Below are 72,089 nucleotides of genomic sequence, written 5' to 3'. Positions count from 1 at the left end.
TGGTGCAGATTTACAAGCAATGATAGACAATGCTGTCACTCGAGCCATGGACAGACAGTTCAAAGAATCATGTGGTACTCATAGCAGGACCCAATTTGTACCTCATACAAAACCACTTTCCAAGACACATGTATCTCATAAGGACGATTCTTGTCATTCGTCGAATCAGATAAGTGTTCCATCCAATCGAATTGTGCTCAATCAGGAGCCACGTGTTAAGACCTACTCTTACAAATACTTCATCTCTTGCAAGCCAAGGGACTTTAGAGGAGAAAAAGGAGCCATTGATTGTATGACTTGGCTCGATGAGATGGATACTGTGGTTGATATCGGTGGTTGTGCAGAACAGGACATTGTGAAGTTTGTTTCACAATCATTTAAAGGTGAAGCTTTAGCTTGGTGGAGGTCGTTAATCCAAGCTACAGGGAAGATTCCGTTGTATAACTTGTCTTGGGATCAGTTTGTTGCATTGATCAAGGAGAACTTCTATCCTCAGCATGAGGTAGAGAAAATTGAGACCGACTTCTTAACTCTGGTCGTGAAGAATTTAGACTGTCAGTCATATGTTACAAGCTTCAATACCATGTCCCGTTTGGTTCCCTATTTGGTCACACCAGAACCAAAGCGCATAGCTCGTTTTATTGGAGGTCTAGCTCCAGAAATTAAGGGAAATGTGAAAGCATCCAGACCTACCACATACAGGTCAGTGGTAGATCTGTCTCTATCTCTCACACTAGATGCTGTCAGGAGCAAATCTGTCAAAGCTTCAGATGCAGGAAAGCGAAAGCGGGAGGATGAGAGTTCTCATCGCTCTGACAAGAAAAGAAAAGGGAACTCAGATCACAGGAAGAGTTATGGGTTTAAGAAGGACACCCAACAGACAGGTGAGAAGCCCAAGTGTAAAATCTGCAAGAAGAATCATTTTGGAAAATGCAGACTCGAATCGAAATCGCAACAACAATTGCAGCCTAGAGTTTGTGGGATCTGCAAATCAAAAGAGCATAAAACGTTGGATTGCAAGAAAATGAAAGATGCAACTTGTTACAATTGTAACGAGAAAGGGCATATCAAGACCAACTGCCCAAAATTTGCAAAGAAGCCTGAGGAGGCTAAAAAGACCAACGCTCGTGTCTTCCAGATGAATGCTCAAGAGGCAGTTCAGAATGACAATGTTATAACAGGTACATTACTTATCAATGATGTATATGCTAGAGTTTTGTTTGATTCAGGTGCAGATAAGTCGTTTGTAGACAATAAATTTTGTAAATTGTTAAATCTACTTGTTAAAACTCTAAGCATAAAATATGAGGTAGAATTGGCCGATGGTACTATAGAGACTACTTCAACAATCTTAGATGGATGTTTCATATCCATTAGGAATCATTCTTTTCCGCTACCAGTAGCAAACTTCACGCAGCTTGCAGTGGGACATTCGCATACAGCAAACACAGATTCGACCTTCTCAATCCAGTGCAGAAGGCCTATGGCACCTTCAGTGCCATTGGAAGGGAGAGGTTTGCAATCCATGAAGACTTAAAAGTACAGACACGTGGTTGCACAGGTTTAGGTTGACCTGTCGCGGAAAACAAAGCGAAAAGATTTAGGAACGATAAGACGATGCGGGAGTAGGATCTAAACATCCTAGAACGACGATTTTACCTCCAGGGTGGGCTGCAAAAGCCGCAGTCACGGTGTTGATCAGGTTAGTGAACTGATCCTGAGTCATGTTAACGTTTCCCCTTCGGCGTCCGCTCATTGTCTTCATATCCAGAAAACACAGTATGAGTATAACATCGTAGTGTAGTGAGAATGAGGAGAAGGAGGAATGTGTATATATTTAACTAGGCACACTAGTACGTATGATATCACATAAGCACCAATCAAGTAATCAAGTAAACACAAGCCCGAGCCATGATGTCTAATACGTTGAGTCTTGCGCTTGGAGTGTAGTGTCGTTGCGAGTCACGGGTTATAGTCTGGTTTTCTCAAAAAGACTTTTCCTTTTATAAAACCGAGTTCACTATAACCAATGGCTCTGATACCAATCTGTCATACCCTCAAAATCCACATGCGGAGTACTACCGCAAGGCGTGTGACTGACCAGGATCCAGCCACCAATCATACTTGAAGAATTAAAATAATAAAATAGTTCACCAACCAAAGGCCGGTGTATACCATAGTTAAGTTCAAAAGTTTTTAAGTCCAAAACAACAGTTTAAGTAAGTAGCGGAAGCATAAGCAAAATAGTTCAAACATTAGTTCATAGTTCACGTTTATTAAAGAACCCATCACACGGGTTAAGACGACCACTACACATCCCCAAGCTGCTAGCTCCAAGTTCACCGAGTACCTGCAAAGCATGCAGTTGGATGTCAATATATAGTTGGCGAGTTCACGAGTTTGTCCAGTTTTAATTTCCAAAACTTGTTTAAGTAGTTAAATTACTCATTTATACCATGCCATGGGGATCTACCCCATATGTAAGCTACTAAACTCCATAAGCATACCGAAACTATCGCACTTAAGTTGTTGTTGCCCCGTTTGTCAATGTCTATCATCATTGACGGTTTTCGAGGACTATTAGTTAACGCCTGTCCACTCAAGGCATGGTGTGAGGTTAGTGAGACCTAAATAGTGCTATTTAACTGATATCCCGTTTGCCTGGCCCCGGCGACTAATCGGTATAGTAAAGTAGGGACTTGTGATAGAGTGTCATTTAGTACGCTTGTTGCATCTAATATAAACAATAATTAACTGAGTGTCCCAAACAAGGGGAGAAAAGTATGTTTGTACCCCACACAAGGAGGTAGTGTTGTTTGTATCCCACACAAGGAGATAGCGTTATTCGTTCTGTTTCCCAACCACCGTGAATGCATGCCTTTAGAAAAGTTGTGAAGTCACCTCGGTTTGCTCGGCAGACAGTTTACTTGGTCAAGTTTGCTTGTCAACCACGTCCGATTATGGTTACTAGTATAGGTCAGGTTTGGGTACAATTAATTCACAAACATCCTACACGCATCTAACACATATCATGCATGACATACTAGCATCCTACACGTTTTTTGGCCTATCCTAATCATACGAACAGTTACACAGTAGCAGAAACACAGAGTCCAAAACATGTCATCACGTAGTGCGGCCCAATAACGAAGTTAAGTAGTCCAGTCGAAACTGGGTGGTCTTGAGTCACAACCCAGCGGTTTCGAGTCACAAACAGAAGGTCTCAAGTAGTGCATACTTGAGTCGAAGCCCTGAGGTCTCGAGTCTCCTGATGTGCATGTTCTGGTTTCGAGTTGTAGTCACCTAGTGGTCTCGAGTCGCAACCTTGTGATTTCGACTCGCAACCACTGATGAAAGCACTGCTGGAATCCTTCTAGAACCTTCACCAACTTTTATACTATCCAATCAGATTTCATGATCATGTATTGTCCAATCAAATTTCACTAACATGTTTCCAATTCTCTACACTAATCAAAATGGATCAACACAATAAATTTCAAATATTCATAACTCATTCAAACAGTTCATCATTTAGGGTTTTCATCACAATTAAACATATTCATTCAAAACACATTCATACTAGCATACCATACCTATTCAGTGCAAAATTTTTGAATCATCATCAGCCCCTAACAACTAGAATACATTCCTCGGAACTGAGCATATATACACATACTTATATATCATAACAACCTTGCATATTATTACCAAAACAACATTTGTTCTTAACTATCAAACCACAAATCAGCTTTGTTAATCAGTCCTAATGCACCCAAGGTTAACATATCATCATGAAAGAAAGGTTTTACTAACAATCAACCAAGTAAACACCTTATCACACATAGACACCTAGTAACTATTTAAAACACTAACCGGTTCAAAGTCACAAGTGTGAGGGTATGGAGGATTGATGAAGAAAGCTTCCGAGTGATGATAATGAGCTGATCCGAGAGTCCTTGTTGCTGCCGGTTTGGTCCGAGAGGATGAGAGGAGATGATGTTGTTAGGGTTTTGTCTAGAGAGAGAAAGGATGAGATGAGAGAGTATGAATAGGGGAATGTTTGGGGATTTGGAATGATGATTGTCTTGTCAAAAAGGGAAATGGTAGCTAGGTTAGGGGTTTTATACCCTTCCAAAGGCGGTGCACCCTAAAGAGTTTTCGAGTGGGCCGATGAGAGGTGTGGTCCAACTATTTCGGGTCAGCAGATACCGAGTCGAGACCGGGTGGTCTCGAGTCGGACTTTTGTGGTTTCGGTCCTCTAATATACACCTACATCGTATATATTTAATGATATAATACACATAACACATTGAAAAATCACATAATGCATGTAACACAAGATCACAGATTTTCATTTAATAACTTTTATATAACGGTATTGTACAATAAGGTTGCTCGGGAAAACCCGAAGTGTCACAACTTCTATGACACAAAAGAGGTTCCTAAATGGAGGATTCATCCTCCTACCTCAAGCTTAAACTATTGGACATATTAATACATTACATAACCTATATATTGCCTAAATAATCAAGCCTTGATGATGAACTAGTGGTCACCTGTCAAAGTGTTTGGTTACATCATCTAAAACATTATGTCTTAAAGATGATTACTCTCATATATTTATGTTCATACGTTTTTAAAACTCAGAATCCTTACTCTACTGTTATACTCCAATACTCATACGCCTTGTTTCTTCGTGTAGAAGGACTTGGTGTTCCAACCTCCCATAACAACAACTCTCTCGCGGATTCACAAGTGGAAAGCTTGCAAAACCATGAGTATACTCGAACCCCCTTTTTCGTTTACCACTTTTGGGGTGTAACATGTTAAACTATAAATTACACATAAACTTTAATCTTTATGAATGCACAAAACAATCCAAATACATGAATGCTATGTTGTTATACTTGATACATATACTTGGGTGATTCTTATGTGATACAATAGTCATTAGCTTTATACGAGCCTCCATTTAACATGTATAGCGCTATAGGAGTAACGCACCACCCGTGAACGAGAGGTCATGTTGGATTATATTCCTTATTGCGTAAACAGAGGGTTGACTAGAAATATTGCATGCCATGTATGTTGATCTTGAATAACCTAACTTTCCATGTGGATTCGTTTTTAAACTTTGATACTTATACTTATACTTAAACTTGTATACTCGCCTTTGCTTTTGCATTGAACTTTATTTTAAACATGTTACTGGTTGAGGATCACGATGCTATGAAATGAAGTAGCAATGATGCCTAGATACACATTTAGACATCTTAGGTTTAATATGTTTTATCAAATTTTGTTCATGTTGTTTTGTATTTTCATTGAACTTGTTGTTGTTTGAATTTCCTTGTAATGTTGACAAATTGATTTATGAAATGAAAACGGTTGATTTAAATATTGTCACAAATAGTGTTATGAAGTCTCTTGCAATCTTGTACTCGTCCCACTCCGATGATTCCTCCACTGGTTGGGGTCTGACACCAACATCCCGGGAAGGTGATGTTTCTCCTCATGAGCTGGGTAAAAAAGCACAACATCGTGGCTTGTTGGTCTACGTAAGAACTCAGGAGCGTATAAACTACTTACTGTTTCGAAGAACCATTCTAGACATTCACAGGAAGTCCTTTTGGCCATATTTAAATACTCGTCATTCTCATCTGGAGGGTTACCAGTTGCAAGTTGTTTAATCGCCAATGTAACTTTTTGCAACGGTGTAACACTCTTCTTCATTCTCCCATCCAAACACTCTTGAAACAACGGATTATTCGCTTCCACGTCGCTCACAATTTTTAAAAACAATTTTTGACATACGAAACCTGTGTCGAAAAAAATCATCACTGTATTTTGGATCCTCGACAAAATAATCTGCCGTAAGGGTTTCGATGCCTACCGATCACGATGGACATATCTCTTTTTACTAGACGTGCCCGTGTCTTCTAGTTTGGCTTGCTCGATGAGAGTTTTGAAAAAAATTAAGCTGATACCGCTTGATGATAAATCATAGTCACTAATGTCGGGTGGAATAAACAATGGTGTTTCATCTGCCATTTAAAAAAAATAGGGGCATGAGAAGAGAAATAGTTGGGTTTGTATTATTTGGTTGAGAATAGTTTTGGATTATGAGAAATGGTTTATGAATGATTTGGTTTAAATATTAACATTAATGGAATTAATATTTTAATATAATGCCTCCAACGGTCGACAAAAACAACAGCTTGCTTCGATGACTACTCCCCGCCCACGACACTTTACCGCACACATTTACACTATGTTCCCGATTCTCATTTAACAAGAGGAGGGGAAGGAAAATTTTCTCTCCTAATCTCTCCATTTTGGGAGGATGAATATATGGTCATATTTTCTTCCCTTTTTCCTCCTTTTCCCTCCCCTCCTATCCTTAAAAAAAACTCGGGAACATGGTTTTTTTTTTTATATTTTCATCTCTTTTCCCTCCCCTCCCCCTGTTAAATGAGACTCGGGAACATAGTGTTAGGGGATGGCCCCGAGCACCCTTAGTTTGCTATAAATTCATAATGATTGAAGTTATCATAAATGATTTTCTATTGCTACATTAAAATATGTTGGATCAGAATATCCTTCAATATGCGCAATCCTAGAAATTAAAAAAGTGAAATGCTCCTCACAAAACGTTTAAGACTGGAAGGTATGGTGTGGGGAGGATGGGCCGCCACATCACCCGCCACGTATATTTGGTTGAGAGTTTTTCTAAAAGCTGTTGCTTCTCAACCAAAAGTTGTTGTCACTGACCAAGATCCAGCAATGAAGAAGGCTATTTCTGCTGTATTTGTTGACACGAGGCATCGGTTATGCATGTGGCATGTGATGCATAAACTTTCTTTGAAGGTTGATTTCCATTTTTTTTATGTTTGGTGTTTTAAGATGTATGGCGTTCTTTAACCTTTGTTACTGTTTTTCATGTAAGTTTGTCTGTGTGTAATATATATGTTTTTTCCCATGGCGTTTTCGTGTTATACATAGGTTGGTGTTAGGCTATGCAATTCCCCCAATTTCAAAGAACGTATTTGTGGTGTTGTGTGGACGGATACTCTTACAACCAAAGGGTTTGAATTAGAATGGGAAGTGGTTATCAAAGAGTTCAATTTAGCAGATAAGGACTGGCTATCTGATATTTTTGCACTCAGGGAATCTTAGATCCCTGCATACTATAGAATGGAAGAGCTGTCGAGACTTATGCGAACGACATCGAGGTCGGAGAGTGAGAATCATTTTTATTGGAATGTCTGAGATGTTGTTTATATAGGATGTTTTTGGTGCGTATTTTAGGCAGGATTTTATTATAATAAATGCTAGTAATTAAGTTCTGGCGTTTCAGTTACTGTTTGTTCAGCTTTATCGTTTAAAAACAAAGTTTGGCGTTTTATATATAATGGCGTTTAGATTAGGATGATGGTGTGCTTTGTATTTTAAGGTGGGAATTTAATGGCGTTTTATTCATGAGTTTGGCGTTTTGTGTAGAGAAGTCAAAAGACTTTTTACCCTTAATGAAGCGCGTCCACGTAATAAAATTGATGTTATTTACGAAAACACCACCGCGCCATCTAGTCCATAGATTGTTTTGATCTGACGATCTGTAACCGTTCTCACTGTTCTCACACTTTTCACCATTTTCCCTAAATCCTGACCCTATATATATATATATATAGGATAAGGATCCGTTAGGAACCACCCTTTATTGCGAGAACCGCGAGAACCAGTGTGAACACATGACATTTTTGTAATTAAAGTGAAATTCCATCTAACAGGGTTTACATCTTCCATCTTCTTTCTGTTCAAATAGTTAGGCTTTACATCCTCATTCAAATCATCGTTCACTCCTGACAACTGCCGCCGCCGTCGACACATCACCTCTGCCACCACCGCGACACCACCAACACCACCCCACCACCACCGTGATAAGTCCTTCGCTGACGACTCCTCCGACGACAACTCATCCAGTGACATTCATACAGCTGCTCATAAGTCATAACTGTAATAACTAATTCGGCTTGTCCTTCTACGATTACTCGGTTGAATACATCATTTATCCGGTAATCACAACAAATTACATACTTTTTTATTACATCCATTCTGTTAACAATTTCTATGTTGTTACCAATTCCCACTGTAAGTGCCCTTATACGATTACTCAGTCCGATTATATTGCTATTTGTCATCTACTTACAAATAAACATGATTTCACTTGTAACGCATTTGTGATACATATGGCATCTTCTGATTCATCACATATATACCCTCCTCGTCAATATGATGGGTTCACAGTTCAAGCGGCTAGAAAAGTGCTGGAAGAATCTTGCTTTGGGTCTGATTTTAAGGTGTTCGAGTGGCTTAATTGGGTCCCTATTAAAGTTAATGGTTTCATATAGAGGTTGCTGCAGAATCGGGTTCCGGTTGGGGAAAATCTGTGACAACCCTCACAAATCCAGGTATCCGTACAAATTAATTAATATTTAATTAGTGCTTAATTACTGTGCTTGATTACAATTATGATTAAACTGCTTTCTGTCTTCCGATACATACATACTCATGCATCACATTTTATACTGTCACTCTATTTATTACACACAAACAATAGTGAAAAACTTGATGCACAAAGCACAGTTAGCACAATGAGCGGATAACCCAGTAAGCATGCTGACAATGCCAGCACTAGACAGACAATGTCATTGAGGCCAGTATGAACCGGGAATAGAATACTACACTAGTAGGGAGTGTAGGAAGGCGAGGACCATAAATCTGCATCACTAGGTGATAGTTATAGTGCCGGGAAGTGCCAAAAACATAGTTTAACTGCAAAATTCTGCACTAAATACAAAAATTCAGCTTTTAACAAAGCTAGTAAAGTGCAAAAACTTGGCAAAATAGTCCTAGATATTCTCCAAAGTGTTGGAAATTTAATGTGTCACTAAAAACAATATAAAAGACACTTTAAAGTTTTATTTAGCACTTTAACGGATCAATATCCAACCGAACAACCGGACTTTACCCGGAACATAAAAATATTACCAAATACATTGTTTTTATTTTTCTAAGCTAGTTAGGGTCCCCGAACACCCTAACACCCTTTATATTAGATAACACACTAATATCCTAACTAAAATCCTAACAAAAACTAACTAGATAGTTACCATTACATTACAACCCAACCCACTACCCCCCCCCCCACTTCGACGGTTACAACGGGTGGGACACCCCCTTGCATTCTTTTGATTATTAAAATGTTAATGTTGGTTATTAGGAAACACTTTATATGTTGGATAATAGAGAAACATGGTTTATAAATTAACCCTTAAGGAACTTGATCATTCATTTCACAAACACCCAAACTTCAAACCACTCTCCTCTCCTCCTTCATCACTCACGGCCGCCACCCTCCTCCACCATATCACCACCATCCAACTTCCATACAAGTGTTCTACATACATATAAAGGTGCAAGAGGTTCAACAAACAAGCTCTGTGCACTCGGAAGCTCAAGGACCACTCTTGTTTTCTTTTATCCAGCACTTTTACGCCTTGTTTCTCCCCTAGCCTTGTGCTAGTAGTAAGTGCTCTAAAACATCATCTTGTTCTTGTATTTAGTGGTTAATAGGTGATAGAATGATTAAATGTTGGAAACACTAGTGAACATAAACTTAGTCTTGAACATAAAGTGATAAAGGGCGGATAAAGAGAAGATATATGGGTAAATCATGTAGATCTTGTGTAGTTATGATATTTGGATTTTGTTTGTTAGTAGAAGTAGGATGGATCATCATCTAGACATGCTAGATCATGTTCAAGAACATGAACTAGTAAGATGTAAATGATAAAGTTATGAAGGATGATGAAACCATCCATTCATGAACCTTGAACTTGAATAAATATAATTTTTCTTGAAAAATAAGGTTACAAACTTGTAGATCTAAAGATCTACAAGGGTTTTCGGAAGAACCAAGTGGAAAATACTAGTTTTGTTAAAACCTGGATCTTGAATGAACTAAATATATTTTTAGAAGGTAAACAAGTGTGTGAACATTTGTGTAACAAGGAAATTTAACAACGAAATATTTTTGTAAAACATGACTAGAAGTTGTTAAACTCCAAATTCTTTAAAAATAAAGTTTGTAAGAAACTAAACTTATTTTTAAAGATAACAAGACCTACTAAGCATGTTAGTAATGTACTACTTATTGTTGTCAAGATTAGTGATTAAATAATGTATGTTGTTGATTGTTAAATTGTTTGATGGATTTTTTTTACAAAAGAAAATGATATGCTAAAAGCATGGACACATCTATTTACAGAGGAAACTCTCGCGAAATTTTTCTAGAATTACGACACTTAGAAATATTTTTCTAACAAATGTTTACAAATATATTTTTAACATCATTTTTTCTAAATAAACTTCGCTATGATTTTTATTACAATAATACCAAGTACCGGAGGTGGATTTTCGTAAATAAAATTTGATAAATATATATTTCGTAAATAAAATTTGATATATTTAGGGTAAAAATAATATAACATGGAAATGCTGTGAAAATACAACTCCAAAATAATATCAACGCTCTCACAAAATAAAAATTAAGTTACACAAGTATTATTAGGTATTTTTCAGAAAAATACTCCTATGTGTACATTTTTGGTGAAATATTATTTTGGGAAAATAAAATATAATATTTTTTTGGGAAAATATATATATTTTGGGATTTAAAACATTTTGGTCAAGTAATTAAAATATATTTTTCAAGTGAGACTTAAAAATATATTTTCGGAATTATAAGTATACATGTATTATTAACCCCATCCTTGGGAAGGAAATATACTTATAAAATAATTAAGAAGTGTGAATACGAAATAGTTGTCTAACTATTTCCCAAAAACGTTAAACCCTAAGCCAAGGCACGGCCATCCGTCTAATAGGCATTAGTACGTGTAGGTCGTCACGCAGTAGGTTGAGTTGGGATCGACTATTTCACGAGACGCACTTCTGTGAGTTCATGTCCCCCTTTTCTCTTTATTGTTTTCAGTTTTATACTTCGGGAGTGAAATACATGCGACAATTATTACAAACATTTATTGCATGGTATGGTTAGCGTAGGGAGGGTTTATACTACTAGATCATGTGAGGGGTGGGTACAACACTCGAGGCCATTAATCCTCGTTGTAGGACCGAGGGACACAAGAGTGATAGATCTATTTGGGTGTAGCGAGCCCACACCCGTGAGGCCGGGGAGGCCCATAGAGGTGACTGTGTCTTACAGCCGAAGCCCTGTAACAAATTTGCTAGGTTTGAGTTTCCCTGCACTTTCTCACACATACCAGTGGATTTGCAACCCATTGGTGATATCTTTTTCCTTATTGCTACATACCAGGAACTTTTATACATACTTTAAAGGTTTATATATACTCACTTTTACATGAACTCGCTCAACTTTTTGTTGATTTTTCAAACTGCATGTATTTCAGGGAATTAGTGGATCTGGCAAGGTATGCAATGTCGTCAAGCTGCGTAGGAATAATGATGTCATTCGAGTTTAGGAAATGTGACCTTTGGCTGGACGGGTTGCATGTCTTAAACTGTGTTTTTATTTCATGTCTTTCGTTATGTCGTTGAACATGTTTTCATTATGTCATGGTTGTACTTGGTTTGTTGTGTCGACTTTTAAAAACAATGTTGTCGTGTTAACTTTTTAAACTTGAATGAATGGTTGAGCATCATGGTTTTATTTTCATATAGCATTTTTGTGATTATGCTATGGTATTAAGAAGTCACACCAAATAAACCCACGCTTCCGCAAAGCCAGGGTGTGACAGCTTGGTATCAGAGCATTGATCATAGCGAACTAGGATTCTTTCTCGAGTCTAGACTATGATCACTAGGGCTCTCACAAAAACATTTTTACATTGCATACATTACGTCCAGATCCAGGATACAAAACATTTTTACGAACAAAAAGTACGAGCACTTTTTCAAAATTTATGGTTCAGTCTTAGGGCTGAGGGAGTTCAGCCCTAGAGGCTGGGGAGGTTCAGTCATGAAGACTGAGGGGTCCAATCTTAGAGATTGGGGAGGTTTTGGTCTTAGAGGCCAGGGAGTTAGTCTGAGAGACTAGGAGGTTTAGTCTGAGAGGCTGGGAGGGTAGTCTAGTAAGACTAGGATGATTACTTGTTTACTTTATGGTGACTTACATGTTTATTTGATCTTATGTTGATTATTTGTGCACATGTGTGGTTGTGTCACAGACATCATGCCATCATCCTCAGACACAGGAGTTTCGGACACCTTAGATCCCATGGCGATCGTATCAGATGACGAGATTCCGTCAGAGCGAGAGGTCTACACATCAGACACCACTAGCACTGATGACGACGATTTTCAGCCCTTCGCGCAGCCTGACGTCGGAGTTGAGCCTGCTGATGGCCTTCCTGCCGGGGATTTACCACTTGCGGTGATCCCTGCTCCTATACCGCTTGTTGCTTTTCCAGTCGTAGACATGCCACTCGATATTGTTTCTGACGACGACATCGATCTGTTTGAGGAGGACCCACCTGAGGCTGACCATGAGGGCAGGGCCCCTATTGTTGCTGATGTTATTCTTCCCATCGCTGAGGCCCCTGCATAGGAGCTTCCTGCTGATTCACCTGTCCCAGATTCCTTTGAGTCTGTGGCATCTACGTCCTTACACACTCAGGGAGTGCAACATCACTCTTCAGCCGCCGATCCTGACATGGCGTTGTCAGCTGCACCCGGTCCCGCACACGACTTCGAGTTTGACCACGAGGCTGATGATGATTTTGATCCTATCTTTCCCCCTGATTTCGATCCTGACCAGGAGATCGAGTTCATTCACTTGGACCAGCCCTTAGAGGCGCCCGTAGATCCTATTGATCTTTTGTTTGACATTCCAGCTGATTTTGATATGGATCTTGTTGATCCTGAGCCCGTCATGGCCCCTGAGCAAGTCGTCGCTCCTGATCCTGCATTAGAGCATGACCCTGTTCATGACGATGCACCCGCCATTGCACCTCTTGTTGATGATATACCTGTTGCGGACCTACCCGTTGTTGCTCCACCATTGGTGGATGATCCTGTTGTCGATGCACTTATACCTGATCCTGTACCAGCTTTGATTGACCGTGCACCATTCGCTGCTCATATAGATCCACGATATGCCGACACCCACAACGGGTGGATTGATAACGATGAAGATTACCCACCATTTGTGTTACCTGTTACACCTCCAGTAGCCCTCGTTTCAGCACCCATTGATATCCCGTTGTTTCCCCCACACACCACCGATGCTCACCGCACTGATCTCCCTATTACGTTCCTTCAGGACATACCACCACCGCGTCCTGGAGAGGGGTCATCTAGGCAGCCACCTATCCCTGTTCCACCCATGTTGTCATCACCTTTTCCGTTCACATCTCAGTTTCCTCCTGTTGCACCACCTACTGCACCATCTTTCAATCCATCGAGCGAGCAATTTTTATGGACTACGCCCCCTATCATGCCACTGTCTGATCCGTATCACCTATACCATGTTGGTACTCTACGGAGGACATCCTTACATCCTTGATGATACAGCAGGAGGCATTGACATGTCGTATTCAGGATTTGGAGAGAGCTCCACGTCCATCCTGTCACTGTCAGACCCCGTTTGCAGCATCACACCCTCCGCGTCCACTTTCCCCGACTCAGACGCTCGCTTTTGGACTTCTGAGCAGCAGATAGCATATGTGCTGCGCGTCTGTCGTGCTTTAGAGGAGGACTGGTTACATATGTGTCGCCTGTATTACTCTCGTTTTCCTCCTCCTCCTCCTCCTCCGCCGCCATCAGCATAGGCATTTTGATTCGACACAGGTAGACTTTTGGTGAGAAGACCGCGATTGTGCAGACTATACAGCTTTTTGAAGACGGCATTTTGAGGTCATGACTTTTGATATTTTGTATTTTGGTTGTTGTTGTAGCTGATTAGGTAGTTCGGACGAGGGCGATGTGGCCCTTAGTCACTGTTGATGTACGATACAGTTATGAACTTGTAAACATTACATTGTGGTCTTGGTTTTTATAGTGCAATCGCAATAATCTCATTAAATGCATTGTTGGATTATTTGTTTTAAATTTATAACATGAGATGTTATGTGCTTGATGAATGTTATTACGTACGCATACAATTTATTTATTATGACCTGACCAACGTGAAACATCTTTTAGAAGATGCCACCAAGACGTGACCCGCGCATGCCCACTAATGAGGCAGAACTTCAAGGAATCATTGCTGCAGCTATCGCGCAATACGCTGCTTCTCATGCAGAAACGAGTGGAAATATCTCGCACAACCATGACAATAACAATCCACCTAATGGTAATGTTAAGTCGTTTGAGATATACTATGATACATTTGGATATTTATAGCACGTTCGCTAATACCATTTGTAAATCCAAACGTATGTGCAGGGTGCACTTACAAGCAATTTCTCGATTGCAAGCCCGTGAATTTCGACGGCATGGGAGGTGCTGTTGCGTTTGTTAGATGGGCTGAGAAGACTGAATCTGTTCTTAGAATAATCAAGTGTGCTCCCGAGCAACAAGTGACCTACATCCCAGGGCTTTTTCTGGATGGAGCCCTATCTTGGTGGAATTTGCATGTGTAAACTTTGGGTGAAGCTACTGCTTATGCGATGTCATGGAATGAGCTGAAGGAGCTCATGAGAATGAAGTACTGCTCACGTGCCGAAATTCAGAAGCTAGAGACTGAGTTCTGGCATCTAAAAATGGATGGTCCCAAAATTGCAGAGTATGTTCAAAGATTCCACGATTTATCCCATGTAGTGCCGTACATGGTCACACCAGAGTTTAAACGTACTGAGCGCTTTATCTGGGGATTGGCACCTCAGATCATGAGTATGGTTACTACTTCCAAGCCCGCAACCATCACAGAATCCATTGATCTTAGTGTGGCACTCACTGAGGAAGCTATTCGATTGAACAAGTTTTCCGTTACTGAGCAGCAGAAGAAAGTGACTCATGTGGAGTCGTCTGGTAAAAATAAAAGGAAATTCTCGAACTTCAAGCAAGGTACAAGCAATGCGAACAAGAAGGGTAAACCGAGCACACCGGCCAGAGCTGCAACCGGTGTTGAGAATAAAGAAAAGGGTTATATGGGTACTCTGCCCAAGTGTAATACGTGCCAGCGCCTTCATACTGGCCAATGCAGATTGAGGAAGTGTGAATCATGTGGAAGGAATGGCCACACAAAGGATACGTGTTGGGCCGGAACTGGTGCTGGGCGTACTGGGAATCGAGGTTATGGGAATGGTAATGGAAACCGCCAGCAGGGAGGAAATGGCGGAAATGGAAACCGAGGAAACGTTGCGAATTAAGCTGGGAATGGAAATCGCAACCAAAACAATGCACAAGCTGGAAACGGAGGTGGTAATGGTCAAGGACCCGGATGTTTTAATTGTGGAGAAGTTGGGCACTTTAAGAAGGAATGCCCAAAGCTGAACCAAGCCCGTGGAAGAGTGTTTAACATTTGAGCAAGAGAAGCACGCCAGGATCCCAACGTTGTCACTGGTACGTTCCCTATAAATCAACGCTTTGCATCTGTTCTGTTTGATACTGGTGCCGACTATAGCTTTGTGTTATTAGAATTTAAGAGTATGCTTGGGTTAACTGCTAGTAAGTTAGATGTACCGTACTCAATTGAACTGGTTAATGGAAAGCTAGTTGAAGCAAATGAAGTCGTTAGAGGATGTGTAATTGAACTGGGAGAACGCGAGTTCACTTTGGATCTACTACCAGTCGAGTTGGGAAGCTTCAACGTGGTAGTAGGGATGGATTGGTTGTCAAACAACAAAGCCGAGATTGTTTGTCACGAAAAGACCATTCGCATCCCAACAGAAGATGGAGAGACGATCGTGGTTCACGGAGAGAAGCGTGACATGCCTCTGAGAATCATCAGCTGTCTGAAAGCTCGAAAGTGTTTACAAAAGGGATGTGTTGCCTTCTTGGCGCACACCATGGATAAAGAAGCTGCTGAGCCGAATATTGAAGACATCCCAGTGGTAAAGGAATATCCTGAGGTCTTTCTAGAAGACTTGCCAGGATTACCGCCGCAGAGACAAGTCGAGTTCCACAATTGACTTAGTTCCAGACGCCGCGCCTGTGGCTAAGGCACCCTATCGACTTGCGCCTTCGGAGATGCAGGAGTTGTCAACGCAACTTCAAGAGTTACTAGACAAGGGATTTATCAGACCAAGCTTCTCGCCTTGGGGAGCTCCAGTTTTGTTTGTCAAGAAGAAGGATGGTAGCATTCGGATGTGTATCGATTATCGGGAATTGAACAAGTTGACGATCAAGAATAGATATCCTCTGCCGAGAATTGATGACCTGTTCGATCAGCTTCAAGGTTCAAGTTTCTACTCAAAGATCGACTTGCGATCAGGTTATCATCAACTGAGAATTCAAGAGGAAAGTATTCCCAAGACTGCTTTTAGAACTCGATATGGACATTACGAGTTTCTGGTGATGTTGTTTGGGTTGACAAACGCACCAGCTGTTTTTATGGATTTGATGAACAGAGTTTGTAAGCCGTACCTCGACAAGTTTGTGATTGTGTTCATCGACGATATTTTGATCTACTCGAAAACGAAGGACGAGCACGAACAACATTTAAGAGCTATTTTGGAGCTACTTAAAAAGGAGAAGTTGTATGCCAAGTTCTCGAAGTGCGAGTTCTGGTTACGTGAAGTCCAATTTCTTGGACATGTGGTTAATGGAAATGGAATCCATGTAGATCCAACAAAGATTGAAGCGATAAAGAATTGGGAAACTCCAAAGACGCCAACCGAGATTCGACAATTCTTAGGTTTGGCTGGCTACTATAGAAGGTTCATTGAGGATTTCTCAAAAATCGCTCAACCTTTGACTTCCCTCACGCAGAAAGATAAGAAGCTTGATTGGGGAATCAAACAGGAAGAAGCGTTTCAGTTGTTGAAGAACAAGCTTTGTAATGCACTGATCTTATCGCTACCAAAAGGAACGGATGATTTTGTGATATATTGTGACGCCTCGCGTCAAGGTTTGGGTTGCGTGTTGATGCAGCGACAGAAAGTTATAGCATACGCGTCACGCCAGTTGAAGGTTCACGAGAAAAATTATACCACGCACGACTTGGAATTAGGCGCAGTGGTATTTGCGTTGAAGATATGGTGACATTATTTATATGGTACGCGATGTACAATCTTCACGGATCATAAGAGTCTGCAGCACATATTCGACCAAAAGGAGCTTAACATGAGACAAAGACGCTGGGTAGAGCTGTTGAACGACTACGACTGTGAGATCAAGTATCATCCAGGGAAGGCGAACGTGGTCGTCGATGCCCTAAGTCGGAAGGAAAGGATCAAGCCCATAAGGGTTAGGGCTTTGGAAATGATTATCCAGACAAATCTCTCACTGCGCATTCGTACCGCGCAGAAAGAAGCTCTTAAGGAAAGGAACATTGAGGACGAATATCTCCGTGGGATGGAGAAGTAGTTGGTACCAAACGAGGAAGGAACTTTATGCTTCATGAAAAGGATTTGGGTTCCTCTGTTTAGTGGCTTGACAAAGGTTATTTTCGATGAAGCTCACAAGTCACGATACTCTATCCATTCAGGAGCAGATAAGATGTACAAAGATCTTAAGGATTTCTACTGGTGGCCTAGGATGAAAGGCGATGTTGCAGTTTATGTTAGCGAGTGTTTAACGTGCGCCAAGGTAAAAGCCGAATACCAGAAGCCTTCAGGACTTCTGCAGCAACCTGAAATACCCAAATGGAAATGGGAACAGATTTCAAAGGATTTCATCACGAAACTGCCAAGAATGCCCAAAGGCCACGATACTATTTGGGTAATAGTGGACCGGTTAACGAAATCTGCACATTTCTTGCCAATCAGAGAAAAAGACAACACAAGCAAATTAGCTGAGATATACATGAGAGAGATAGGTGCACGTCATGGAGTGCCTCTCTTGATCATCTCTGATAGAGACGGAAGGTTTTCGTCAAGAATTTAGCAATCTTTTCAAGAAGCATTCGTATCTCAGTTGAACCTGAGTACCGCTTTTCACCCGCAAACGGATGGACAGAGTGAACGAACGATTCAGACTTTAGAAGATATGATGTGAGCTTGCGTTATGGATTTAGGTGGAAGTTGGGATACTCACCTACCATTGGTTGAATTTTCATACAACAACAGTTATCACGCAAGTATTCAAGCCGCACCATTCGAAGCTCTTTACGGGCGCAAATGTCGATCACCGTTTTGTTGGGCTGACGCAGGTGATAGACAGTTAGTTGGTCCGGAAGTGGTCCAGGAAACCACAGACAAGATTGGTCCCTTCAAGATTCTGAAGAGGGTTGGTTTAGTAGCATACAAGTTGGACTTACCTACCGAACTTAACGGAGTTCATGATACATTCCATGTATTAAACCTGAAGAAGAGTTCAACACAAGAAACTGTTGTCATTCCTGCTAACGAAATTCACATTGACGACACGCTCCACTTTGTGGAAGAACCCGTTGAGGTTATGGATTGGAAGATAAACAAGACGCGCAGGAGTAGTGTCAAGCTCGTCAAAGTTCATTGGAATGCAAGACATGGTCTGGAATTCACATGGGAACGTGAGGACCGTATGAAAGAAAAGTACCCCCATTTATTTCCTAAGACCCCTGCAACCAGAAGCAGAACTTAAAATTTCGGGAGGAAATTTTCTTAACGGGGGGAGAATGTGACAACCCTCACAAATCCATGTATCCGTACAAATTAATTAATATTTAATTAGTGCTTAATTACTGTGCTTGATTACAATTATGATTAAACTGCTTTCTGTCTTCCGATACATACATACATACTCATGCATCACATTTTATACTGTCACTCTATTTATTACACACAATTACACAAATAATAGTGACAAACTTGATGCACAAATCACAGTTAGCACAATGAACGGAAAACTCAGTAAACATGTTGACAATGCCAGCACTAGACAGACAATGTCATTGAGGCCAGTATGAGCCGGGAATGGAATACTACACTAGTAGGGAGTGTAGGAAGGTGAGAACCATAAAACTGCGTCACTAGGTGATAGTTATAGTGCCAAGAAATGCCAAAAACATACTTTAACTGTAAAATTCTGCACTAAATACAAAAATTCAGCTTTTAACAAAGCTAGTAAAGTGCAAAAACTTGGCAAAATAGTCCTAGATATTTTCCAAAGTGTTGGAAATTTAATGTGTCACTAAAAACAATATAAAAGACACTTTAAAGCTTTATTTAGCACTTTAACGGATCAATATCCAACCGAACAACCGGACTTTACCCGGAACATAAAAATATTGCCAAATACATTGTTTTTATTTTTCTGAGCTAGTTAGGGTCCCCGAACACCCTAACACCCTTTATATTAGATAACACACTAATATCCTAACTAAAATCCTAACTAAAACTAACTAGATAGTTACCATTACATTACAACCCAACCCACTACCCCCCCCCCCCCCACTTCGACGGTTACAAGGGGTAGGACACCCCCTTGCATTCTTTTGATTATTTAAATGTTAATGTTGGTCATTAGGAAACACTTTATATGTTGATAATAGAGAAACATGGTTTATAAATTAACCCTTAAGGAACTTGATCATTCATTTCACAAACACCCAAACTTCAAACCACTCTCCTCTCCTCCTTCATCACTCACGGCCGCCACCCTCCTCCACCATATCACCACCATCCAACTTCCATACAAGTGTTCTACATACATACAAAGGTGCAAGAGGTTCAACAAACAAGCTCGGTGCACTCGGAAGCTCAAGGACCACTCTTGTTTTCTTTTATCCACCACTTTTACGCCTTGTTTCTCCCCTAGCCTTGTGCTAGTAGTAAGTGCTCTAAAAAATCGTCTTGTTCTTGTATTTAGTGGTTAATAAGTGATAGAATGATTAAATTTTGGAAACACTAATGAACATAAACTAAGTCTTGAACATAAAGTGATAAAGGGCGGATAAAGAGAAGATATATGGGTAAATCATGTAGATCTTGTGTAGTTATGATATTTGGATGTTGTTTGTTAGTAGAAGTAGGATGGATCATCATCTAGACATGCTAGATCATGTTCAAGAAGAACATGAACTAGTAAGATGTAAATGATAAAGTTATGAAGGATGATGAAACCATCCATTCATGAACCTTGAACTTGACTAAATATATTTTTTCTTGAAAAATAAGGTTACAAACTTGTAGATCTAAAGATCTACAAGTGGGTTTTCAAAAGAACCAAGTGGAAAATTCTAGTTTTGTTAAAACCCGGATCTTGCATGAACTAAATATATTTTTAGAAGGTAAACAAGTGTGTGAACACTTGTGTACCAAGGAAATTTAACAACGAAATATTTTTGTAAAACATGACTAGAAGTTGTTAAACTCCAAATTCTTTAAAAATAAAGTTTGTAAGAAACTAAACTTATTTTTAAAGATAACAAGGCCTACTAAGCATGTTAGTAATGTACTACATATTTTTGCAAACTTTCAAGTTCATGAGTTTATGATTTAGTCTTATTTTTGTAAAGATTAGTGATTAAATATTGTATGTTGTTGATTGTAAAATTGTTTGATGGATTTTTTTACAAAAGAAAATGATATGCTAAAAGCATGGACACCTCAATTTACAGAGGAAACTCTGGCGAAATTTTTCTAGAATTACGACACTTAGAAATATTTTTCTAACAAATGTTTACAAATATAATTTTAACATCATTTTTCTAAATAAACTTCGCCATGATTTTTATTACAAAAATACCAAATACCAGAGGTGGATTTTCTTAAATAAAATTTGATAAATATATATTTAGAATATATATTCTATAATAAAACGCTTGTGTGATTGTTTGTTATTTGTAAACTAGATATATTATTTTTAGGGTAAAAATAATATAACTTGGAAATACTATGAAAATACAACTCCAAAATAATATCAACGCTCTCACAAAATAAAAATTAAGTTACACAAGTATTATTAGGTATTTTTCAGAAAAATACTCCTATGTGTACATTTTTGGTGAAATATTATTTTGAGAAAATTTATGAAATAAAATATAATATTTTTGGGAAAGTGTATATATTTTGGGATTTAAAACATTTTAGTCAAGTAATTAAAATATATTTTTCAAGTGAGACTTAAAAATATATTTTCGGAATTATAAGTATACATGTATTATTACCCCCATCCTTGGGAAGTAAATATACTTATAAAATAATTAAGAAGTGTGAATACGAAATAGTTGTCTAACTATTTCCCAAAAACGTTAAACCCCAAGCCAAGGCACGGCCATCCGTCTAATAGGAATTAGTACGTGTAGGTCGTCACGCAGCAGGTTGAGTTGGGATCGACTATTTCACGAGACGCACTTCTGTGAGTTCATGTCACCCTTTTCTTTTTACTGTTTTCAGTTTTATACTTCGGGGGTGAAATACATACGAAAATTATTACAAACATTTATTGCATGGTATGGTTAGCGTAGGGAGGGTTTATACTACTAGATCATGTGAGGGGTGGGTACAACACTCGAGGCCATTAATCCTCGTTGTAGGACCGAGGGACACAAGAGTGATAGATCTATTTGGGTGTAGCGAGCCCACACCCGTGAGGCCGGGGAGGCCCATAGAGGTGACTGTGTCTTACAGCCGAAGCCCGGTAACAAATTTGCTAGGTTTGAGTTTCCCTGCACTTTCTCACACATACCAGTGGATTTGCAACCCATTGGTGATCTCTTTTTTCTTATTGCTACATACCAGGAACTTTTAGACATACTTTAAAGGTTTATTCACACTCACTTTTACATGAACTCGCTCAACTTTTTGTTGATTTTTCAAACTGCATGTATTTCAGGGAATTAGTGGATCTGGCAAGGTATGCAATGTCGTCAAGCTGCGTAGGAATAATGATGTCATCTGAGTTTAGGAAATGTGACCTTTGCCTGGACGGGTTGCAAGTCTTAAACTGTGTTTTTATTTCATGTCTTTTATTATGTCGTTGAACATGTTTTCATTATGTCATGGTTGTACTTGGTTTGTTGTGTCGACTTTTAAAAACAATGTTGTCGTGTTAACTTTTTAAACTTGAATGAATGGATGAACATCATGGTTTTATTTTCATATAGCATTGTTGTGATTATGCTATGGTATTCAGAAGTCACACCAAATAAACCCACGCTTCCGCAAAGCCAGGGTGTGACAAAATCTGCGTGCGAGAGGGGTTAGTACCGTTACTGGTTGCTGCATAGAGTGAGCGGGGGTTTCGGAGTCGGTCACACATGTTTTTATTGAGTGCCCGATAGCCAAGGCGGTGTGGAGGAAGATCTCTGTTTAGTGTAACTGGGACCTTACAGGCCTCTCATCCCTAGAGCAACTTGTTCAGGAGTATATGCGACTAGATTCTTATGTCAATAATACATTGCTTTTGGGTATAATTTACTCCACTTTATGGGTAATTTGGAAGGATAGTAACAACAGGCTCTTTAAAGGGGGGCAAGCATTCTTTGGAGTCGACTTCCGAGGATGTTATTAACCTCTCGTTCGGATGGTAAAATATTGTTCGAAGTTCTGTGTTGATAGCTGGGAAGGCTGGGTTAACCTTTTTTTTTTTTTATGTTTTGTATGGCTGTGTATGTGCAAAGTATGTTCTGCACTTTTTTGTCTTGTTTAGATTTTTACCCCTTGTTGTTGTTTTACCATCTAATCGCTGGTATTTCTTTTGTGGTATGAGAAGTTTTGCGGTATGAGAAGTTTTGCTGCTATTAAAAAAAATAACATTTGCTTGATTACTCTATGTTCCTGTATCATTGTTTATTTAACATTGTCATTTTTTTTTTGTTTATCTGGTTGATCAATACAACGATCATGCACATGTGCATTATGTTGATAACACCCATACTTGTCACCGATCGTGCACATGTGCATTATGTTGGTAACACCCATACTCGTCATACATAAACTGTTAACCATCATTAACATGAACATGCACATGTGCATCACGTTAACAACACCCCATAATCATAACTAATCATACTGTTAACCATTAATACATAACTGTGCACATGCGCATCACATTGCCAACACCCTTTAATCATCTCTCTATAATCATATGGTAACCATCAGCACATTTCCCATGCACATGTGCATCGTGACGCTAACACCCTATCATTATCACTGATAAACTGTTGACCCACTATAATCATCACCGATAAACTGTTGACCATGTATACATGGTTGACCGATAAACTGTTGACCATGTATACATCGTTGACCGTTTGAACATTGTGCATACACATTTCATATGTTTTATTAATTAGGATAAATTACACTTTTCGTCCTTTATGTTTGTACCAGATTGCAACGGATGGCCATTAACTTCAATAATTACAGTCACAGTCCTTTGTTTAGAAAACTCGTTACATCTTTCGTCCTTTAGCACTAAGAAAGTTAAAAATTTCAGTTAAGTTTATTTGTATAGGGGCACTTTGGTGTTTTTACCAATCAAATTAAAATTTTTATAAATAAAAGAAAAACAAAATTAAAAACTTATAAAATATATACAATAATCATAATCTTATATCTCTCTCGAGAGAGAGAAACTTACAAGAAACTCAGTCGCCCTCCCTCAGCTCTCTCTCTACAAATCACTGCCTTTACACCACCACATATCAACTATCTCTATCTCTCTAACTTCAACAGCTTACTGTTACTCATTCTAAACCATGTTTATTTAAAAGTATGATTTTTCTTTCAGCACCCTAATAAGAAGAGTGTGTGTATGTAGAAGATAAAAGAAAAAACCTTTGCATAAAGAAAACCCAAAGCCTTCACAATAATAGAGTGATCCAACAACCAGCCATCCTCTGTTTTCTTCTTGTGCACTTTCAGATCAACAAACCACCAAGAATAATCCCAATACAATACCCATTGTTGTTGATGAGAGAGAAAACCCAAACCCACATCATATTATTATCATCTCCTTGATCTACCCCTAAAGATTCCATCTTTTTATACCCCATTTCTCATACCCCATAATTATCAATCTGGATCACATAAACAATAACCAAATGTGTAAACCTGACGATAAATCAAGAACCGGTTTCACTGGTCTGCAAATCATGGTACCGTGCGGAAGCTTACACCAGATCGGGCCTCTTCATCGGAAACTGCTACTCGGCGGCGCCTCGTCGGGTCACCCAATTGCTGATTTTACCGGTGGCGGTAAATCAAGAACCGGTTTCACTGGTCTGCAAATCACCCGGATTGCTGATTTTAGCGGTGGCTGTGCTGTAGGGACTGCAGTGGTGGCGGTTGTAGGTGGTTATGGTGACAGGTGGTTGGCTTAGTGGATGTATTTGGTGGTGGTGGTGGTGGTGGGACTTGGATAGCAAATGAAGTTTAGAACCCTAACATGAGAAAGAGGGTGAAAGAGGGGTTTATAAGGTGGAAAGAACCAGGGTTAAAAGGACATAAATGCCCTTACATGGGAATCACGTGATTCAACTTAACTGAAATTTTTAACTTTATTAGTGCTAAAGGACGAAAGATGTAATGAGTTTTCCAAATAAAGGATTAAATAAAGGATTGTGACTGTAATTATTGAAGCTAAAGGCTATCCGTTGCAATCCAGTACAAACATAAAGGACGAAAAGTGTAATTTACCCAATTAATTATGATATTTATATCCTCTTTTTATTCATTTTATTTTTTGTTTATATATAGGAACAATCCTACATTGAGCATTGTACACATCGGTACATACTATGTTCAAAAGAATGGTACATATTATGTTCAAAAGAAGGACAACCAAAAAATAGTTGAACTACTTATAAATTGATTATCACTTGTTTTTTTGTTTACATTCCTTGTTTAGACTTATTTTTTTTATCTGCTTAGCGGTGTAGTATTTACTGTTGTATTCATGACCAATTAACATAAATTACCAACATGTCCACTGTTTCAACATAATGCACATGTGCATTACCCAACGCGTGCATTTTTAACATTGAAACCATACCATCTAAACTTATCGATGCATGGTTTTCAATGCCATTATGTTTTAACTACATGTACTCCATTTTCAACCCACCTATTATACATTGCAACGTATACATTATGCATATGTGCATTCCCACCATATAATATGTCAAACAACATTATACATTATTACCTCTACGTTATGCACGTGTGCAATGCCAACATAAACTATGCCAGTCATCATATCACATCAATAGGTAACTTTGCATTTCCAACATATACTATACCATACACCATACAACATTGTAAACTACATATCCTATACCAAACACCATCATACATTACCATTATGCATAATAATGTATAAATATGCACATGTGCATTGGCAACATAATCATTTATGTCACAACAATAAACACTTGTGTATTTCTAACATATACTATACTAACCACCATATAACCTTTCAAAACATTGTAAACTGATTATAATCATCCGGAAACACATCATATATCACCACTATGCATACTAATACACCTTATGCACATGTGCATTTCCAACATATACTATACCATATTACATCAAATTACGGAATTAACGATCGTATATTTGTCATCGTCCAATAAACAAATATAGATTATCAATAAAAAACAACTAACATATAAACCACCATACAAAAACAACCATAATTTTCAATATAATACGTTCTATGCAACTTTCTTTCATTAATGGTGGAAGTTTTCCACCGTCTCATCGCCCTTGTCATCCATCACGTTGTGCTTTTTACTTGTCATATTCCTTGTATTTCTTTCTCCTGCAATAATTGCACATGACATCAAACAACATCGTTCAACATGAAAGTAACAATTGAATGCACATGTGCATATACTACCAACTGCATCATCGACTAATAACCAACCTTTTTTGGCTTTTCGTTTAACACTTTTGTATTCACCTTCCTTATCACCTGTCAGTTTTGTTGCCCCTTTGTCATTCTGTCTCAACACAAATGCTATTTTCTTTGCTTTTTTCCGTTTTTTACCTCTAGTAATAATTGAAACATAATATAACCAAAATGCAATTTCAATTAGTATGTGCATTAAACACCTTTTTTCATCATCGTAAACGATATGCATTTGTGCATCTATATGCACTATGTGCATCAATATGCACATGTGCATCACATGTCATTGTCATTATGCAGTTGTGAATCAATATGCACATGTGCATCATATATTCTTATAATGATATTTAAAATCAATCCATATGTAAATTTCAATGTTATGTTCTCAAATTCAATATGCACATATTTATCACTTTAAACAACAACATCAACAGAATCTAATTACACAAAATCATAAACACGTATATTAAACAAAACTGCTCATGTTCGCTATGCACATGTGCATCACATGAAACAATAACATCATCATATTCCAATTACACAAAATCACAATAACACCATCATATCCTAATTACACAAAATCACATATCTTACACAAAATTGCCCAAGTTCACTATGCACGTGTGCATTACCTAAAACACCAACACTAGCATATTCTAATTACACAAAATCATCTACACGTACCCTAAACAAATCTGCTCAAATTCACTATGCACATGAATGATATTATTAACTTTATTTTCTCAAATTCACTATGACACACTCATTGAATCATCTATTCTTATAATTACGTTGCCCTAATTACGAACAGATTAAAAATTCATAATGCTTATAATCACGTTGCCCTAATTACGAATGGATGAAGAATGTACGATCGATGATTATGTTCCTAATATATATTATACGACTAATTTTGGACGAACTTTGGGAACTAACCTCGATTATGACTATCTGTTGGTAAAATCTCAGATCTGAGATAAAATCTCAATCCATATGCTTCAATATGGTGAACTGATGACGGTGAAGTGATGATGTATTTGAGACGATGATGTAATCGATGAACTGTTGAGTATTGCTGGGAGATTCTGGGACGAACTGTTGAGTATTGTTGAGAGATTTAGGTTGAAGGTTGAGAAATGTTGAGAGATCTGGATCTAATCAGAGGTTAGTGAGAGTGGACGTGAAAGATTGTATTAAATGTAATTTAATTTGTGCTTAAAGTCCAATATTTTAAAGGTTGTTTGGTATTTAAAAAATTGCCCCCTGTTCACATTGGTTCTCGCGGTTCTCGCAATAAAGGTGGTTATATATAGGTACGGGATTAGGAGAAAATGGGGGAAAGTATGAAAACGGTGAGAACGGATCCTGGCTGGCCACGTGGTATAGCACGCTAAATTATGTGAAGGGGTACGATTGTCATTCTCCACGTCAATCAAAATAATGGTGTTATGATTCCGTTCCAAACAAAATTTAAATAGAAATGGTGTTTTCATCGTTATGCTAATTTTCGATGGCTTTTTTAAAAAAAGTATTTTTTCGAAAGGTGTTTATTTTTTAATGGTGTTCTATCGATATCCGATAGATATGGCGTTTTTGTGTTTTTTAGTTGTTTTAATTTAGGTTTTTTAACCCTTTTTTTAATGTTGTTTATGTTTCAATGGTTACTATTTGCTAATTATTCAAATCATGGCGTTTCATTAATTTCTACATATTTTCACAAATATTATCGAAAATCACACAACGAAACATGTAGATGCAATAATCTAAAAAGCAAAACACATTAGTCAACATTAAAATTATATAATCCATGACGTTTAAGCTAATCTACATATTCTTTCATCCTTTCTTTTACTCTCTTGTCCGTTGTTTGACACAATTCATGTATTCTTTCCCCCCTAAATCCAAGAATTTTCTTACAGATTTTGTCACTTGTGTTTTGTTTTCATTTTCGGTATGAAGCAGGATTTTTACAATGTACTTCATCCTCAGTCCATTTAGTTGTCTTTGCTGTAGTTGATTTGGGGCATCTTCTTTTACTAAACCACATGTCTAACCAGCTATCTGCCCCATATATGTTTCCATATGCCTCATTGCAAAACCCCCACAGTCGACCACGTTAGATGTTGTCCTCATTCCATCTTTTGTCTGACAATAAGCGCCGACTTCATGATCTTATGCTTTGGGTGTTTTTTAAGACGCAAGTAGTTTGCAAAAGCATCGTGCTGCAGTTTCACATTTTTTGAATATATTAGTATGGCATTTTGTCAACATAGTTCCTATATACAAAGTTTTCAAGATACTTACCAACTTTCCCACCCATCCATCATACTTGTCTTTAATGCTGAGGTCATCCCCTGTAGCGCTATTATCCAATACATCAACTCTGTCGTGTTTTATGTTGAAATAGACAACATAGAAATGTCTTGCCCATATTATTGGCACGAAGACCAGTTCATATTCTGTGATGTTTCTATCTTTCTGGTCTCCTTTGAAACGGGCGTTTTTCAAAACCGTTGCCATGTTTCTGTTGAATTCTTTGTATAAATAACGTACTTTTGTCATTTCGTTGTACGTCGGACGATTCTGTAATATTGAGTACCACATTTTAAACAACAAAACAATGTCCTAATATAATTTCATCAATTAAATATTGCAAAAGAGTTACCAGCATTATTTGTATGCAAAATAACCTTGAGGTTGATTCTGGAGCCTTGTATCTTTCTTCATAGTTCAGGATATGCTCCCAACATTGAATAATGGCGACGTGTGCATCAAATACTTGTCTCATGCTCTCACAAACCACCCTTATGAGTGTAAACTCTCCTCCCATCTTGAACACGACAGTCCTAAAAAACATCATATGGCGTTTTAGTTATACAAAATAAGACATGGCGTTTTAAGCGTTTTTACATGCATATTCAAGTAAACGTGATAAATGCAAAGTTTGGCTTTTTTATTTGAGAGAAGTGTACATACTCACATTCACTCTATCTAGTGAATATGTATGTGGCAACGTTAGTTTCATGGTTCTTCCTTGGTTCATGTATAACCACTTGCCTCCTTACATAAGGTGACAAACATGCCCTGCTCATTTTTGTATCTCTCTTCGTCTTTTCACCCACAGTCTTTTTGTTTATATTTTCATCTTCTTCATCATCTTGATCAGCTTCTTGATCACCAGGCAGCTCTTCAGGGTTTTAAATTGTATTTTCTTGCATCAACTTTGTGAATGTCTGGAGTTTTATCCTCATCACCCTTCTCCTGCACATCAGATTTGTTTGGCATTTTTGGTGGTGATGTGTTGATGGTGTTTTCATCGTGGGGTTTATTGGGTGTCTCTTCCTCTTCAAAAGCTTGCAAGAGGTTCTTCCCAGCTGTAGATAGTGGCTCCTCACATGGTGTTTTATCAAACACTGCACCTTGTTGGTCAACACTTTTGTTCACCATCTCCCCTTCAGTTTTTTCTAGTTCAGTGATGAACGCCTAACTGTATTGTGTTTCTGTTGGGAGGATGTTTGGTGTCTTATCAAACACAAGCATTTTTGGGGTCTCTTCAGTAGGTTGCAGATGTTTTTTACTGCGTTAATCACTTTATCCACCATCCTTGGACAATCTAGACCTTCTTTTATTTCAATCATTTGTTTTAGATCTTGTCCCGGCAGCTCCAAAACCTCAGCAATATTCCTTTTAATTATTTTTCCCCATTGTATCTGGAAATGTGATATTCAAGTGTCTTGAAATCACAATCCCATCTTTCAATATCTTTTTCATTTATATCTTCATATGAGAATATAGTATTCTCATCAGAGAATATTGTATATGGGGGCTGTTGTACCAATAGAGGGTTCGGCATTTTGTTCTCTGGCCATATCCCCTACTCTTTCTACTCCCCTATCCCCTTCTCCTTCTCCTTCCCCTTCCCCTTCTCCTTCCCCTTTCTCTCCCCCTTTCCCTTCCCCTTTCCCTTCCCTTTCCCATTTCCTTTCTCCTTCTTCTTCTCCTTTTCCTTCTCCTTCTCTTTTTCCTTCTCCTTCTCCTTCTCTTTCATTTTCAACTTCATTGGCGTTTTCATCAACTATTTCCACTTCAATGGCGTTTTCTATTCCAGCCATCTCATCCTCCCCTTCTCCTTAATTTTCACCTCCTACTTCCACTTTCGTTTCACCTTCAACTTCTTTTTCAACCTCACCTTCATTTTTACCTTCTTCTCTCTCAGCTGCCACTTCCTTGGCATTTTTATCAACAAATTTTGACATGTTCTCCAACAATGTCAGACATTGTAAATATTTAATATGTACCAGGAGACTATTTGGATATTCAATCTTTGACTATTTTAACAATGTGTTCATTTTAGTGTAACAGTCTTCTAATTCTTTGTATGCCCCATCCAATTTATCAGCCATTTCCTGTTAAATAAAAAAGGATTTTATTAATCATGGCGTTTTGTGGTTTTTATTAAATTGATTATTTGAATAACATACCTCTTCAATTTCAATGTTTTGTTGTTCTTCATCAGTGTCACACCCCCAAAATACCACCTAGGGAATGTCCCTGTTAGGCATGTAACGTACCAACCACGAGCCACTAATTACATTGAACCCATTCAAGTTTATAAATAAAATCCCCAATTATTAATGAAAAATATCGTCAACAAGTTTAAATGAAAGCCAACATGTTCAGTAGAAGCAAATAGTAAACCAAAGTTAAATTGTTCAAAACCAATGTATATTATCAATAATCAATCACATGAATCCCTCCAGTCGACCCATGACCACTCCAGCTACTCCAGACAGCAAGTTCCCAAATCCAAGATATCTAACGACCTACGAGCATGCAACAAGTGTATCAGACAACGCTGGTGAGTTCAGAGTTTTACGAAAACGTTGGTTACCAAGTGTTTAGTTAATCCATTGAATTTAATGTTGATAATACCCCGAATACAAGACGGCTCCTGATTTACATTGCCCTTTCTCCAATGCTCCTATCAAAGCATTGGTCATGACTAGGTCATTAGTTCAACACCCATCCTCCCAGCTGCGGGGTGAGGTTGCCAAACCTAAGTAGCGCTACTAACTTATACCATGTTACCTCTCAGGTAACCAAACAAGATGGAGGGACTTTAAAGGTAATAGGAAGAGTATATTATCTAACATTCTAGTTTTACAATAAGACGTATTCCTCTCAGGAATACCCGAATGTGTTCCCAGTTGGTCAATTAACCCCTATTGTGGTTACCAAATTAGTCAGTTTCGTGCTAACATAACACATGTTTTCTTTGCATTCAATACACAGATTGCAAATAAGTAGAACATATATCATTATGCAAATCCTAGCAAGTATCTGGTCCTACTCACAACCACAATACCAGTTCATCTCATGCATTATCACAAGTAATTTAGTTCACATGTAAGTACACACGCATTGGTTCATCCGAATCCTTTAACTATTTTTCCACATCATGTTCATGTATCAATACATCACCAGACCGATTAGTTTGTTATTCACATATCATATCATATACATGATACTATGCAAATAGTAATAATTAATCATGCAAACATACACAATCAGCACTTTGTTGATCAAGGTTATATATGCACATAAGAACAATAACTCATAACATCTTATGATCACTTTGGTTATAAAGACCTTGCATCAAAACCACATAAAACCCAGCCCAAACACCTAATCCGCAGCCCACTTAATATCGGCCCAAATTGACATCGTTAGGAGGTGTGCGGCCCACTTGGTTCCGGCCTCCCTAAACAACCCGTTGAAGCACATGTTTAATTCTTTACAAAGCCCAGCTAAGGCACCTAAAACTATCTCGGCCCACTAACATGTATGCATATACATCGCACTGTTATTCAAGTTCATATATGTTTAAGTATCGGCCCACTTAACCAACAACCTCCATGTTCACATTTATGAATTAAGTACCCATATACTGTTGTTAATTTCTTTGCATAATTTGAGTTATAGACTTTACAAACTTTTTAGGCGTATGAGTAGCAATTACCTAGCATGATCCTTAAGATATAGCCCGGCCCACGAAACCCAGATCATGTGCGGCCCGACCAGAACCTGCGGTTTAAGTTTAGTTCGGCCCAACCATACTACCCATCCCCATACATTGCACAAACATATCATGTTTACCTCTGCCCACTATACACCCCTAAATCCTATTGATTTCAGATTTTGCGTGATCATTATAGTAACATTCATCACAACATATTCAATCATTCTATCATCAATTATTATCTTAGAGTTAACCAAGATCCATCAGTGATTCTTATGAACAAACATGTCTAATTACGGTTCATCATTCAAAGAAACAGTTTACTTTAGTATCATGTGACCATATAATTTCAAAGCATGGATATAGTTTCATTAACCACAATTTCACGTAAGTATAATTACTAATTAAAAGTCAACATAAACAAGAATCCACTAACCAAGAATTTGACCGAAAAAGGTGATACTTCGATGATGATGAGAGGGGGTCTTAGTGCAGTCGCAATACAAGGGGGGGTATCTACTGATGTGCGTAGAAGATGGGGGAGAGTAGGGTTTGCAAGAGGTTGTGAGAACCTAATCAGATTGTATGCATCAGATTGTACGCAAATAAGAAAGAGGGGAGGTGGGCTCGTAGTGGACTGATAATGTATTAATCAGATTATAAGCTTATTGGACCGATTCAAATTAGTGGACCAATACTATATTAAATTGGGCTAATAACTTTTGCAATCACATGATTGTGAATATATATACACACTAAATCCAAACGTTTATCATCTACTAGTTAGAAACACCATTTAATCATAATTATTAAATACAATTAAACAAGTTCAATAGGTTTACGGAACGTAGACATAATGACGACGCAGAGTAGAACATGAGTAGTAGCGAAATTTGACTAAACAAGGCTAACCTTGAAAGTTCAGGTTGTCACATCATCCCCAACTTGAAAGAAATTTCGTCCCGAAATTTAATAAGCAATTCAAAACAGCACGGTATTAAATTAGAATGACTCTGGATTTTTCCCAGGTGCCACATCATCCCCAACTTGAAAGGGAATTTCGTCCCGAAATTCGCTAGTCGCATCAGAATTCAATTCGACAATTTCAAACAGATTAGGATACGTGAGCTTCATCTGATTATCGCGTTCCCACGAGAACTTCGGTTCATGATTTGAGTTCCAACGAACTCTTGCGACTGGAATTCGACTATGCTAACTACCCTTGACTTCCTGGTCGATGCTTCGATAGATTCCTTGACAACTACGACTCGTCGTTAACCTTAGGCTCTAGTAAAAGTATCACATGTGCTTCCTCGTGCAACCAATACCTTAGATTCGAAGCGTAAATGTCATCACGAACGTTATCCAATCCGTCGGGTATCCCGAGTTTGTAAGTCACGTTACCTACTCTTCCCAGAATGTTGTATGGCTCAAGATGATGTAAGTTAAGCTCGCCACGCTTCCCAAGTGTACTACACCCTCCCAGGGTGAGACTTTCAACATGATACGATCGCTTACGGTGATCTTCTAGTGTTTTCTAAGCTTATCAGTTTTCCTGGCGGTCACGCATTCTTGCCAAACGAATTTCGATCTAAACAATCTTCCTAAGAGTTTCGAATACAAGTCCTGGGCCTGTGATTAGGTTGTCAACCATCTCAGTCTAACAAGAAGGTTAGCATTATCGTCTATGTAATGCCTCAACAGAGCTGTCTGGTTACCAAAATGATAACTGCCACAGTAGTACTCAACTATAGGTAAGAGTCCTTCAAATTTGCACCAAATCCAGTCACACACATGCTCGCAGTATGTCTTCGAGTGCCAGGAGAGTTAGTTTACTCTGACCGTTTGTCCAACGGTGATAAACAATGCTCTGATCCTGACGTGAGCCAAGGGTGTTGTATATTGCCTGACATAAATCATGCATAGATCAAATTCAGAGGTAACAGGAGTTAGCACCTCGTGCCTAAAAGCAGCCTTTCTCAGAGGACATTCACAACTGTGAAGACTCGTCAGTTTTCTTGATTGCAAGAAAGTGTGCTGGTAACGTGAGACCATCAATGATCACCCAGGTGATATTGTTTCCGTTTGGAGTTGTAAGTATACTAGTGATAGAATCCATTGCAGTTTGTTCTCCTTTCCATATAGGTGTTTCTGGTTGCTGATACTCCATCTTGACTTTCCCCACAAGTCAAACATCATTCACATACATTGCAAGGTGGGCCTTCATGCCCGATCACCAGTTCAAGGTTTATAAATCCTAATGTCTATCATCAAAACCCAGACGACTAGATTATCAAGGCCGGTGTGCTTTGCCCAAAGCAAACTTCCTACAATTACTGTATAATGAGATCCACATTCGTTCCATGAGGTAGCGAATATCGTCCGACCGGCCAACGATTGCCTCTCAATGCCCCGCATGGATTTAACTTGCAAATTCTCTTCCTTCAGTTCTCCAGTTTGAACAGAGCGAGTCTGATCAGGTAAGTTAGAGTCGATAGTGAACTGCAAAGCTCGTGCACGTTCAGGTTTCACAGTCGTAATCATTCAAAAGTTCCATCCAGCGATGTTATTACATGTTTTAACTCTCTCATAACCAGGGTACACGGGAGGCCCTTGAGATCGGTTTAAGTAGTCCATTCGGTACCGTCCAAGTAATGCCTCCCACTTAAATCCAACGACCACGGTTTCCACCGCAGATTGTATGTCGTGCAGTTACTCTTCGTAACACCATTACGTAAGTCATCACTCTCTCGTGTTGCATCGGCGTGTAACTGGGACTCTGATTTGGACCATCATGGTATATCGCCAGATCATCGGTACTCTCGGATAGAAGTGATGCTCAGTGCGTTGCAGGGTTGGGTTTCAAAAGCTAAAAAGACGTTCTCCGCCTATCTCCCACGAGTACACAGCACCCTGGTGTGCTAAAGAGGTTAAAGCTGTGAAATCCTCAAAAATCCTGTGATGAATCTACGTTAGTATCAAGCTAAATCAAGAAATTACTGTATCCCCGATAGACTATTTGGTGCCGATCATTATCTAATGAAATGGATCTCTTGCGAGATCTGCATGTATCCCTACTTTGTTGACTACGTGACCAAGAAGGTGTACCTTCCAAATCCTGAAGTCACACTTAGGTAGACTTCGCGTGAAGTTGCTTCTCCCCTAGGAGCTCTAGGACAAAATACAGGTGCCGTTCATGGTGTTCCTTTCCCCTTGTAGTGTTTCAAAACGTTGTCAAATAACACGGTCGATTCACGTGATCCATAAAGCTGCTCGTGTGTTGATTAACTCAATGGTCATGGTGCACAAAGTCATATGGCCATACTGCGTTTGATATGCCGCTTTAGGAACATTCTCTCCTTGGACTTCTATCTGATAATAGTCCGTTCGTAAATCAATCCTCGAATGAAAGCTTGTCACTTGCAACTAGTCGACAGGTTGTCACTACATGGTCGAGGCAAACGGTTCTCGACTGTCACCTTGTAAAGTTCTCGATAACTAGTACACGTACGGTAAGGCTTGTCTTCATGGGTGTAACTGGGGCTCCCCAAAGCGAAAAGCTAGGTCCGCCAAAACTCCTGGCGTGAGATCAAACTGAGTTTCCGCCTAACAGTTGTGGAAGTAATCCTGGAAGTTCTTCAAGTAGCTCATCGGAAGAAATTATAAACAACTGGTGGATCCTCGATCCTCTCTTCCTTAGCCCTATCATCAGTAACCGTTGTTAGCAATGGTGAGGTAATTCCTCCGTAGACACTTCTGGGCTTTCATTGCAGAGTTGATGCTAACCTTTACACAACTCTGATATTCTGGAACAAATGCCGATTCTCCACTAGGGAGGGGGTACGCAATGTTTGCTTCTCACAGGGTATATCTGCGCGATTTATAGGTAACCAATCCATACCGACTACTGCATCAAACTATCAAGGGTAGTAGAACGAAGGTCGACGTCGAACACCTGTCCCACAAGGTCGAGTTTGCATCCTAACAATCATATGAGGTTTCAGTTGACTTGCCATCAGCCGAGTCCACAACAGGTTCGGTTTCAAGAAGCATCAGTGTTAAGCAGAACAGTGACAAAGTGATTAGTTACCAAGAACGTGTAGGCCACCATGTTGTTATAATCCTGGCGTCGCCCTCGCCCATCCTAAATGCCCTTCCACGAGTACCACATCTAGTGTTGTTGCTACTACTACTAGAACTCCCAAAACTGTCATTGTTCCCTGTGTTGTTGGCGTCTTGGCTTAACATTGGCCATTCCTTGTTGAAGCCACCGTCATTTCCATACCGAAAGTCATGATTTGCGAGTATCTTGATGTCATCGTGACTGTTGCTTCTAATGCCGATGAAACGGAGTCCTACGGCCTTTCACCAACAGGGTCCACCTTTTCACATTCTGTGCCACGTCCTAAGGCGCTACTCATTGTGCTGGCAGTTACATATTCTACACCATGGCCGACTGTCATCGTTGATGTCCCGATTGATTTGTGAGAGTTGACTCTCATAAATCGTTGTCTAGGGTTTAAGGATCCAGTTGAAGTCAATTTGCTGGTGTTCGCTGCCGGTAATCAGGGTCCTTCTAGTACTGAGGTTGGTAAGGCACTACGCTCATCCTCTTGTCCATCATTCTTGCATGTTGACTGAGTGCTACACGATATGTTTCCAGAGTGTTGTAGAAGTGATCGCACTTCAGGGTCTAAGACGTTAATACAGTGAGTTCCAACCAATGAAAAGGAGTGAAATGGTATCGTCCAATCATTCGACGCTGCAACATCCAACTCAGGGATGTTCGTACAAGCACCTAACATTCTACACAGTTCGCTAGGCGTTCAGATGGGTGTACAGGTAATACCCGATAGCATCGAGATTCGTAAGCATTCAGAGTGGAGCGGAAAGATCACGTTCAAGTAAGAGACAATCACTGCTATGACTCTTATAGACTGTTGTGTTTCACATCGATCAAATAACAGAATAGAACCCCTTTTTCACTTGTTAAGCCTCACTGGGACTCGCATGCACCCCACATTATTATTATGTGTGCACCCACAATAATGTTGTGATTTGCATGCTCATCTCAGTTCCTCCTAACTCATGTCAATTGGTTCTTTAAACTCAAATGTCAAACAGAGGTTGTCAAGGTAATAAAATCACAGGAATCCAAAGACTATGGCGTACTAACAATGCACCATGATATTGTCCGCTTTGGCAGCCAGCACGCTCCCAGTGTCTGCCCCTCACGGTTTTCAAAACGAGTCATAACATATGCAAGTAATTCATGTAATCATGCTATAGTGACGAGTGTGTGTTCGTATGTTGCGCCATAAGCAATTGTGTACTAGTCATGTAGTGTATGTAACAAGTGAGAAAGACGAACCTTGCAATCTGGAGCTGAGTGTCATGGTCGTATTCACGTATTCTGAACTGTTTGGTTATAGTCTGGTTTTACAAAAACGTTTTAAAACCAAGTTCACTATAACCAGTGGCTCTGATACCAAACTGTCATACCCCCAAAATACCACCTAGGGAATGTCCCTGTTAGGCGTGTAAGGTACCAACCACGAGCCACTAATTACATTGAACCCATTCAAGTTTATAAATAAAATCCCCAATTATTAATGAAAAATATCATCAACAAGTTTAAATGAAAGCCAACATGTTCAATGGAAGCAAATAGTAAACCAAAGTTAAATTGTTCAAAACCAATGTAAATTATCAATAATCAATCACATGAATCCCTCCAGTCGACCCATGACCACTCCAGCTACTCCAGACAGCAAGTTCCCAAATCCAAGATATCTAACGACCTGCAAGCATGCAACAAGTGTATCAGACAACGCTGGTGAGTTCATAGTTTTACGAAAACGTTGGTTACCAAGTGTTTAGTTAATCCACTGAATTTAATGTTGATAATACCTCGAATTCAAGACGGCTCCTGATTTACATTGCCCTTTCTCCAAAGCTCCTATCAAAGCATTGGTCATGACTAGGTCATTAGTTCAACACCCGTCCTCCCAGGTACGGGGTGAGGTTGCCAAACCTAAGTAGCGCTACTAACTAATACCATGTTACCTCTCAAGTAACCAAACAACACGGAGGGACTTTAAAGGTGATAGGAAGAGTATATTATCTAACATTCTAGTTTTACAATAAGACGTATTCCTCTCAGGAATACCCGAATGATTTACCCAAAACCTATCCCTCCCAAGGATACCCAAAGACTGTCCCAACCACCAGGACGCATGCTCAAGAGAGATGAACTCACCTTTGGTTTGCTCGGTAAGATTAAAGTATGTGTTCCTAGTTGGTCAATTAACCCCTATTGTGGTTACCAAATTAGTCAGTTCCGTGCTCACATAACACATGTTTTCTTTGCATTCAATACACAGATTGCAAATAAGTAGAACATATATCATTACGCAAATCCTAGCAAGTATCTGGTCCTACTCACAACCACAATACCAGTTCATCTCATGCATTATCAAGAGTAATTTAGTTCACATGTAAGTACACACGCATTGGTTCATCCGAATCCTTTAACTATTTTTCCATATCATGTTCATGTATCAATACATCACCCGACCGATTAGTTTGTTATTCACATATCATACCATACACATGATACAATGCAAATAGTAATAATTAATCATGCAAACATACACAATCAACACTTTGTTAATCAAGGTTATATATGCACATAAGAAAAAATAACTCATAACATCTTATGATCACTTTGGTTATAAAGACCTGGCATCAAAACCACATAAAACCCAGCCCAAACACCAAACCCGCAGCCCACTTAATATCGGCCCAAATTGACATCGTTAGGAGGTGTGCGACCCGCCTGGTTCCGGCTTCACTAAACAACCCGTTGAAGCCCATGTTTAATTCTTTACAAAGCCCAGCTAAGGCACCTAAAACTATCCCGGCCCACTAACATGTATGCATATACATCACACTGTTATTCAAGTTCACATATGTTTAAGTCTCGGCTCACTTAACCAAAAACCTCCATGTTCACATTTATGAATTAAGTACCCATATACTGTTGTTATTTTCTTGGCATAATTTGAGTTATAGACTTTACAAACTTTTTAGGTGTATGAGTAGCAATTACTTAGCATGACCCTTAAGATATAGCCCGGCCCACGAAACCCAGATCATGTGCGGCCCGACCAGAACCTGCGGTTTAAGTTTGGTTCGGCCCAACCATACTACCCATCCCCATACATTTCACAAACATATCATGTATACCTCTGCCCACTATACACCCCTAAATCCTATTGATTTCAGATAATGCATGATCATTACAGTAACATTCATCACAACATATTCAATCATTCTATCATCAGTTATTATCTTAGACTTAACCAAGATCCATCAGCGATTCTTATGAACAAACATAAACAAGAATCCACTAACCAAGAATTTGACCGCGAAAGGTGATACTTCGATGATGATGAGAGGGGGTCCCAGTGCCGTCGCAATACAAGGGGGGGTATCTACTGATGTGCGTAGAAGATGGGGGAGAGTAGGGTTTGCAAGAGGTTGTGAGAACCTAATCAGATTGTACGCAAATAAGAAAGAGGGGAGGTGGGCTCGTAGTGGACTGATAATGTATTAATCGGATTATAAGCTTATTGGACCGATTCAAATTAGTGGACCAATACTATATTAAATTGGGCCGATAACTTTTGCAATCACATGATTGTGAATATATATACACACTAAATCCAAAGGTTTATCATCTACTAGTTAGCAACACCATTTAATCATAATTATTAAATATAATTAAACAAGTTCAACAGGTTTACGGAACGTAGACATAATGACGACGCAGAGTAGAACATGAGTAGTAGCGAAATTTGACTAAACAAGGCTAACCTTGATAGTTCGGGTTGTCACAATCAGCATCAATGTCTTTATATTGTGTTACTCCTATGACCAGAGCATGGTTCCCTGATGCAGAAACTTCAAACATCATTTCCCGGCTTTCTATATCCTCATTCACCATCCTTTGAAGCGAAGCCTCTTCATCCTCATTCTCTTCATTCTCATTTTATCCTCATCATTGATGTGCATGGCGTCTTCCATATCAGGGTGGAGCCTAGCATAATCATAATGATCATCATGCCCTAAACCATCATCATCAACCTCCTCATCATCATCATTATCAGCATGCTCATCAACATTGTCAACAACATCTTCATTTCATTCTCAACATCATCACCATCAGCTTCTTCATCAACAACAACCTGCGTTTTTTTTGTTTTCTTGGGTGTGGCTTCCATAGCCTTTTTAACTGTTTTCCTTTTTTTGCTTCATTGCTAACATGGCGTTTTTCCAGTGCACCCTCAAATAAGTCAAGAGTATTTGTTGTAACCCACTCAATTGGGTTTCCTTCTTTTCGGTCCCATTTTTTCTATTGCAGGCATCGTTCACCAAGGCAAGCTGTAACAAATAATTCTTTAAATGATAGATGTTTTTGGCGTTTTAATGACAGACAAATGATATTATTTTATATAAGGAAATTTTTATTCTTACCGCAAGTATGATCAACGGCTCTGTGTAATGCTTTGTTGGAGACCATGCGTTTTTGGCGTTTTTCAAGCATTGGATGATATAACCACACCAGTTCATTTGGTTTATTTGAACGTTTGGTTTAACGTTGTGCAAGAACTGTCTGTTGACGACCGCATTATCACTTGCATGCCCCGTTATAGTGAAGAATGCTACAAGGAAATTTAGGCAGAAGTTTCGCCCGAATCTATCCATCACATGCAAAATGTCCTCAAAGTAGAGCTTCACACTTGGTCTGTTAATCCAGTCAAACCCTTAGAACTGTGTTGTCCACTCAGCCAGTAGGTGGTCTTTAGTTGTTGGCCTTTTTTTCATTTGCACGGGCACCATTCCATTCGGTATACTCGTTAAAGAGTTTATCAATTCTTCATTGATATGTACGGTATAGTTGCCAACATTTAGGTTGTTTGTCTTTTCATTGTAATTTTCAACCAACCAGTACCCAATCATTGTCGGTACGATGTCTATTTTCAACTTTAGTGCAGCACCAAACCCCATTTGCTCTACTGTCTGTCTTTGATTTTGGTTTAGATTTATAAACCAACCAGTCAAGTTTGTAGGTTTTACTCTTGACAAAACCCTAGCCCCACTGAACTCATAATATGGTTCTTCCTCAACCTCAACATTCTGACTTATTGCCTTCCTCTTATTGGCATTCTAGGACTTGTCTGTGTGCACATTTATTCTCACTCTTAACCTCTCTTCGCCTATAAAACGTGATTTCATGGCATTTTATATTATGGCGTTTAATAACATAAATGATACATGTTTTTCATAAGTCAATTACAGATCATACATGTCGTTGAACAAGACAATAACAGATGATACATGCATTTATAACACAAATCATACATGTTTTGGCGTTTAATAACACACGAATGATCTATGTTTTTTAATAATACAATCACAGGTGATACATGGCGTTTAATAATAGAAATTATATATGTAAAATTTCGTTCTCATACATTTGAACATTATTAAACAAACGATAAAAATTTTGGCATTTAGTAACAAAGTATCAAAGTATATTACAACATCATGAAAAGTAACAATATGTAGCATGTTCTCTTGTTGTCTTCTTTCGTTGCTCGTTGGGTTTTTGGCGTTTTGGAGCAGATGAACATTCCCCTTCCACACTCTTAGAAACTGTAAATTTATTGTTAAAATTAGAACGCCAAAAACATCATAAACTAGCACAATGTAAATCGAGCTAACTCACTATTTTTTTGCCTTTGGATCTGGTTTGATCTTTCGACGCCATAATATTTGTTGTTTCACGTTTTCTAGGGTTTTCGCGTTTTCCGTAAGAGTCGAGGAGGTTTCTCTAGGGAAGTATATATGTTTCGGTCACGTTTGATGTGTTTATGTAGATGTACATTTACCCCTTTGCCCTTATTGAAGCGCGTACACTTTAAAAAGTTTATGTTATTTACGAAAACACCACCGTACAATCTCAGCCATAAATTGTTTTGATCTGACGATCCATAACCGTTCTCACTGTTCTCACACTTCTCACTGTTTTCTCTAAATCCCGACCCTATATATATATATATATATCTATACTATATTAATAAGCATATCCAAAGGACTTCTTAAGTCATATAAATTCCCTTAAAACACCCCTAAAGCATGCTGTACAACCCTTTAAAGCTCAATATAATTTACAATCCCAATTATGCCCTTCACTCAAAAAACCACACGGGGTACAACATCAGATGCATAATGTACTACTCATTAAAAAACACAGTATCACACTATCACTATCCCATTAGGGTTTCAGATGTCTCATCTCATTCCTATCCGCCTCCCCCTCTCTCTCTCTCTCGGCGATTCAAAAACCCCAAGCTATCTTCACCGTTTTTCCGACGACATGGATTAGGATTTCAGGGTTGTATCTTTCTCTGTATCCAGGTACTTTTTTTGGCTGAATGTTTTCTTAGATCTATCGTACCGCCGTCGACTTAGAGGTTGTTTTGTTTGTTTTGTTATAGATGAAGATGGAGCGGTGGAGATACCGTCGACTTAGATCTACCGTATCACCGTCGAGCCAGGTAATTTTTTTGCTAAAATTTTTCGCAGATCTACTGTACTACCGTCATTTTTTTAGATGAAACTGGGTTTTTTTGTAGATCGATGTACGAACTTTGGATCTGATGTCACTTAGGGTTTAACTTCGTTTAATTTTTCTCAGATCTACTGTACTACCGTCATTTTTTGAGATGAAACTGGGTTTTTTGTAAATCGATGTACGAACTTTGGATCTGATGTCAGTTAGGGTTTCACTTCGTTTAATTTGTTTGAATTTGCTGATATATATTTGGTTGAATTTGCTGATATATATTTGTTTGAATTTGCTGATATCTGAAACCTTTGCTGATATTCAACCACAAGCACCGACTCGAAATTAAGGTTCTGGATTCTCATATTGTCTATGGTTTATCTTACTTGTGGGAAAATTTACTTATAATTCTTTCCTGTTATCTTGATGCAGCTCAAGGAGATGGATGGAGTGACAATCTCCGAACAATAACCAACCGAGAAGAAAATAGGCTTCCCTGATTGGATAAACTTGATGAAGCCCACCAATGAGGAGAAAGATCATTGGGTTTGTTTAATCTTCTGCTTCGTTAAATAATATTAGTATTTTTGTTCATTCTATTTAGGCTTTTATTGAATCATGTTTTTGGTTTCAGAATGTTGTTGTCTCGAGATTGAAATCTTGGATCCATAAAGTTGTAAATGAAGATTTAGAAGAAGATGCTGCAATAAAACTGACAAAAAACCGACATTTGCTGAAGAAGCTGCTGCTGCTGCAAAAGCGCAGCAGCAGCAGCATCTGATGTGGCACGTGCTAGCCAGGAGATGTTGGCGTAAAAAACTGAAGGTATCTTTCCTTTTTTTTTTTGGTTTGATTTCTTTTATTTGTGTTTTTATAATTTTCTAGGAATTTTGTTGTTTGTATTTGCTGAAATCCTAACTTGTTGCAGAGAAGAAATTCTATGGGGAACTTCTGAAGGTATAAGAAATGAGTACGCTAGATGTTGCGAGAACGGAACTTGCTCTACGTGTTTTGTATTTGAACAAAGCTGAAGCCCGGGACAAGATATGCAGGGCAATACAATACGGTTCAAATTTTGTAAGTAATGGCAAGCCAGGAACTGCCCAAAATGTTGACAAGTCAACTAGCTTGGCTACGAAAGTTTTCCGTCTTTTTAAGGTATCGTTTTTTTGTCAAAATAATCAGATTCTATGCATATAATGAATCTGATTTTAGTAAAAATTATCAAATTTTATGCAGTTTGTCAATGATTTGCATGCTCTTATCAGTCCAACTGCTCCAGGAACTCTGCTTCCACTTGTTTTACTGGGGAAGGTAATCGTTTCTTCGATTAGTAAGTCAATTTTAGTTTTTCATTGACATTTTCTGATCAACAATGCTTTGTTTCAGTTGAAAAATGCTTTATTGTCGACTTTCTTGTTCCTTGACCAAATTGTTTGGCTCCATAGATCAGGCATCTACAAGGTGTGTGCATCATTTTTACCTGGATTTCACTAAATCACCTACAGTACGTAAAATGGTTTAACGCTTTGTATGTGTATCTTGAACGTGTTTGTTTTGTTAGAACAAAGAGCGTGCAGAAATAATTGGCAGGGTATCGGCGTATCGCTCTTCTAAAAAAGGTAGATAAATTTTAAGAAACAAAAATTAATATGGTGGGGTAGGATCATTAAGTTTTGGACTAAATGTGTTCTACTCTGGCTCAACTTTACCCGATCCGCACAATTGTTAAAAACCATATTATTGTCAAAAGACCTTTATGTTTATCATAACTCATATCATATTTATTTTATTTCTGAATAGCCAATCTGGACTTTTATCTACATATGACAGGTTAGACTAAGATGTGGAGTGAAAGTTGAGCTTGCCGACATAGTACATTGCCAGCCTTAATCATGCATTAGCATACTGTAATGAGAGGCATGTTATCCATCGGGATATCAAGCCGGAGAACTTGTTGCTTGATTACGAGGTAAGTTAAGATAACAATCACTTGTTGAATATGGTGTATTTTCATTTGCTTTATTTTTAAATAATTCTGAGCAATCTATATTAAAAAAGAAAATCGTTTGAAACTCTTAAACTTTCTGTGAGTTACGCAACATGAAACTTGTCTCTTCTGTCGTGTTATAAATCAAATTAATGAAAAGATGAAACTTGTCTCTTCTGTAATTTTAAAATTTGAGATCTGATGGCTGGGTCGATTGAAGATAGCAGATTTTGGGTGGTCTGTTCAGTCAAAAAAACAAGAGACACACAATGTGTGGAACATTAGTTATGGTGGATCTGAAGGCAAGGGTTTTTATTTCAATATCCTATTGCGATTTTCAGGTTATTTGATGACAAGGGACACATAAGTTATGTTGGATCTGAAGGCAACAGAGGTGGATATGGAAATCGACGGCCGTGATGCAATAGGATTCCGGCAAGTATTTAGGTGACCAGAGTATGACGTTCTACCTTTTCCCAATGATATATATATAACTTCTGTTTAGATGTTTAGATTTTACTTTATTTGAAATCTTGGGGCTTCCATTTTAATTTTTTCCTAATTTTATAATTTTGGGGGATACGTAACTTGCATTTTGTAGGGTGGATTTTGGTTCAGACTTTGTTTGGTTCAAAAACTGAATTGTTTTGTTTGTATCTGTGTTAAATTCTTTGGTGCTTAAAACCTACTAGATTTGTATCAGTTGAGTTTTGACTTTTAATTCATGAAAGAGTTTTTGAACATACTGGATTTGTTGTTTGGGTTGAGACGTTGAAATTGAGATTTGGCGAATTTCGTTTTTTTTAACTTCAACCAATTAAAACTCAATACTATAATTAAAGGTCAAGATCTTTTTGTTCAGTATGGTATTCTTAGTTCCTTTTACTCCACTTTCTTTGCGCTGCAAAGGTAGCATTGGTTTGGTTGACCATATTTGGGCGTGTCTCATGTGGCAATTTCAACCTATTTGTTTATGTGTATATTAATTTATTATGTTTACTACCAATTGTTTCCTCAGATCTCCAAAATGGGATTTCCTAAGTCTTTACAAGTTTATAATTGGTTAAATGAGTGCCGCTAAATATTTAGGTAAGTATTTTATTCATTGGTTGAAACGCGTGTTTAAGTCCGATTTTTTAGTTGTCCAGCTTTAAACACGAGTCTTTAATCCTTTTGACCCGTTTCCCTTTTAATCTATTTCTTTTTTTAGTTGTAAGTGGTGACCCATTAGAGATAAAATATAACCTGAAATGACCCATTCGTGTATTGAACCAAATTGCTATTTAAGTTGTTCATCTACAGTTGTTTGAATGGACTTATATGCATAACCACTTGCATACACTGATATACTTAGCTTTTAAGCTAAGAGGCATCATTTTTACCCCAATTACTACTGAATACGGTTTGATTTGGATTCGGTTTCAGGTCAAACGGGTCAAGTAACTGAAATATAGCTAAAACGGGTCTATGTCATATGGGTTGGAAAAAGGCCAAAGTCTGTTTATAATGCGTTCAACCTTCCAAGTTGTTTTTATTGAGTGTTCTGTAATCACATATATAATACACTAATTATTTACATAAGATTTCACAAGAAAGTGTTTTGCGGTTCCACTAAAACCGACCCACAATATATATCCCGCTGAAACCTGGGCGCATTACTACAGAGTTAAACCACCTTAGTTGACACATAATTTTATGATGGTTACTGTCTACTCTTGCTACTACAGGTCCTTCCTATTATACTTCATTTTTGAACCATCAACTAAAAACTTCTACAAGATCATCTATGTAAGTAGCCGCATATTCAAAATCAGAAGAATTTCATACGTTAGTCATTTGTAACCCAACTAAACCACACATTTGAAAACAAGGAACGTTACAATCTTTGTATTGTCTTCCCATTTAGTATTGTTTTAAATTAAATTAAATTAAATTAAATATATTTAATTAGAATCAACGGAAAATTACACCATCGAAAATCTAACAAAAAACGAGTACAATGATGCAATATGTCCACTCTGCCAATGACAAGGGTGAACAGGGCGCCCTCGGGGTGGCGTGCGGTGAGTGAGTTCCCCGCTCGGGAACACCGCCGCCGACCCCTCGGGGAGGCTAAGTGGGGACATGTCTGTGGTATGGATTCACCGCACAAGTTTTCAAATCTACCCTACATCATAAGATTTAATTTTAATAATAAATATATTTAAAAAAATAAAAAAAAAACAAGTCCCCCAAGAGAGGAGTGCCGTCATCAAATTGAGGGTGTAGGGGGAGTTAAGTGGGGAGTTGACGTGACATGTGCTAATTGGCTGTGGGTAAGAGAGGTCACTCCCCACTTAGAGGAGTGCCCCTTACACCCTTATACATTTAGTACCTTGGTGAACAATTGTTTTTGGTTTTAGTGATAACTGGATGAATGGGGAATGGTTTAGGTTGATATGCAGATGTACATAACAATTTTAATAATAAATTAATTAAAAATACAAAACTTTAAATCTAATAATATAAGTTGGATATAGAAGAAAATCATATACATAGAGAAAATGATTCATGGAACTGTGATAAGTGGGTTGAAGACGGTATGGATGAGCTCGGTACCAATTAGTACTAAAATTCCCGTAATACGGGTACCGAAATTTTGGCATACATGAGGAGTAATAAAATTACTCACATGTGTTTGTATAGAAATTATTTTATATCATAAAATCATAGATGCGTTTGTACAAGATTTTGTTTGTTTCCTATATAGAAGAGCTATACAATATCATGGGCAAAACTTCATTGGGGAAAGGGGCATCCCCTTTTCTCTTTATAGTGTTAATTTTACCGAAATTTAAAAAATTTTATTTTGTAGTGTAACATATTGGATTATGAGAGTACCTTAACCAAAAATTTAGATTTTAGTTATGACCCAACTGAACTGAACCTTCTCATGCACACTCTTAAAATTACTAACAAGTGTTGTGTTTTCCATTGCATCGCGAATTTGGTTTTGGTTATGGCTCAAAACCGAACCGCCCCATACATAGCCCTAAACTTACCAACCCAAGTGATATGTTTCCCGCCGCATCGCGCGGGTAAACGACTAGTATATATATATATATATATATATACATATATATATATATATGGGAAGGTTCAAATGAAAACCACTATTGTGAAAACTCGAAAACTAATTAAAAAAAGCCAAAAAAACATACAAAAATTTTTTTTTTAATTTTTTTTTGCAATCAAAATTTCGCAGGTTTTTTAATATAAAAAAAATTTTCAAAAAAAAAAAAAAAAATTTTGTGTAATGCACATGTGTAATACTGCACATATGTATGTGTACTACACATGTAACACATGTGCACTACACAAAATTTTTTTTTTTTTTGAAAAAAGTTTTTTTTATATATAAAAACTAGCGATTTTTATAAAATAAATTGAAAAAAAAAAATTTGTGTGTTTTTTAGGCTTTTTTTAGTTAGTTTTCGAGTTTTCACAATAAAAGTGGTTTTCATTTGAACCATCCCCTATATATATATATATATATATATATATATATATATATATATACCGAATATGTCCATACTTATGCATGTATATTAGGAAGCGCAACTCGTAGATATATATTGCGAATAAGTAGACATAATAAAGAGTCACCAACAAAATCGTTCAAATCGCAAAAATCTTAATATGTGTATGTATAGACAAAATTATTTAAAAATTTTGTGTCCTACACATATTTTATTATGAGTAGCAAAATTATTTAAAAGTGTTTGAGTCCTACACATTCTGTATCCTACACCAAAATATTGTTTTAATGGTGTAAGAAAGGTTGTAAATGTAAGATCATGTGCAGGATTGTTTTTATTGTGTAAGGTGCACAACTATTTTATAAGATAGGCTCATTAAATGATTATAGTTCATTAATTTGAATAACAAAAATAAATAATAGACTCATTAAATGATTTGTTCAAATTACCTTTGTATCCTTTATTCTTTTTATTCTTAATTTTTAATTCTTCTCATTTGAACTCTCCACTATATATATCTACTTGCCAACATAATTAAAAACAAAGACTTTTTCGTAAAAACCTCAAATATATGTGAAAATCCTAAGTAATGGAGAAACTTGATTATTTGTAGAACAATTAGTTATTAAATTATTCCTATCTAAATTAGGATATGTTGATTTGATCTGAGGGATTGCGATATTATAAACGCACCCAAAGGTGAGTGTCACAGAAACCCCTCTTTTTATTGTTTTATATACTGTTTTCGAGGGAAGAACACGCATTTAAAAAGAAAAGTATATGTTTTCATATAAAATATGCTTTCGAATTACATAAAAATGTATTTTCATGGAAAATATGATTTTTAGAATATTTTAATGTGTTTTGTAGAAAAACACGAAGAAGTATGACTTAAACTGTTTTTCAAGAAAAACATGTTTTAATGTCATAAATAGTTTTCGGGGAGAAACGGGGTAAAATGATGATGTTATGGGTATAACGATCGTAGAGATTTATTTTTTTTTTAAATATAAGTTTGTAACACCCCGAATTTCGTACGCCGCAATATAATATTAAAAATTTTATTATAAGACGTGGTAAATATAGAATTACTGTACCATTCCCTAAGTTTTACAAGTTATGGAAATTCTAAAACTTGTGTGCACATGAGATTGACCAAGTTAGTATGTGAAAGGAAATAAAGGACATGTTTTGAAAGATGGAGGGGTTAAAAGGGAAAAATGTTTTAAATAAAACACTTGATAAAAAATAAGTCAGTGTTTGTTTTGTTTGGGGCGTGCGATCGAGAACAAGGGGCCAAGGAAGAGCCAAAACCCTAACATCCTAAAATCAGCGATTTGAGAAGGAAATCAAGGGCTAATCGATTGCATGTGATCAATTTCTCGTTCATCTAAGGGTTTTCTAACATGGGGTAAGTTGAATTATGCGATTTCTGATAGTTAATAAAAAGGGTTTTGATTAATCTATGAAAAAGTATGAAATTGAACTTGTCTATGGTTTAGAATCACTAAATAGAAGATGTTTTATGCATGACACTGATTAGATTGAAAGTTTGGGTAGAAACACATTTGATTTGGTTGTATGGTGAAATTGTAGTGAATAAACCAAGAGATTTGGATGGGTGAACGTTATGTGCAAAAATACCAATAGATTAGTATGTTGTAGAATGAATGTGCTATGTGAATTTAGTTGATTTAGTGAGTTATAAAATTTCTAGTGAAATTGTGCATTGATTACTTGTACATTAGGCTTAGATGCTAGTACGCACACAAGGTGTATGATGAAATGTCTAGGTGAAATTAGAATGAGTGATATTTAGAAAAGATTTGGTGAAAACTAAATCTGTCCAGAAAGTTACAACCGAATGTAACTGGCTGTAACTGGGTCAAATCTTGTCAAAAACTGATGTTTATTGAGTTTGTGATGAACTCCCAGGAAAACTCTTTCAAACTAAACTCAACTGGAATTTCATTTTTTCGACGAAAAATGAACGTTTTATGAATTTTTCCGTATCGAAGGTTCATGCTGCGTTTTCTGGCAGAATTTGCAGCACATTATGAATGTTATAACTCAATTCAGGGATTGAGTTGTGATCTCAAATTTTTACTGTAGGTAGCTTCAGGGGTTCCAAAAATCTCCAATTGGAATTTCGTCAATCGGATAAACGAGGAATTTTAAATGAATTTTTCCGTAAGCTGCAGTCAGAAGTGACGAATCTGATTGCAGCTTGGTAGATGAATTTTTATAAATTCTTGGTAGAGAGTTAGACTCTAAAAATTTAACACAAGGATAACCCCTCCGAGGGGCACGTCACATAAAAAAATTGTAATTTTTGCAAGCTCGTAAGTACAGTAAACGGCCGTCCCAAAACAGCCTATTTTTAGTGAATTGAGCAATACATGTTAGTGAATGATTAGTTAATAAAAGTAATGTGACTAAGTGGTTATATGTTTACCGGATTGGAAGTGTGTATGATTGACAGTTGACTTTTTAGAAAGTCAACAAGGTATGAATAATAAGGTTGGACTTCCTAACACTATTGTGAGAATAAGGAGATCAAGTGAATATTTGCTAGATTATTATATGACGTACATGACGGTAAGTTGAATTGGTTATCTTATGAATGATGTGATAATGGATCTGTGCCATATGTATGTTAGTATTTGCCCAATAAAAGTCAATGAGACATAGGAACGGAATGATTGATAAGATGAATGATCATGTATACTAACAATGTTGTAAAAAAATGGAATGAAAGGATATGCATCGTGTTAGCAAGGAATCAAGCGAAGAAAGCTAACGAGTCAAGAGGAGACAAGGAAGTGAAAGCAAGAACGGACGCTCAAAGTAAGTGAATTTCGATTCACCTTTTAGTAGGTTTAATAAATTTAATACGTATTTTTATGAAATATCATGAAAGTGCATGTATTAATCAGGAGCATTAAGCTAATAATGCTTTAATAGGTTAAAGTTTGTAATTTAAGCCGAAAGAAAATTGGTAAGTTCAAACAAGTTGAATTTATGTGTATAAGTCATGTAATGTAAAGTAATTCGTTATGGTTAGGACCCCTGGGTAAGGGTTTTTAGTCGTTTATGTAAGGGAAACGTTTTACGGATAATTAGAAGCAAGCCTCAAGTGTTTCGGATATAAATTGGTCAAGAAATGCTAGTTTTAGTAATTAAAATGGGTTTTGAGCTGCCTTTTTGGTCACCGTAAGGCAGTAGCATCTCACCGTAAGGATTTTATGGCCACTGTAAGCTACGGTGTAAGCTACGGTAGCCACCGTAGCTTACGGTGGAGCTGTCGCGCCCCGCGAAGAAGTAAGCCAAGGCTTACGCGGCCCGCGAGGGACCGTTTGGATTTTGTTGTTTTATACATTGGACTTGTCTAAATGGTGTTTCAAGGTCTCATAACTTATGTTAAGGATTGGTTTTGGATATAAGAGATGTTAATGGTCGTCGGTTAGTGAAAGAATAGATTTGTTTTCGTATTAGTGTAAGAAATTGTTTAAGTAAATATGTTTAGGAATCTAGTAGGCATGTAGGTCGTTTGTATATCGCCTATATTATGCTAAGTTGTGAATATGTTGTTTCGGCATAAGCGTACGTGTATGAAGTGGTAAGCATGAGCTAGTGTATATAAATTGTAAATGATTGTTTGTGCGTAGATAGGGTCGTAGACATGTATGAAGGTATGTTTGCATATAGGCGTATATGATAATAGGCGCGTAAGTGTGAATGCATGTGTGTATGAATATATGATGCTAAAGATATACGTATGAACGTTATCAAGGCGTCGGAGTACTTATGATTACTAATGATGTGCTTTGAGTTTTGAATGTAATGCAGGTATGAGACTGTTGGGTTCATGAAGAACTGAAAAAGGATTTGGATTAAGGATATTTAAGATGTACGCTTGGACAATTCCAAGTTACTTCATGGAATGATTTATGAACTTCTATTACATAGTTTGATTTTGTGCGATGTATTAAAGTCTAATGGTTAAGTTGTATGTGGTGTCCTCAGGTATCGTACGGGTCTTCTCTACTGCTAGCGAAGTGAAGCAGACATAGATCGAGTTAAGAGCAAGGGTTGTACGGGAAAGAAAGGTCACATCGTTTGTTTTAAATAGGCCATGAAGCCTTGATTAATGTAACATTGTGAATCATTTCTAATGAATGAATTAAAATTTGTAATTCGGTCTTCATGTAGTTAATATGAATTTTTAAGAACGAAATTTTTGGGCTCATATTTTCCCCTGTGTCGTATTTAAGTTTTTACATGTTGGTCATACAGGGAATTGTTCATAATACGAACGGGTCATGCCCAAATTTTTTTAAATAATAGTATGATAATATTACTTTTCGGATTAGGACATCTGGGCATTACAAAGTTGGGACAAGTTTGCCAAATCTGAAGATTGTAAGTAGCAGCATTGGCTTACATTGTGTGGGGGATGTCGGGAATTTGTACAACGCCAAATATTAAATTGTTATTCAGTAGGTTATATGTATTAGTGAATTGAGGAAAGGGTACAAGATGCATCATAGCTGATGTGTGTAAAATGCAACATATAAATCACATCAATTAAGGCATAAAACTAACCCTTTTTAAGTACTAATGTTGGAAAAAGAGTGTTTTTGTCTTCCTTTTGTATTTTCAGGATGAAATGAGCTCAAAATCACAAAAGAAGCAAAAAGACAACTAATTCTACCATAAAATACAAGAAAAGGAACAAAAGTTGACTGCCCGGACCCTCAACGGCACCTCCCAAGGCAAAGGAGAAGAAACAGAGTCTGAACACGCCCCGTGTCCAGCGAACACGGGGGCGTGCCCAGGAAGCAGTAGAAAAGACAAACCAGTAGAAGCTTCCATTGCCCACCACGGGGCCGTGTCCAGCGAGCACGGGGGCGTGGTGAAAGTACAGCAGGAGCATTAATTGTAATTCGCAATTACAATTAATGAAGTGAGAGAATGTCAGACGGGCACGGGGCCGTGTCCAGCGGACACGGGGCCGTGTCCAGCCTTCTGTTCAGCCTATAAATAGAGGAGCTTGGCTTCATTCTCTCTCATCCCTTGGCACACCACCTCTCTCACACCTCATCCACCACCCACCACCACCATAACACCATCATCCACCACCATCATCCATTATCCATCGTAGAGTGTGTGAGTCGTCTCGGGATCCAAGATTGATCGTAAGAGTTCTTGACAATCAAGGCCATGTTTGCCTAAGTCTCTTACATCACTTGGTGAAGACAAGTGTTTAGTATAATACTTTTTATTTTTAATCTTTTGCACTTTTTATTTGGTTTTGTATTAATGACTTTAATAACTAGTTACTTATGTTGAAGGTGATCTTTCCTTATCGTTTGTCCGTGGTGTCTTGGCATTATTTTACTGTCTATATAAAATAAAAGATTTTCACCATTCATATCTCCACGGTCTATATGGAGGTATGTTGGCTACCTGGTCGGGGGTTAAGGGAACGGTTTGGTAAGGGTCTTGCCCTTGTTCAGCGTTTAGAGGTCCTGCTTGGGACCTGGGTCAAATTTAGTAGGATCTCCTTCAATGCCCATAGGTACTGGATGGCGGGGATCCAAACTCTATGACCCCCTCATAAGTTAACTACTATTAATACTATAACCCGGCTATTTAGGACTGTATCTGTGACAACTCGAGTTTCTGACTTTCACTTTCGCATTAAATGCGCGTTGACTTTGACTGTTTAGTTGTTTGGATTATGGACTTGTAATTGTACACGTTGTGTTTTGATGAAATGAATTGTCGTGTTGCACATATGTGATTACTTGCTGTGGTATTAAAGTTATTATTAGAATATGATTAAAACACTTAGTTTAGATCGAAACATGTTATGCCAATCGAAGGACCCCGAAAGATATCCTTCGATTCGAAGGATCAACTGCCGGTTCGAAGGATCTCGAAACATATCCTTCGAACCAAGACCATATCCTTCGACTGGAACCCAGATCCTTCGGCCCAGTCTTTCAGATGGGCTTGGCCCATTTCTGTAATACGTATAAATACGTATCAGCATGTATCGGCTGTCATTTTCTATCATATTCCCAACCCTAGAGCTCTCCAAACTGTGACGGCAAGCTAGTAACCACAGGAGACCCTTGCGACCAAACCCTCATTTCGGTTAGTAAAATCTATTTGATTCGATCGTTCGTTTATATGCGTATGTGTTCACGTGTAGTGTGTTCTTGATTGTTGATGTAACCTGAACTGATACATGCCTGAATATTATGATTTTGAATACGATTGAATATCGATATAGATTTCACATAGGGTTTGATGATGTGTTAATGTGCGTTAACCGGTTTCGTGATACGTTTAAACTAGGTTCATGCTAGACAATGATTTCTGGATGATTGCGTTATGATTAGATGTGCTAAATGATTCTGATGTTTTGGTAATGATGATGACGGCTGTACAGATGATTAGGGTTGCTGTTCCTGTGAAAACGTAACTGATTGTGAAAACGTAACTGTTGATTGATCGAAAGATGCTTGTAGTCGAAACATAGCATTGACCGAAGGATAGATATGACCGAAACATAATTAAGTTGACCGAAAGATACCTTAGGTCGAAAGATGACTGATGGTACGAAACATACCAACTAGTCCGAAAGATAACTGTGAAAACTTGTAAGTGTTGAAAGATCACTGATGTGTCGAAAGTTAACAGTGGATCGAAGGATAGTAGCAATTATAAACATCCTTCGAAGGATGGAATGTATACATGAACTATTTGACATGCCATGCTTGATGATGAATGTTTACATTTGTAATTGTGTGCACTAGCTGATGAGTAACTAGGAAATGGTACGTGTTGCGCCGATGTACAAACTGACTGTTACGTGAACATTATATTGCATGCGAATCATTGTGAACATGAACTGATTTGTTATACGTGCGTACAGTAGGACGTGATTAATTACTAGTGAGCGCATAACTTAGCATACCGAGCAAACCAAGGTGAGTTCACACAGCCAAGGCATGGGTTCCCAGGGTGGGAATGGGTTGGATGATTAATTGTGCATACTTTGATACTGTAACGAACGATTAAACTGTTGATGCTTACGAACTACTCAACTGCCTTCGCACCCACCCTGGTCGGTAAAGACTATGGTCGCGAACGAACTGATAAATTGCCTTCGCACACACCCTGGTCGGTAAAGACTATGGTCGCGAACTAACAGGAAAACGTGGAACACCACCACAGGAAAACGTGGAACCCCACCACAGGAAAACGTGGAACACCACCACAGGAAAACGTGGAACCCACCACAGTAAAATATACAAACGGCCCAGTAGAGCCACCTATTACAAATGAACTTACTATTACGCATTCTCTTTATGTGAACTCGCTCAACTAGTTTGTTGATCATTCTGTTGCATGCCTTGCAGATCGCTAGGTACTTGGAGCTTGCACTGGAGATGCGGGTCGTTGTGGACAAGGATCGTGGCTCTTCCGCTTTACTATTGTGATACTTAAAACTATTGATACTGGTTTATTTACTATGCTTCCGCAACACTTTTGAAACGATTTAATGTTTGAACACCTTTTGTATTGAATGGATGGTTTTCATTTACTTTATTTAATATTAAATGCATGTTCAATATGATTGGTGGCTTGATCCTGGTCAGTCACGCTCCCAAGCGGTGATACTCCGCAGGTGGATTTTGGGGGTGTGACAGATTGGTATCAGAGCCATTGGTTATAGAGAACTTGGTTTTAATATGGGAAAACGTTTTTATTAAAACCAGACTATAACCAGAACAGTGCTCTCAACGATCCACAACGACGCTTCGCTCCACGTGCAAGACTCGACATCCTAGGTAATAAGGTTTATGTTTATTGCCTACATGCTAGAATTGCATAGAACTTTGCTCGTAGTATGCTTACATTACTTTGCTCACAACTTGTCATTGCATGAGAATACTTATGTGCTTACACTTTTCTGTCATCGCCCTACTCGCGAACCATTCTCACTTACGTTACATTTGCCATAAAGGTCATGGCCGAATATATCAACATGACACAAGCCCAGTTGACGGCTCTCATTAACGAACGAATTGCTGCGGCACTTGCAGCCATACAAGCGGGAGGTCAACACGCTCAGTCCCCTGTTTACACCTTCAAAAATCTCAAGGATTGCCAGCTTTGTACCTTCAGCGGAACTGAGGGGGTTGAAGGCCTCCTCCATTGGTTCGAGAGACTCGAAACTGACTTCGAGGTGCATGATTGCCCTGAGTCACGTAGGGTAAAGTTTGCTGCTGGAGCACTCGAAGGTGCTGCATTTACCTGGTGGAAAGCACAGGTTCAGATGTTAGGGCTGGCAGCTGCTAATGCCACCCCCTGGAACGAGTTCAAGGAACTGATTAAGGAAGAGTTTTGTAGTCGTGAAGACATCCACAAACTAGAGGTAGAGTTCCTCAACCTACAGATGGTGGGGTCTGAAATTGAAGCTTATACGAGGAGATCGAATGAATTAGCCACATTTTGTCCTACTATGGTAGACCCTCCCACCAAACGCATCGAACTGTATCTCAAGGGTCTGGTGCCCGAAATTCAGAATCATATGACCACAGCTAACCTTGGCACTATCCAGCAAGCCACTCGATTGGCTCATCGTCTCACAGACCAGGCTGTAGAACAGAACAAACTACCGAAACGAGCTAAGACTGATACTGCATGTGCTTCTAGAGATAACAAACGCAAGTGGGATGAAAACCTGAGCACGGGATTAATTTTGGTCCAACCTCTGACGCAGCAGCAAGAGATAGATGACTACCAGAGCCCCAAACAGCAGTTTTCTAGTAGTCATGGGCAGAAAAGATATCGAGGAATTCACCCATGGTGCAACAAATGTAACAGACACCACGGTGGCCAGTGCAACAGGGGTCGTTGCCAGCGGTGTCTCAAGATTGGTCATGAAGCAAAGGATTGTCGAAACTCACGTCCTGTAACCCAAGAACAACAACGACTGCCTCAACCTTCACAGAACCAGCAACTGCAACTACCAGCTCCACAGAGCACACAGCAGCAGCCACAGCGTGGAAACGGGGGATGTTTCCAGTGTGGGGCTGAAGGTCATTTTAAACGCGATTGCCCTCAATTAAACCAGGATCAGACTCAAAACCACGACCATGGAAACAGGGATGACAACGGGAAAGTGTTGGGGGAAGCAATGGAAACCATGACGCCGGGGCAGCGTGTACATGATTGGTCAGGGAGACGCAATGAACGATATTTGAACTTATAACTTCTTTTTGGGTTTTTCATTATTATGTTTCCGCTATTCGAACAAAGTTTGGTTTGAACATCAAATGTCTTGGGTTTTATGAATTATTTTAACTACTATATTTTATGTTTGATGTGATGGATGGGTTGATATTGTTGAACACACCTGCCGTATTTACGGACTTTACGAACAGGGTGCGCAAACCTTATCTTGACAAGTTCGTTATTGTCTTTATCGACGACATTCTGATCTACTCCAAGAGTCAGGAGGAGCACGAGCAACACTTACGTCTTATCTTGGAACTTATTCGAAAGGAGCAACTGTACGCAAAGTTTTCAAAATGCGACTTCTGGCTTCGTGAAGTCCACTTCTTAGGCCACGTAGTGAACAAGGATGGGATACATGTCGATCCATCCAAGGTAGATTCGATCAGAAACTGGCCTGCACCGCGTACACCGACAGAAATACGTCAATTCTTGGGTCTGGCAGGTTACTACAGACGGTTTATTAGGGACTTTTCAAAGATCACGCAACCACTTACGCTACTGACACAGAAGGGTGTTACCTATCGCTGGGGAGAGCCCCAGGAGACTGCTTTTCAGCACCTAAAGGATAGACTTTGCAGTGCACCTATCCTCTCATTGCCAGAGGGCACAGACGACTTCGTGGTTTATTGTGATGCATCCATTCGGGGACTGGGATGTGTGTTAATGCAGCGCGACAAGGTTATCGCTTACGCCTCTCGTCAACTCAAGGTTCACGAGCGCAACTACACGACGCACGATTTAGAGCTGGGAGCTGTTGTTTTCGCGCTTAAGATATGGCGACACTACCTGTACGGTACCAGGTGCACGATTTACACCGATCACAGGAGTCTCGAGCATATCCTTAAGCAGAAGGATTTGAATATGCGTCAACGACGATGGGTCGAGTTACTTAACGATTACGAATGCGCTATCAAGTATCATCCAGGCAAAGCCAATGTTGTGGCGGATGCCCTTAGTCGAAAGGACACTTTACCACGGCGCGTGCGAGCGCTACAGCTTACGATTCAGTCTAGCCTTCCTGCTCAGATACGAGCTGCTCAGACAGAAGCCCTGAAGCCCGAAAACGTCAAGGCTGAAGCCTTACGCGGCTCACGACAACAAATGGAACAAAAGGCGGACGGCGCCTACTATGTCACGGGCCGGAGTTGGGTCCCTTTCTATGGCGGTTTACGCGAACTCGTAATAGACGAAGCACACAAGTCTCGTTACTCGGTACATCCAGGGTCGGATAAAATGTACCACGACATCAGCACTGCATATTGGTGGCCTAGTATGAAGGCCCATATTGCTACGTACGTTGGAAAATGCTTGACCTGTGCGAGAGTCAGGGTCAAATATCAGAAACCAGCTGGCCTACTTCAACAGTCTACGATACCACAGTGGAAATGGGAAGAAATTTCCATGGACTTTGTTACAGGCCTACCGAGATCTCAGCGTGGGAACGACACAATATGGGTGATCGTGGATCGACTCACCAAGTCTGCACACTTCTTAGCTATTAAGGAAACGGATAAGTTCTCCACTCTCGCAGATATCTACCTCAAGGAAGTTGTTTCGAGGCACGGGGTGCCCATTTCTATTATTTCGGATCGCGATGCACGATTCACGACAGAGCTTTGGCAAGCGATGCACAAATCCTTCGGCTCAGAATTAGACATGAGCACAGTATATCACCCTCAGACGGATGGGCAGTCTGAGCGAACTATTCAAACTCTAGAAGACACGCTTCGAGCGTATGTTATCGATTTCGGCAACGGCTGGGAAAAGCACCTCCCTTTGGTGGAGTTCTCGTACAATAATAGTTATCACACCAGCATTCAAGCCGCTCCATTCGAGGCATTGTACGGGCGTAAATGCCAGTCACCTCTCTGTTGGGCAGAGGTGGGGGATAGTCAAATCACGGGTCCAGAGATTGTAGTGGACGCCACAGAAAAGATTTCACAGATACAACAACGCATGGCGGCAGCACGCGACCGTCTGAAAGCCTACGCGGACCAGCGTAGGAAGCCATTGGAATTTCGGGTCGGGGACCGGGTTTTACTAAAAGTTTCACCCTGGAAGGGTGTAGTACGTTTTGGCAAACGGGGCAAACTAAATTCACGGTATGTCGGACCATTCTAGATCATAGAACGAATAGGCAGGGTAGCCTATAGATTGAATCTACCAACTGAACTCGGGGCAGTTCACAATGTCTTTCATGTATCGAACTTACAGAAGTGCCTATCCGATGAAAACCTTATCTTTCCTTGTAAGGAACCCACTATCGACGAGCGGTTACAGTTCGTCAAGGAACCAGTAGAAATCACGGACCGGGATGTGAAGGTCCTCAAAAACAAGAGAATCCCTCTTGTTCGAGTTCGTTGGAACTCCAAACGTGGCCCAGTGTACACCTGGGAACGCGAAGATAGGATGACAGAAAAGTACCCCCAGTTATTCGGAACCAATGCAACCACTACTGAGGCTGAAGCTACTACTACTGAATTTCGGGACGAAATTCCAAATCAACGGGGGGATGATGTGACACCCCAGGAAAACCAGTAAACGATACAGCTTACCTAGCTTCCTCAGTGAGTGCATACCAAATTTCGGGACGAAATTTCCAATTAGTTGGGGATAATGTGACAACTCGAGTTTCTGACTTTCACTTTCGCATTAAATGCGCGTTGACTTTGACTGTTTAGTTGTTTGGATTATGGACTTGTAATTGTACACGTTGTGTTTTGATGAAATGAATTGTCGTGTTGCACATATGTGATTACTTGCTGTGGTATTAAAGTTATTATTAGAATATGATTAAAACACTTAGTTTAGATCGAAACATGTTATGCCAATCGAAGGACCCCGAAAGATATCCTTCGATTCGAAGGATCAACTGCCGGTTCGAAGGATCTCGAAACATATCCTTCGAACCAAGACCATATCCTTCGACTGGAACCCAGATCCTTCGGCCCAGTCTTTCAGATGGGCTTGGCCCATTTCTGTAATACGTATAAATACGTATCAGCATGTATCGGCTGTCATTTTCTATCATATTCCCAACCCTAGAGCTCTCCAAACTGTGACGGCAAGCTAGTAACCACAGGAGACCCTTGCGACCAAACCCTCATTTCGGTTAGTAAAATCTATTTGATTCGATCGTTCGTTTATATGCGTATGTGTTCACGTGTAGTGTGTTCTTGATTGTTGATGTAACCTGAACTGATACATGCCTGAATATTATGATTTTGAATACGATTGAATATCGATATAGATTTCACATAGGGTTTGATGATGTGTTAATGTGCGTTAACCGGTTTCGTGATACGTTTAAACTAGGTTCATGCTAGACAATGATTTCTGGATGATTGCGTTATGATTAGATGTGCTAAATGATTCTGATGTTTTGGTAATGATGATGACGGCTGTACAGATGATTAGGGTTGCTGTTCCTGTGAAAACGTAACTGATTGTGAAAACGTAACTGTTGATTGATCGAAAGATGCTTGTAGTCGAAACATAGCATTGACCGAAGGATAGATATGACCGAAACATAATTAAGTTGACCGAAAGATACCTTAGGTCGAAAGATGACTGATGGTACGAAACATACCAACTAGTCCGAAAGATAACTGTGAAAACTTGTAAGTGTTGAAAGATCACTGATGTGTCGAAAGTTAACAGTGGATCGAAGGATAGTAGCAATTATAAACATCCTTCGAAGGATGGAATGTATACATGAACTATTTGACATGCCATGCTTGATGATGAATGTTTACATTTGTAATTGTGTGCACTAGCTGATGAGTAACTAGGAAATGGTACGTGTTGCGCCGATGTACAAACTGACTGTTACGTGAACATTATATTGCATGCGAATCATTGTGAACATGAACTGATTTGTTATACGTGCGTACAGTAGGACGTGATTAATTACTAGTGAGCGCATAACTTAGCATACCGAGCAAACCAAGGTGAGTTCACACAGCCAAGGCATGGGTTCCCAGGGTGGGAATGGGTTGGATGATTAATTGTGCATACTTTGATACTGTAACGAACGATTAAACTGTTGATGCTTACGAACTACTCAACTGCCTTCGCACCCACCCTGGTCGGTAAAGACTATGGTCGCGAACGAACTGATAAATTGCCTTCGCACACACCCTGGTCGGTAAAGACTATGGTCGCGAACTAACAGGAAAACGTGGAACACCACCACAGGAAAACGTGGAACCCCACCACAGGAAAACGTGGAACACCACCACAGGAAAACGTGGAACCCACCACAGTAAAATATACAAACGGCCCAGTAGAGCCACCTATTACAAATGAACTTACTATTACGCATTCTCTTTATGTGAACTCGCTCAACTAGTTTGTTGATCATTCTGTTGCATGCCTTGCAGATCGCTAGGTACTTGGAGCTTGCACTGGAGATGCGGGTCGTTGTGGACAAGGATCGTGGCTCTTCCGCTTTACTATTGTGATACTTAAAACTATTGATACTGGTTTATTTACTATGCTTCCGCAACACTTTTGAAACGATTTAATGTTTGAACACCTTTTGTATTGAATGGATGGTTTTCATTTACTTTATTTAATATTAAATGCATGTTCAATATGATTGGTGGCTTGATCCTGGTCAGTCACGCTCCCAAGCGGTGATACTCCGCAGGTGGATTTTGGGGGTAATTGTGACACCCCAGGAAAACCAGTAAACGATACAGCTTACCTAGCTTCCTCAGTGAGTGCATACCAAATTTCGGGACGAAATTTCCAATTAGTTGGGGATAATGTGACAACTCGAGTTTCTAACTTTCACTTTCGCATTAAATGCGCGTTGACTTTGACTGTTTAGTTGTTTGGATTATGGACTTGTAATTGTACACGTTGTGTTTTGATGAAATGAATTGTCGTGTTGCACATATGTGATTACTTGCTGTGGTATTAAAGTTATTATTAGAATATGATTAAAACACTTAGTTTAGATCGAAACATGTTATGCCAATCGAAGGACCCCGAAAGATATCCTTCGATTCGAAGGATCAACTGCCGGTTCGAAGGATCTCGAAACATATCCTTCGAACCAAGACCATATCCTTCGACTGGAACCCAGATCCTTCGGCCCAGTCTTTCAGATGGGCTTGGCCCATTTCTGTAATACGTATAAATACGTATCAGCATGTATCGGCTGTCATTTTCTATCATATTCCCAACCCTAGAGCTCTCCAAACTGTGACGGCAAGCTAGTAACCACAGGAGACCCTTGCGACCAAACCCTCATTTCGGTTAGTAAAATCTATTTGATTCGATCGTTCGTTTATATGCGTATGTGTTCACGTGTAGTGTGTTCTTGATTGTTGATGTAACCTGAACTGATACATGCCTGAATATTATGATTTTGAATACGATTGAATATCGATATAGATTTCACATAGGGTTTGATGATGTGTTAATGTGCGTTAACCGGTTTCGTGATACGTTTAAACTAGGTTCATGCTAGACAATGATTTCTGGATGATTGCGTTATGATTAGATGTGCTAAATGATTCTGATGTTTTGGTAATGATGATGACGGCTGTACAGATGATTAGGGTTGCTGTTCCTGTGAAAACGTAACTGATTGTGAAAACGTAACTGTTGATTGATCGAAAGATGCTTGTAGTCGAAACATAGCATTGACCGAAGGATAGATATGACCGAAACATAATTAAGTTGACCGAAAGATACCTTAGGTCGAAAGATGACTGATGGTACGAAACATACCAACTAGTCCGAAAGATAACTGTGAAAACTTGTAAGTGTTGAAAGATCACTGATGTGTCGAAAGTTAACAGTGGATCGAAGGATAGTAGCAATTATAAACATCCTTCGAAGGATGGAATGTATACATGAACTATTTGACATGCCATGCTTGATGATGAATGTTTACATTTGTAATTGTGTGCACTAGCTGATGAGTAACTAGGAAATGGTACGTGTTGCGCCGATGTACAAACTGACTGTTACGTGAACATTATATTGCATGCGAATCATTGTGAACATGAACTGATTTGTTATACGTGCGTACAGTAGGACGTGATTAATTACTAGTGAGCGCATAACTTAGCATACCGAGCAAACCAAGGTGAGTTCACACAGCCAAGGCATGGGTTCCCAGGGTGGGAATGGGTTGGATGATTAATTGTGCATACTTTGATACTGTAACGAACGATTAAACTGTTGATGCTTACGAACTACTCAACTGCCTTCGCACCCACCCTGGTCGGTAAAGACTATGGTCGCGAACGAACTGATAAATTGCCTTCGCACACACCCTGGTCGGTAAAGACTATGGTCGCGAACTAACAGGAAAACGTGGAACACCACCACAGGAAAACGTGGAACCCCACCACAGGAAAACGTGGAACACCACCACAGGAAAACGTGGAACCCACCACAGTAAAATATACAAACGGCCCAGTAGAGCCACCTATTACAAATGAACTTACTATTACGCATTCTCTTTATGTGAACTCGCTCAACTAGTTTGTTGATCATTCTGTTGCATGCCTTGCAGATCGCTAGGTACTTGGAGCTTGCACTGGAGATGCGGGTCGTTGTGGACAAGGATCGTGGCTCTTCCGCTTTACTATTGTGATACTTAAAACTATTGATACTGGTTTATTTACTATGCTTCCGCAACACTTTTGAAACGATTTAATGTTTGAACACCTTTTGTATTGAATGGATGGTTTTCATTTACTTTATTTAATATTAAATGCATGTTCAATATGATTGGTGGCTTGATCCTGGTCAGTCACGCTCCCAAGCGGTGATACTCCGCAGGTGGATTTTGGGGGTGTGACAGTATCCCTGCTGACTCAGACTACTTAGCCGAGGGTAACGTCACCGCCAAAAGCGGGGCCTACCATAATTTGCATTAATAACTTAATTCATTATCTTTCAATAATCCGACCCTTTAGGATTGTATCCTTGCTGACTCAAACTACTGGGTTGAGGGTAACGTCGCCTTCAAAAGAGGGGCCTACTACAATAACTAAGATAATCTCTTAAACAAGTGCAAAAGTGCGAAAATAATCAAAGGTTATACTAATACACATGTCGGATCCAAGTGATTCATCTTGTCTATCTGTTTTTATTTTATTTTTATTTTTCAGCATTTAGTTAGTTTTTATTTTCTTAGTTTAAAACATTTTTCTCACTTTTTGATTTGATTAGACGTTGAGGATAAACCGGTATTAAAAGCTCTTGTGTCCTTGGACGACCTCGGTATCTTACCAACACTATACTACGTCCACGATGGGTGCACTTGCCCATATGTGTGTTTAGTGTTAGTGAATATCGTGTTTTATAAATTTAAAACTTGGCTAAAAGTGTAAAAAGGGGCTTAAATACTCATCAAAATAATATTACACTACACACGCATCAAGTTTTTGGCGCCGTTGCCGGGGACACAAGGATTTTAAGAAAGTTAGGAATCAACGGCCTAATCATATTTTTATTTTTCTTTGATTTTTTTTTAGGATTTTTCTTAGATTTTTAGCTTCTGCAGAGCTCAACACGGGGCCGTGCCCGCTGAACACGCCCCGTGCTCAATCATTGGAACTGGCAATCCTGTTTTAAGTCAGACAGTAGGCTGAACACGGGGCCGTGTCTACTCAACACGCCCCCGTGCCCAAGATTCAGTTGCTGAAAACAGAACTGTTAGATCCCGGCGGTTGGTAATTTCTGACACGAACATGAGTGATAGTAATTCTTTTTACTTTCGGCACTCTTATGGTTTGTGGTGTCGAATATGTGGAGGCGAACATGAGGAATTAAAATGTTTTTTCCTCACTTATAGGCCCCACTATATAGACCCACCGATTCCTTGTAACCTTAAGAGGGGCGAAAGTAAAAATAAGCACTATTTCTCCCTCGAATGCGCCCAGCCGGATATTCTAGGAGAAATGCTCCTTGACGAGCTATTTCAACTAGAAGAACTACTTCTCAATTGGTCAAAAGAACTCAGGAAGGATTTTTTAGATCCATCCCAAGATGATGACCATGAGGAAATGTTGGAACCGCATTCCGACAACCTCGTTGCTTCCGAAAATACCTTCTTACCTAGAAAAGACGCGGACGATAGTCGTCCCTGTGCCGATTGTGCCGTGAAGGACTCCCCATCGACTTCGTTCGATGCATACATAGACCTGAGCGATTCGGCATACACCTTCTTTAACGAGAGCCCGGGAAAGGGTTGGACTTTTCCACCTAGAATGAAAATAGGAATTACCCTCACCGACAACCTCTTGCGTTCTCGCCTTAGTATAGGACAATTAAGGTATCTTAGGCACTTTGGGGTTGTTCCAACAAGTCAAGAGCCACCCGATATAGATTAGCTCCTTAGTAAAGACAAAACTTCATAAGACAGCTTTCCGACACGGGGCCGTGCCCGGCCAACACGCCCCCGTGTCCACCAAAAGATTCCCCTCTGATCAGAACGTCAGAATACGGACAAACTGTGTCAGAATTTCATCTGCACACGGGGCCGTGTCCAACGGACACGGGGCCGTGTCCAGCAGGCTGTCGTTTTCTATAAATGCAGCCAAAAATCCTGCACATTTGGACCAACTTGGGGACAGAGATTTGAAGGAATCTTCTCTCAAACAATCCTAGGTAAGTCTAAAAGAAGTTTCCAACAACCCATCTTGTCCTTTCCTCTTCTAGACATTTCCTTCTTCTTCATCTTTCTTCAAGAACTACCATGAAAAGTTTGAATTTTCAATCTTTGTGGTAGGGAACAATGAGTTTTGATCATAGAATCTTGGTAAAAACATGTTATGTAACATTGTTTAAAGTTATTTACTGTCAAAAAGCTTGCATAAACTCAGAAAATAACTTAAAAACCCAAGATTCCTTGCTCCAAAATTCTGCAGAAAGATGAACACGGGGCCGTGCTCAATGAGCACGGGGCCGTGTCCAGAAACTGTTTCGTCATATAAACTGCTTTTGGTTTATTTTTCGTAGAATGGCGAGTGAAAACAGCGAAACATCATCCGTTCATTCCTCAAACAGCCGAAGGGGAAGGAGGCCTTCCGTTGAAGCTACACTTGTGCACTACGTGATAGCGCTAAGGGAAGCTCTCGACGAAATGACGTCAGTAGAGGAGGTCCTCATTGACCGTATTAACGATCTTACAATGGGACTTGAAAGCAGCTTCCAAGAGATTAACCTTTTGCACCAAAGGTTAAACATTTTGGTAGCACCCCCTATGGAACCAGTCCTTCCACAACAAGACTGGAACTTGGCACTCGGTGTTAACAACCCTACCGGGTGGGGAGACTTTCCCGCAGAACCTCCTATGGAAAACCCACAAGAAGTTCCAGCGGAAGTTGAAACTCCTCAAACCAATGCAAACGAGCCCTCTTTTCTCCTTCCAAGGGAGGTAGAGGAGTGGCTTGCCGACATATGAGGAGAACCGCACCTGAAAGGAGGAGTTCTACAAAGCCTTATCTAACCAAGACTAGTAGCTTCTTGGAAATTTTGCTAAAATTAAAATAAAACATAGGGCTAGAACTCCATAAGTTTAATATTTATGTAATTTTTATCTTTATGTAATGTCTCTCTATGATTTGCAATACTATGATGGTTTTTATGATTGATGGTTGTCGTGAGTATAAAACACACTCATGGTGGTAATGGATGAAAAAGGGAACGAGAAAAATGGAACCATGCACGAAGAACAGAGCAACCCGACAAAAATCTCCATCACAGAAGGCTCAACACGGGTCGTGCCCAACCAACACGGCCCCGTGCTGAGCCCCTGTAGAAAATCGCCCAGTTCAGGTAACTGGACACGGGCCGTGTTCAGCGGACACGCCCCCGTGTCCAGGCTTCTGTTTCAATTCTGTAATTTGTGTTACTGGCACTTGACCACGGGGCCGTGCCCGGTCAACACGGGGCCGTGTCCAGGATGCCAGTAACATAAATCTTTGCGTTTTAACCCACTTTTATACATTCTAATCAACCAAAAACATTATTTTTGGACACATTGAGGACAATGTGTAATTTAAGTGTGGGGGGGATGCTTAAACCCTTGAAATTTTGCAAAATCCTAAACACAAGCCTTACACAAAACTCTATTGGAACCGCTAAACACCCCAATTTTTTTTTTTTCAAAAACTTTTTCATTTTTTTTATTTACTTGTCTTAGTTTAAGTTGGGAATAACAAGTTCTAAAAAGGTTATATTTTTACAAGTTTACAACCGATAGCGTCGTGATAAAAAAAGAACCAACATAAGAAAATTATGAAACGGTATAACAAGTCTAGTTAAAAATTCGATTTTATATGCTTGGTCACATTAAAAACCCATTCCCACAAAAGTGAGTTTTGAGCCTTTATTGAGCATAAAAATACACACATTTAGATTAAATGCTCATTTTTTCGTTTCTTGTGTGAATAGCCGCTCGGTCCTTACAAATCTAGAACTTGCCACGACGATACATTCCCGGTCCTTACCAACTTAAACCCAAGTAAGTAAATGATGGAGGCATTAGGACTAACCATTTTTTCTTTCAAAACCATTATTTTTCATTTTTTTTACCTACCCAAAATCCCCCTAGATAGCCCCTTTGAGCCTAAACCTTTCATTTCATTACACCAAAACCCTTTTTACCCACCAAAAACCTTTTTATTTTTTATTTTAGTAACAAGATTCGCTTTTTCGTAAACTCACCTTTTTATGTGACAATCAAAAAAAAAAAAAAAAAAAAAAAAAAAAAAACAATGATGAAGTCAAAACAAACAAAAGCTATAAAAGCTTGTTTGGAGAAATACTTCAAAATAAAAAGTCACTAAAAACAAGGTACTTCACGAAAACCGACGCTTGTTACGATTTTCGCCCTTTTTACTAACCACTAACCAACCACCCACCTTTAAACCCAAGCCTTCACCCAAAAAGTCCTCTTGATATTTACAAAGGTAAAAAGTTAAAAAAGAGGAGGATTGATTGCTTGGCAAGCCTATGGAAGACGTGAGTTCCGTGCCGCTCTCGAGTGATTCACTAAAAATATACACCTTCGGCCGAGTGTTGAGTGATCTCCCGTGAGGTATGTGAACTTGTATATAAATGGAATTTTAATAAGGCATGCTATGCCCAAATAAGTAATTCATCTTATGAAACGTTCAAAATAAATCATAACGAATAGGATTGTAAATAAATAAAAATAAAACCTATAAAAACCTTGGATTCCCGACACTCTAGGACAAGCTAAAAAACTTCTCTTCTACCTATTCCATTTGGGAGTGTAAGCCACATTTAAAGAGTTTTGCTTGAGGACAAGCAAAAGTTCAAGTGTGGGGGTATTTGATGTGTGTAAAATGCAACATATAAATCACATCAATTAAGACATAAAACTAACCCTTTTTAAGTACTAATGTTGGAAAAAGAGTGTTTTTGTCTTCCTTTTGTATTTTCAGGATGAAATGAGCTCAAAATCACAAAAGAAGCAAAAAGACAACTAATTCTACCATAAAATACAACAAAAGGAACAAAAGTGGACTGCCCAGACCCTCAACGGCACCTCCCAAGGCAAAGGAGAAGAAACAGAGTCTGAACACGCCCCGTGTCCAGCGAACACGGGGGCGTGCCCAGGAAGCAGTAGAAAAGACAAACCAGTAGAAGCTTCCATTGCCCACCACGGGGCCGTGTCCAGCGAGCACTGGGGCGTGGTGAAAGTACAGCAGGCGCATTAATTGTAATTCGCAATTACAATTAATGAAGTGAGAGAATGTCAGACGGGCACGGGGCCGTGTCCAGCGGACACGGGGCCGTGTCCAGCCTTCTGTTCAGCCTATAAATAGAGGAGCTTGGCTTCATTCTCTCTCATCCCTTGGCACACCACCTCTCTTACACCTCATCCACCACCCACCACCACCATAACACCATCATCCACCACCATCATCCATTGTCCATCGTAGAGTGTGTGAGTCGTCTCGGGATCCAAGATTGATCGTAAGAGTTCTTGACAATCAAGGCCATGTTTGCCTAAGTCTCTTACATCACTTGGTGAAGACAAGTGTTTAGTATAATACTTTTTATTTTTAATCTTTTGCACTTTTTATTTGGTTTTGTATTAATGACTTTAATAACTAGTTACTTATGTTGAAGGTGATCTTTCCTTATCGTTTGTCCGTGGTGTCTTGGCATTATTTTACTGTCTATATAAAATAAAAGATTTTCACCATTCATATCTCCACGGTCTATATGGAGGTATGTTGGCTACCTGGTCGGGGGTTAAGGGAACGGTTTGGTAAGGGTCTTGCCCTTGTTCAGCGTTTAGAGGTCCTGCTTGGGACCTGGGTCAAATTTAGTAGGATCTCCTTCAATGCCCATAGGTATTGGATGGCGGGGATCCAAACTCTTTGACCCCCTCATAAGTTAACTACTATTAATACTATAACCCGGCTATTTAGGACTGTATCCCTGCTGACTCAGACTACTTAGCCGAGGGTAACGTCACCGCCAAAAGCGGGGCCTACCATAATTTGCATTAATAACTTAATTCATTATCTTTCAATAATCCGACCCTTTAGGATTGTATCCTTGCTGACTCAAACTACTGGGTTGAGGGTAACGTCGCCTTTAAAAGAGGGGCCTACTACAATAACTAAGATAATCTCTTAAACAAGTGCAAAAGTGCGAAAATAATCAAAGGTTATACTAATACACGTGTCGGATCCAAGTGATTCATCTTGTCTATCTGTTTTTATTTTATTTTTATTTTTCAGCATTTAGTTAGTTTTTATTTTCTTAGTTTAAAACATTTTTCTCACTTTTTGATTTGATTAGACGTTGAGGATAAACCGGTATTAAAAGCTCTTGTGTCCTTGGACGACCTCGGTATCTTACCAACACTATACTACGTCCACGATGGGTGCACTTGCCCATATGTGTGTTTAGTGTTAGTGAATATCGTGTTTTATAAATTTAAAACTTGGCTAAAAGTGTAAAAAGGGGCTTAAATACTCATCAAAATAATATTACACTACACACGCATCAATAGCCATTTTTAATCACTTAAGTAATGCACGCGTAGAATCGTTAATAGATCTATGGGGTTGACTACCCCGTCGTGATCGGTTGCTCCGATCTACTTAGCGGCGAATTTGAATTCTTTAATTGTCTAGTATGGATTGAAACCTCAATCGTTTTATATAGCTCGTAATGTCTTGCAAACTTACGAAACTGAAGTTATAACAAAAAGATTAATATTAAAACTGATTCATGGAATATACTTTCCATGCGCAATGCGGTTGCAGTCCTGATTCCAATAATATTACTATGACATTTTCAAAGGAAATAAAATGGTATTTCTTAAACATACGTGAATGTTTTTAAAAATTAAAATGTTTTTATCATGTAAGTTTTCCTTAAACAAATTGTTACGAAAATTATATGTGAACTCACTTTCCTTTGTGTTGACGCTTGATTTTTACGTGTTCTACATGTGCATGAGTTCGGCTTCGGAGAATTTTGGCTTGCGTTGTCATGTGGTTGTGTGATGCTTATGTATTAAAATAATGTTTGGACACTTTTAAACTACGGGACCGTGTGTAATAAGACCTCTAAGGGTCAAACAATTAGGACTTGTTCATGATGGATGTGGTAATATTAAAAACTATGTTTTTTTTTAAATGATCAAAATGTCCAAAATAACTATAGCATCGACCACAAAGACTTATATGGGTACCAACCTCCGTCACCGTCACGTTTATATTTCCGCTGTGACATTTTTGGGGTGTGACACATCTATAGCCCATGGTTTCTTCTACTTGTCAAAGGCGGACTTTGAGGCGACATAGGCGTGCACATGTGGTACATGGTCGTGCATGAGGTAAACATGCAACTTTTCTTCCATTTTTCATTTCTAGAGCCTTAAATCCTATGAAAATATATAAGGAACGACTTAGGTAGTGTTTTTCCTCATAATAAAGACTCAAAAGTACATAAGAATGTGGGTAAATATGTATATGAGACATGTAAATGATGGAACAACATGTGCCGATCTTTAGATCTTCGTTGCCACACGTGAAACTGGATGAGCACAAAGTACCACTATGTTGTTTGATCTTCGGATCTGTAAATCTTGTTTGATCTTCAGATCATAGGTGTTTTGAGATATATAAAATATAGTAAAAGTATGTGATCATGTGGAGAGCGTGGTTGAGTTTATAGAAGTTTGTACATCGGGGGAAAGTGTGATTTTAAAAGGAGGTTTGTGAATCCGATGTGGTGCTGATGTGACTTTTTGGGAGGGTTTGTAAGGTTTGCACGTTGTGGTTGCTCTAAAAACAATTTGCAATTGCCATGAATAGTACTATTACCATTCACAAGTTGCAATGTCATAATGGCACAGATTATATATTTTAAGCTTCATTTTGACACCTTATACTACCATTTATTTATGATTTAGTTTATTTTTCTCTAATAAATTGTGTTCGTTAATTTAAAAAAATTAATACGCAGTTGTGTTTAATTTTTTTCTAAACATCCGGATATAAATTTTATTAAAAACCGAGTGTGTCTTCAAAATAATTTATTTTTTTCTTGTAATTATACCAAGTACAGGTAACAAATGAACTCAACCGATACCGTGCGAAC

General features: G+C 38.9%; 4 long non-coding RNA genes across 4 annotated transcripts; all 4 read left to right on the top strand.

The window, feature by feature from the left end:
• Positions 1-42,829: 42,829 nt before the first annotated feature.
• LOC110909841 lies at positions 42,830-43,392 on the top strand. The gene is made up of 3 exons (XR_002575679.2): positions 42,830-42,988; positions 43,071-43,184; positions 43,273-43,392. It is a non-coding gene; the product is annotated as an uncharacterized LOC110909841 (long non-coding RNA).
• A 25-nt stretch (positions 43,393-43,417) lies between these two features.
• Positions 43,418-43,952, top strand: LOC110909843. The gene is made up of 3 exons (XR_002575681.2): positions 43,418-43,463; positions 43,567-43,796; positions 43,878-43,952. It is a non-coding gene; the product is annotated as an uncharacterized LOC110909843 (long non-coding RNA).
• A 73-nt stretch (positions 43,953-44,025) lies between these two features.
• Positions 44,026-44,591, top strand: LOC110909842. Its single transcript, XR_002575680.2, has 3 exons — positions 44,026-44,102; positions 44,203-44,260; positions 44,472-44,591. It is a non-coding gene; the product is annotated as an uncharacterized LOC110909842 (long non-coding RNA).
• A 4,833-nt stretch (positions 44,592-49,424) lies between these two features.
• On the top strand, positions 49,425-52,382 carry LOC118487306. Its single transcript, XR_004881294.1, has 3 exons — positions 49,425-49,557; positions 50,905-50,993; positions 52,173-52,382. It is a non-coding gene; the product is annotated as an uncharacterized LOC118487306 (long non-coding RNA).
• Positions 52,383-72,089: the final 19,707 nt, after the last annotated feature.

Source organism: Helianthus annuus, chromosome 15, assembly GCF_002127325.2.
Source record: "Helianthus annuus cultivar XRQ/B chromosome 15, HanXRQr2.0-SUNRISE, whole genome shotgun sequence".
In the NCBI taxonomy this organism is placed as follows: domain Eukaryota; kingdom Viridiplantae; phylum Streptophyta; class Magnoliopsida; order Asterales; family Asteraceae; genus Helianthus; species Helianthus annuus.
Note: the sequence above shows the minus strand (reverse complement) of the source record. Positions and strands in the feature narration are given on the sequence as shown.